At 44.2% G+C, this 70,451-nt stretch overlaps 1 protein-coding gene across 1 annotated transcript; it reads right to left on the bottom strand.

Moving 5' to 3' along the window:
- Positions 1 to 11,993: 11,993 nt before the first annotated feature.
- COPS8 (COP9 signalosome subunit 8) lies at positions 11,994 to 24,372 on the bottom strand. The gene is made up of 8 exons (XM_065637847.1): positions 24,232 to 24,372; positions 20,828 to 20,898; positions 19,199 to 19,247; positions 17,552 to 17,684; positions 16,459 to 16,566; positions 15,931 to 15,993; positions 14,731 to 14,772; positions 11,994 to 13,446 (listed from the first exon to the last, which is right to left on the bottom strand). Exons 1-8 carry the CDS (start codon positions 24,307 to 24,309, stop codon positions 13,367 to 13,369), a joined length of 624 nt encoding a protein of 207 aa, XP_065493919.1. The 5' UTR covers positions 24,310 to 24,372; the 3' UTR covers positions 11,994 to 13,366.
- Between the last annotated feature and the right edge of the window lie 46,079 nt (positions 24,373 to 70,451).

Below are 70,451 nucleotides of genomic sequence, written 5' to 3'. Positions count from 1 at the left end.
AGATACAGAGAAACAGACACAAATGCACATTCAGATAAGTACATTATTAGCTGGTCATTGAGACCTTCCTTGGTGATACTGCTAACAGGGAAACACCTTACCCTTAAAGGAATTCACCAAACCACCTACAACACTTTGAGGCTCTCCCACCTTCTTCAGATAGATCAGCTACTGCAGTGACTTTTCTACAGCCACATATTCTGAGTACTAACTATGGAACATGGATAAATTTAAAATAAACGGGAAATTCACTCTAAATGGCTTTTTCTTGAGACTGTAAGAACATTTTTGCAAATGCTACAGAGAGTCTTGTTCTAGTGAAGAATCAGTTGAGGTTTCATTAAAAGCTCTTCAGATATGAAGACAGACCTGAAAATTGGAGAAGTGCAAGTTACAGTAAGAATTTTCTAAAAGGGAAAAAACTCAGCTTGACTCCAGTCCCACATTCCACATCCTTCCTCGCTTGTCAGCTCTGGAGCAGCATCTCATAGTGGGATCATGCAGCTCACCCTGAAATGTTTTTTCTTAAAGCAAAACAGTTAAGTTGCTTATAAAAAAATAAAAAGCATTGTAGTAACAATTTGTACCCTTCTATGGAAAAAAAACCAGGGAAAATCATTAACTTCCCAGTGGACTAAACAAGTGTTGAGAATCTGATCATCTGTTACTTCCAATTTCGAGGAAATGCCAACAGTGAAACTTAAAAGTTTCAGAGTCAGTATTACTGCACATCTTTGCAGCAGCTGGAAGAAAAAATCCGTTTTACTTGCCACAGCAGAGCCCACAAGACCCTTCTTTTGAAGTGTTAATTAGTCAGTTCTACTAAACTCCTCCACATTGTTAAAATCGCATATCTTGATCTAAATCAACTTGCACTTAAGTCCAAAGACTTTAACTGCCTACAGTGGGAACTGGATGAAACCCTTAAGAGATAAACTGAAAGGGAAATGGTTTTTAAAGAGAGACCTCTTGCCCCTGAGGCGAGACAGTCCTAGGAAACTACAGAAACACATTGTTCTTTTTCAGCCTTTTGCTGAGGCCAAAAGATTTTAAACAAACATAGATCTAAGACAGCAAATGAAAAGACTTCCATTCCTCCCCCAGACATTAGCTCAGTTGAAATATCCTACTGACTTTTTGCTATCACTGCGGAGTATTTCCAGCTTCAGCTAACACTACAGGAGAAGTGAAAACTTGTATTTTGCAGCATGTCTGGGAATTAAATCCCTAATGCTCTATGTGAATCAGTTATTCACAAAAAGGGTTTCAAACCTCTCAAACATCCACCTGGCACTTGCATTACATTGTGCGGAATTATCTTCACTGCAGAAAAACTGCAAGACTTCTAAGCTTATGAGAACAAAAAAAATGAGGGTTTCCATCAACACAGTGACAAAAGAATCTCTAAGTATAATAAATACTAAGGGATCTCTCAAAATGGAAGTAAAAGCCATGTGAGCCTGTAGACCCAAGAACACAAATCTTTCTCATTTCTCAGGAAAAACAAGTGTTTGACATACTAACTCCAAACAAGGCAAGCACGTGAAGCTGCCCTCCAAAGAAGTCCAGAATATTGCATATAACTCTGAGCTGAATACCACAAAGCATACAATAAATTCTCACAGGACCCTGCCTCCCTATCTGCACAGGAACAGGGAGAATCTGAGCAAATGACATTTCCCTATGCTAACACAGAGGAGAAAAACCTCTACATAGAACTAGGTTGCTCTGAATGTGGCAAAGTTAGGTCTTGTTTCTATAAATTAATGGCATTCTCAGAACCATGGTATAATCCACTGATTTGCTGTTTGGCTTTTTTCTACTCAACAAGAAGTTATCACTTCTCATTCAAGGCCAGATCTCCCTCAGTTTCCTCAAGCTGGGCACGGTTTTCTTTTACATCAGCATCTCTTCTTGCGGTGTGAACACACAGGCTGTAGGATGGATGAGGACTCGAAGATCCGGCTGCTCCTAAGATTTCTCGCATGGAAAGGTAAGTCAGGTCCTTGTGGTAAACTCACCATCATCCAGCTGAGGTTTCGAACTGGCTCCTTGCCTAGACAAATATCTAGGTACCTGTCCTCCACTGAGCTGAACACAAATACTCTGAAAAGGGCTGCTTGAGGGAACAGTGAGAAATTTGAACAAGAAAACAGATCATATTCACTCCTGCCCCGTCTATGACTATACAGACTCTCGTCATGTTTTTCCTTTTCAAGTTCACCAACTGTATCATGACTTTTCTCCTTTAGCAACATCCAGCTGGAAACAATGAACTCCCTACCACCATGAAATTTCTTCTGATTCTAATCTTGCTATCTTGGCTCTTATACGCTGGAGCTGCTCCAGAAAAAAAGTCTTGTAAGCTCACAACTCCCAACCATGCCTTTTCTGCACATCCTTTCCATCCATGTTTGCACATCTAGGAACTAACAAGATTAGAAAAGGCTCTGCTATGGTGCTTGTACTCTCCTTATGATCAGCCAGCATGTTCTATCAGGGAAAAAAAAAAAACAGTGCAAAAAGGGACAACAGTACTCCCTAATGGCTTTTCTTCACAGATATTTAGCAAGAGAGATCAGGGCTGCTGATAGCAATCCCCTCAGTCCAAACAAAAATCACTGCTTGTGAGACAGAGCGCCACCACAGAACCTTCTTCTATGTCCTGCTCATACATTAAGCAACAATAAGCACTAGACTTCATGTCAAAAAATGAAGTCTTAACTATGAAACTGACGGCAATAATAAATAAGATAAAAAAACTTTGGTCATTATCTGGAAGGAAAAAATGAGTAGTGAGCGTACATTCTCACCTCCACAAGCACATGGATAAACATCTGCTAAGACCACACTTAGAAACATCCAGAATAAGCCAGTACCTGCAGAAACCAAGTTTAGAGCATGACCTTCTGGACAATAGTTTTATCAATACAGTGGTGTGATCACATTATCACCCAACGATATTTTTCTCAGCAACACTCAGACACCATACCCATGGCACTTGCCAGTCATCTATGCTTTCTGATTATGTGAACATCTGCACTCAGATCTCAAAGGTAAGAAAAGTTATACTGCATCCTGAGGAGCTATAAACTGCTTGAGGTTAAAAAACCAACCAAACAAAACCACACACAGCCAAGAGTCTCTCTCTTCTGGCATGCCCTATTTTCCACACCAAGTCCAGCAGCACCAGCTGTGTCACAGCACACCTACAGAACAACATGCAGTTACAGCTCTGCCGCTAAAACAACTTCTCAATAGACTTCCCTGCCTAAGTTGAAAAGCCCCATAAACCACACCTGATCTCTAGCCCGCTTCCAGCTATTAGACCTGGTTGTTCTCTTGGCTACTAGGCTAAGCCAAGCAAACATCCCCTGATCTCATCCTCAGGTAAATACTCAAAACTCACAGGGGTTTTGTTTGGTTGGTTTTGGTGGTGGTTTATTTGTTGTTTTTTTGGTGTTGGTTTTTTTTAAGCCAACTGACTCATGAATCAACTAACTAGACCAACTTAGTGATGTTGCAGATATCTCACATCTGAAGGTTACCAGATGCCCTCCAACAGAAGTAGTGCTGTTGCCCAAGTTTCTCATCCTTTATCACCTCCCACTGAGAACATACAACAGCTTCTCTACTGCTCAGGAAGGAAGGACCTTCTGTCCCATCATGAGTATCTGCAGTTCATCAACTGCACAGAAACTAAACTTCATCCAACCCCACCTTTCCTCACCCTTCAGTTCTTATTCCTTTGAAAAGGAAGCAGGTGGTAATAAATAAACTTGGCAAGCCACAGTTTGCATCACTCTGCCATACCATGCTGTACATGCCTTGCCTCAGAATAGCTTAAAAATAACCCATTCCCACCATGCGATGTCTGCATATGTACTCTGCAAATCCAAGAAAACACTGCTTAAAGGTAATGTTTATTCAAGAGAAAGCCTGAACTTCCCTTGAAAGAGCAGCAGAGTAGCTGGTGTTATTTATAGCACTTAGCTGGCACATGTCTGCAGCCTCCCACAAATCAAGGAAGGGGACATCCCCTGCACAAGAGGCATCATGCTGCAGAAAGACACGAGAGAGCAGTTAAGGCACATAACTCAACATTCATTGGCTTCATGCACATAGACTCTCCAAGGCCATCTGAGAGTGATCCATCAAGGCAGGTGGTTAACCATCCTCCCCCTTGTGCAAGGGGGAAATAGCATGTTCTCACCACCTGACAAAAAAATGAGCAAGGGTGAAAGCCTCAAGAGGTTACTCAAAGCTGCTGGTAACATCACCTGCCACTTTTCTGGGGCCTGTGGATGTTATTTGCAGACCATACAGGCTCACAAGCTACTAGATGAGCATTTTTTCCTTTCCCCAGGCTTTGCAGTCACAAGCACCGACCCATCCCACAGGGCAATCTGAAAAGACATCATTTAGTGCAACCCTACCAGGATTACTTGTCAGCCAAGAACTTCAGCTTTTTTAGTCTTTTGCAACAAGCGCAGATAATCATCTGTCCTTCAGATTCACAAATTCAGACTGAAGTCTGCAGAATTTTGAAAGTCTTGCCTAAATTACAGTACTCAAGCAGGTCATGAAGATAGGGAGAGCTACCTGTTTTGCATTATTTTATCCTTCAAATCAGGCAAAACTTGGCAGTGTTTGGTTTGCAAACTGTTTTCAGTCATAAATTCCATTAAACAAAAAAGCTCTCAAGGGATGAAAGTTCACTTAGTGTTACAAAAGCACCCCAAACTGAAATAAGGACATTGGAAAAGCAATAATCTTCTCTTCCTGGTACAAAGATATCTGACTGAATAAAATACAGCTCTCCCCTCTGGCTGACAATCAATACCGCTAAGAGAAAAAGAAAAGTCATACATAGCTGTGCAAAAGCACAGATGCTGCCTTCGCCTGAATCAAATTTCAGCCTAGGCCTCTCCCCTTGTGGCAATCAGTAAAGCACATCTCCCTCCCCAGGTCAGAAACTTCCTATAAACTGCTCAAGTGCTCCCAGTAGCAAGCTGTCTTTACTGCCATCCTCCTCTTCCCTGCTGTTTTGCTGATATCAGTGTCCTTTAAACTTCAAGTTGGGGCCAAGGTGCTAGTTAGGAGATGCTACAGAAATGATGCACATGCCTTAAGGTAGACAAACATCACTGTGGCTAAGCTTTGGGGAAAATTAAACCGTCCAGTAACCACATAAAATGAATGCATGTCTCCCTCTCTAGGTAGAAAGGATGTACCTGAACTGAAAAACAGATGTAAAATACCTGCCAACAGGCTTATTATCCATGTTAATAACCCTGCAACATTTGTTCTCCAGCTCAGAGTCCTAAAATTTTCACTTGGTTCTAGTTCTGCTGGTGGTCTTAGCAGCTTTTCTGACGCATGCCTAAAGGCAGTAAGACAAATCCCATTCTTGTTGAAGGAGAAACAAGTTTTCCCTCAAAGTTCTGAAAACACAAAATGAGCTCCTCACTTCATCCTACTTCAGGCAACCTCAGACCACCAACTAGCCAACAGATTAGTTTCAAAATTGTGTTATGTACCCAGCCCTCAGGCCATTCCTACCGAAATCACCAAGCTAGACTTTGTACACTAAAAAAGTAAAACTTTTCTGTTCCCGAATGTGTGCCCACCTCTAGCATTCAAAGAAATATTGTGGTCAATTAACAGCTCAGTTGTGCTCTCTTAAATCCTTAAACAAGCTGAGACCTGGACAGGCAGCTAAAAACCATGAAAGAATAAGATGAGATAACCCCCCTCAGATGACTAGCATTTGGGAAGGCTGTCCCATGGAAATCAACTATTGCAAAATCAAGGAACAACTGGACACGTAACACATGGTTTGGATGAGTCACTGAGCAGCAGGGGAAAAATTCAAAACTTTTTGGCACATCAGACAATTCTTCCCACTCCCAATTCTACTCCTACATGCTCTGTCACTTTTTTTTTTTAATTGGAACCTAAGCAGCCCAGGAGTCAACTACATCATGTTAGACACGATACATATAAGATGGCCCATTCTCAGGAGGCATGGTAAAAAAGAGGAGTGGGGGAAAGCAAGAGAAAGGGGGAACTAGCAATTCCTGACAAACAGCCCCAAAACTTGTGTGTTAAAAGGCTAAATACTTTACTCTGGTCACAGAGAGAATCTTCCCCAATGCTAGGACTTAAAGATACTCCAAAGCTTTGGATGGCATCTGAGCAGTTCCCTTTGACATAAATTTTCCCCTCTAAATATCCAACGGAGCACACAAAAGGTTCTCACACTGACTGTACTTGAAGTTACGCAAAGTAGTCCGCGGTAATGAGGCTGGGCATTCAAACCAAGACAAAACCTTCATCATGGATCCAAACCATTAACAGAAGTATGATCTTCCCTCATAATTAGACATTTCTCTTGTAATCAAATCAGATAGTATTTTAAACACTAAAGCAGAATTTGCTCTTCAGGACCTCCTCTGAGCACTTACTAATCCTGAGCTTTATTCACCAGATGTTAAAGGGCCATGAACATGTGAGGGCCGTGGGAGGCAAAATGCTGAGCTAAGATGCGCCATGCAAATCAGGGAATATTCAAGTCCTTTGGGTCTGTATGTTCTAAACTAAGCTTTTCATCCACTGACTGCTTGGACATAGACCCTAGAATTTACAAAGTAATCCCCATTCTGCTTAGAAAACAAAGGAGGTTCTCAGATCTCACAGAATATAAATGCACACTTCATTATATACGGTATCCCCAAGGACATTAGAAATTCACAACTCATATTTCAATACCAGTTCTTTCATAATTATACTGAAAAATCCACAGGTGCTTACCCATGTCATCCAAGTAGAGTGTCAAACAACACTTGGAGGACAGTAAAAGATGAGAAAATGAACATACAGTGACCTACAAGTCTCTTCAGCTCAGATGGATTCACATGCACCAATCTCAGCTTTGATGGGCTGTTATAATACAAAGTAAGACCCTGGTGAAGATTCAGCACTGTTCTGCCACTTATCCTAGTGTAACAGCAGGCTTGCATGGAAGAAACAAATTGGGTTCCTACTTCTAAAAACCTTCATTCCTTCCCAGTCTCATACTTTTATTACATGAGAACACATTCCAGAGAAAGATATCCACCTTTACTGCAATGCTTTGGAATTGATTGGAAGCATCCTGATTACTAATGCTTAACGTGTTCTCTGGCTTTACTTACACTGAGTTGTGCCACACAGCCCTAGCATCCCACCTGAAGTTCTTTGTTGTGAAAGCACAGAAGAATCTAGCATTTAATAATCAGTCCTAAACTCACAAAACCAGAAATATCTATTGTTCAACACAAGTAGTTTAAAAAAGTTGCAAACTTCCCAAGTTAATTGGTATGGTCTGAAAATGTAAAATATTTTTAAGTTTTCTTCCCACCACAAACCAGCAACTCATTCGCCTTTCACTAGTCATGGTCCACTGAGAGTCAACTGCAAAATCGTGTCTTGTTTTACATTAGACAGAGGCACAAGATTGTTGTTTTGGGTTTGTTTTAAATAAGGGTCCACAGCCAGATGAAACTACAAAACCTCAGTGCACTGAATTGCCAAAGGTGGCCAATAACTCACATAATTTCTCAGTGTACCAGCTACAAAATATAAAACCACAAGGTCCATCATCAGCACTCAGTAGTATTTCTCAGATTTAAGATAGCACCAGTCAAAGTACAGTAGACTACAATATTTAGGTACTTTGAGTCATCTTGGTAAAACAACCATTTACTTTGTTTCCACTGCTTCTGACAAACAGTCTGAATTATAACAAACGTAGGCTTTGATTTTAGCTTTCATAGGTGGACTGCAGGAAGCTTGTCAATAATTACTACATTACAAAATTTCCAATAGATTACATATTAGAAGATAAGCATTTAAGTGCATTGGAACAGATTTTTGATGTCAACTGTGACCTGAAGTAGAAAGCTTCACTGCAGACTTCCACGGTGACTTACAAACCCTGGTCTTCACAAAGCTAAGCCTAGAGTATCATCTTGTGAGCCCTTTTTACTCTTCCATTTTAGTCACTCTTAGACTCTATCAAACACATATTAATAAATACTTTCAGATACCTTACAAAGGCTTTGGGACTGCTGCTCTCAACACAGGAAGCCAGGCTCTGGGCAGCACATACTTTGGACTGCTTGTGGCTCTGGCACGGGAAGGGCCAAGCCAGCCAGCCCAGATAGTCCTTCCTAGAAGTGAGGAAACACCAATATGCTGTCTGGATGACAGCCCAGCCAACTCTACCAGGGTAGGACACAGGCAGAACAAACCACCCACCCAAGATCTTTTTCCAGATTTCCCCTACTGTCTTACACAGGGTTGTATTGCACATACACCCTGTTGCTGAAACTTAACAACAATACTTTAGCTCTCTCCTTGCACAGGCAGAACTCTTATGACTAACTTCAATAATCAATCTGCAGCATTCATTTTGGAAGCCCTGCAAGATATTTATGGTGAGAGGTACGAAGCTAACAAGATGTACAAAGCCCGGTGGTTTATATCTTCTGCCTGCTACTGCTGTAGCCAGTCACCTGAATAAACTCAGGCCACCAGAGGAATAATTAGCACCAGGCTGAGCTGATGCCCTTTTCACCCTTAAAAGCAGCTTCTCGAACACTCAAACTGGACTGGCCAGTTTTGGCATGTACTTTATAGATTCGCAATGCAGAAAAACCACCATTAGGTTTCAGAATGAATCCAGATTATTAAAACTAGGAAGAATATTATCTAAGCAGGATATCTGCAGCAGAATCGACAAAAATGCATTACAGCAACATCAGTGCCATTCTCCAGCAATGCCCAGCAAGATGGTTTTCTATATGTGGATTCTGCTTTCATTTCCTTAACTGAGCTACTGACAGCTCTGATCAGATCCTGGAAAATCTGCTAGGCATTGCTATTAAAGCCTATGGAAGGCATCCATGAGGATCTGCTGAAAGGAGGCATATTCTACTGTTCTGCCTTCACACCCAGTTTCTCCTTTTGAGCTGAAACAGCTTTCCCTACAGAGACGGAAACTGCAGCTAAGTGAGCAGCACTGACCTATATAGGAGAGGCTAAAAAAACACAAAGAAACAATGTTCAATTACACATAGGATACAGATGAAAATGGAAAATACTAAACTGAAATGGAATTTCTTTTTTCAAATTCTTCATGAACCTCTGCTCCCAGCTGAATTCTTAATGGTTTCTTAACCCAAAGGTCCTCCCACTCCAGTACTGTTCCAGCACTGCGGATGGAAAAGCCTTTGGAAGAACTCCCAAACCCACTCCAGTTGCTTCAATTAAAAAAGCAAATACAACCACAAAGATATTTCCTCTCTGTTGAGTTGAAAGTACAGGGTTAAAGCAGCCCAGGTAAGTATTTAAATGCTGAAAGGTCTCACTTTAGGAAATAACTTACACAATCTGCTTTACCAAGACAGGGCTCTGGCCAGGGAAGCACAAAGCCATACTAGGCTTGCCACAGCAGTGAAAGTGCAAACTGAAACTCTTTAACACAGATCATGTCTAACAAATGGACTAACTCAGCAGAATTTGTTATTGACCCTCTTGAGAATACAACATTTTAGCACAAGATAGGCCCAAGCCAAAAGCAAAGAAACTTTCTACAAATGTCTGATTTTGGCTTTTGTAATGCCACATGTCAAAGTTGTTTACACTTTTCTGTAGGATCCTACTTTTCCATAGGATCAAAGAATACTCAACTGAAGACCATAATACAAGTTAGAACAAGCCTAAAAATAGGCCTACCATACTGAGACTACTCACTGCCTTCGAGAGAACTGAACTCTCCTGCCTTTTCTATCAAGCTCATCTTATATCATCACTTGCCAGGTTAACCACAGCTCTACGGACAGATTTTTTCTCTGCATTTCAGAGACTAGTTAAGTCTCCTTCCTCTAATTAAACAAACTATGGAATACAACATCTTTCTACCTAGTGACCTTCTGCTGATATGGAAAAAGCTGCATTTGCTTTCAGCCGCTAAATCCAATTGTGAATTTCGTTAGTGACCTATCATAACTCCAAACTTTCTGTCCAATATTTTTAAAGAGAAGCACATCACTTCGTACTGCTCTGAGATGGACCTTGTTCCCATTTTGAGGATTCACAGCACAGTGCAGCTCAAGAATCAAATCAATCATGACAATGCATCACACAATCTCCACAAAGAACTACAATAAACTTGCCACTGGATGTAAATTTCCTCTTTGTAGGTACTGTGAAACAGGTGATAGCCTGCTGCAGGGTAAAACCATTCACTAATTTTAAGAACATGTTGGAAAAGTAAAAATTTTACTTTATTAGCTCAAGACATGCCAAACAAGACCATTAAAGGTCTCATGACAGTTATCAACAACACTCCTCAAAGCCGTTTGTATTAAGCTGTAGCAATGGCAGTAGATTAAGACCTACTCCAGTGTTATTTCAAATTAACATTAGTAAAGCAACTTGTCCCATTTGCCAGACATGAAGTACAGCATTCCATTTGGCTGTAATATCCGCACTTCTCCAACATTTAATACCCCTACCTCCTTTACCAAGTCTTTAACTCAGCCTGGTCCTCACCTGCCCATTTAAAACCTAAAAATCCCAGACGACTGTGAAGACAGGGGAACGAGGCAGCATTTTCTTTAGAAAAAAAGGAGAAATACTAAAAATACATAGAACAGTAATTGAGGAAGTATGGTTTGGTTTTGCAGACAGCTTCAAATCTAACTTTTTCTACAAAGACTCAACAAATGTGGATTAAGTTGTCTACTTCATATACGACAGTTATTTCCAAAACCACACAAACTTGTAGGCTAAAGGGGAAAGGACTGGCTAGGTAGCAGGTAGTCAGTTTTTGTAGTGAAGGCAGCTGCCATAAATTACTATAATACCTGTTATGTTCAACATCGATAAAGTTCTTTAGGCTACCAAGGCAACAATACCAAGATTATAAAGTTATTCAAGAAGTCAAAAGCAAGTCTGATTATGAAGACTAGAAGTGTCTCACAATACTGAAATTTCACCTACTGTTTCACTGCCTCTTTGTTATCCACACACTGCACTAACCAGGGGGGAAAACCCTGAATAAGGGCATGCAACGATGCACATCAACCTGGTTATCACTGCTGATGAGAGGTACTCAAATCATTGTCATTACTACACTGAGAACAGGACAGTGCTCAAGAGATGTTAGGACACAGCCAATCTTAGAAAGGGTCAGGAAGAAACAGAAAATATTCTACTGCTGTTACAAGCCATGCTATATCCACCACATGACTAGCAAGAGTTGACAACAAGCAGTCTGTCTGAAAAAGGATATTTGTGAACCAAAAAACCATGATAAAGGGCAATGATTATGAAAGATCTGAAACAGCTTGGATTCCAAAGAAGTACAAACAAAGCATGGCTGGGAGCACAGTACTCAAGGCAAGTTATGAGTTAATGCCATAACCCAAAGCTAAAAGCCAGCGTAAGTTTTACAGAAAAGCAGAGATCTCAAAATTACGAACTTGTTAAAACTGGAAAGAGTCAAACTTACCATATTGAGATACACATAGATTACCAGTGTCCACATTGCTCCTGTCCTATTACCATTTATTAAGCACAAGTAGTTAGTAATCCTTTAATCATGTCCCATTTTCATTGCTGGAAGCAGGGTTGTCCTTGCACACTACAAACAACTGCAGAACTACAAACAATCCATAGGCAGAAGGGGAAATTTTCACTTAGCTCTTCAAGTACTTTACACCTTTGAATATTTTAGAAGACATCTGAAGAGTACCAGTGTTTTTTTTAATATAAAACCATACAACTGCTGCATACAAAGATGTTTAGAATACTTGTCTAGGCATAATGTATTGAATTAATCTTTTAACTAACCCTATCCAAATTAGACCAGTAGGAATACATTAAAAACTAGCCAAACCAGAACTGTACTCTAAGGAAAATTTTAAAAAATCAAGTACACAAGGTCGGTGTAAACATGTTCTTTAATATCACTGAAGATAAATTTAGAAATCCAAGTCTCAGGTGGGTTTCAAATAAATAATCATTTTGAGTAAGTGTTTACATATAAAGGGAGCTCTCAAAGCAGCAGTGCACGGTTTATAATTCCTCCCTGCTAACACACCTCCAACAAGAGAATGTACAGTAGGTAGTGCACACTGGAAAAAACAATCACAACATACGGCACACTCGCCATCTTCGATGAAACCACTAAATATGATGTTGAAAAGAGGGGAGAGTAAATGAAGATATGCACCGCCCTTTAAAGCATCACTATTTTCCAATAGCCTTTTTACCAGCATAATACAGACAAGAAGCCTGGGAATACCAGTCATCTTTTTGCTTCTAAAATCCATTCTCAGCTCAAAGATTACCACAACAGTGCTGTCATACAGAAAATGTATTCCTCAAACCAACATTGCAGCGTAACATATCATCCCCATCCCTATCAGTCTCTATTCAGGGACAGCTGCTCTAATTTTTAAATTCCTCTCCAATAACTGCAGAAGTAATCCAGAAAGCTTATAGACAGGTAAGAGGAGTTGTTTCTTGTAGATCTTGGCTCAGTGTACTGAAAAGAACCAAGACAGGACAGACCTCAAGAAAACGTATGGTTACCCAGCAAAATATCTGGTGTCGTACATCATTCAAATAAAACCTTTCAAAAGTAAAAGTTCTTCAAAGTGGAGATTTGCCTTTCTTAAATCACTCAAATTATTCTGCTGTAAAAATATGCCCAATGTGAAGCTTCAAATGAAAACAAGAAGATTTAACAATCCAGAAAGACCAACAAAAAAAAAAGATCATTTCTAAATGTGCCAGAAATATACTTGCAAAAGAGTTGCTGTAAATTGTTTTCTTATTTAAGTTACTGTTTCATCAAAACATTCTCTCTGCAGATACAGGTAGGATATTTGTACTTTAGTTCAACATGCAATTGATCTGTGATAAGCACTGCAGAACTCACCACAGCAGCACATAACCTACTAGCATAAATTCCTCACCACAGTTAACCTGCTTCATTACTTTTTTCCTTCTCCATTTCTAATATACCTGAAAAAAGTTCTGCCTCTCTCTGCTATGAGTCAATAAAAAAATCAACTTACTACATAATACTGCTGTGTACCTACTGAATAAATATTACAGAGTTAAAGGATTGTTTCAATTGCTAGCTTGGCTTTGGCAAAACACAAATTGGGATAGCATACACCGTATACTTCACACATTTGAGTAGGGGATGCTGCAACATTTAACAGATACAAAATAAAATAAATCTTAGATTTCTAGAACTGTCAGTACACAGGATTCCCAAGTTGTTCTGGACACAGGAGCAAGGTAATCAGTTTTCAAGGAAAGCCACATAGTCAGTCAATCTGGCCAACTGCTGTTCATTTGGAATTGGTGGAACTGGAGCAGGTTCTACAAAGACAGAACACACGTATCATTAATGAAATTGAGAGAGCAAATCCATCCACAATACCATCCATCACAACAGTAAGGAAAAAATTAAATGCAGCAGACTGTTTAACAGTCTTATGGTGGCATATCTTGACTGTATCCCCTACAGATGCAGCTTCAGCTGACGTTACTTTTCTGTTATCTGCAACATTAAGTAGTCCAAGAGTTACTAACAGTAAAGATAGCTGTAACAAGTTCCAGTTGCCAGCAGTCTCCAATTTTTTTTTTTTTTTTTTGCATATGCTGGAGTCTGAATTATGAAGACTGACACTACTTGCACTTAAAAAAGCTCCTGGAGCTCTGCAGTTGCTCCATTCCTTACTAGTTGCCATACTGAAGATATCAAATAAATCTACCACGTTATCTAACAAAACACAGTACCACATGGGTTGCACGAGAATGCAGTGCACATACAGAGCTAACCTGAGACTACAGTTTAACAGTAGGTTGGAAGACAAGTGCCTAAAGATAAGTTAGGAATTAAAAATCAGAAATTAAAAGTAGCAGGAAAATTTGCATTTACTCTCCCTGAAGAGTTAACTACATCCTGAATGCTGGTCTGTTAAAGTAGTCATACTGCTTAGAGCTGCAAGTATGTGATAGAGGAGGCTGACAATCAAAATAATGTTTTCAAAAAGAAAGACCTCAGCTCTTGAAATTGGCTTAGAATCAAACCTGTAAATATAAAACACTTCTGGCAACTGCGTTAGACACAGCAAGTCAGTAATTCAGATCTGCTGTCACTATCTCACAATCAGATACAACATTGTTTTGAGAATCAGTATGACGTAACATATTATACCTCAATCTACAGTTGAGCTCTAAGGAAAACCAGAAGATTTCTTGCTTCTACAGGGGAGACTTCTCAAGTCCCACATGACACAAAAGCAACAAAACCTACTTGGAGTTGCTTTGAGAAGAAACTGCCTGTAAGTCAGAAGTTTTCAACAAAATCCTTTGTTTTACAGGGGCTGCCCAACCCTGCTTTGGAATCTGCTCCCTGCTTCAGCTATGGAAGTGGGAATCTTAGACACTCCTTAAAATGTGAGTTTAAGAGAAGACAGAGGGAGAAACATTTACATAGTGCTTGAGTTGGGTTTGGGTTCTTTTTTTTTTGAGGGGCAAATGATGACATTCGCTTGTCTAGGATCCAATTCCTATTTTGTGGCACTGGTAAAATTGTGTGTATATTAATCATCCAAGTTTTAGAAACATGCAAGTAAATCACATATAAACAGGAAGTACCTGATGAATTAATAAATCTGTTAAAGGAAGCCTCCAGCACACCTGAAGAAAAACATCGTAGGTATTAGCCCACTGGACCAATTTTAAACAGTTCTATACATCAAGCCAAAACTAGATTAAAAGGTAATAAAAATTAAGCCTGTTCATTTACCTTGTTTTACTTCGTAGCTAGAAAGCAGAATACCCAAGGCTTAGCTGGTTAGACACACAGCTTCAAAACAGATCACAACATGCTGCCTTTCTTTTGCCTCTAAAAGATTTCTCGCACTTGCTTTTGGAAAAGAACCACATGTAACTAATTCTCAGTACTTGTAAGCACTGTGTATTTTGCAACCAGTTCATGAAAAAACTGATCACATGCAAAAGCTCAGGACTTTGGTTATGTGCCTTACGGGATAAATTTCAACACCTTGCCTGGCACATGTTTATTATAAAGTTCTGGGCTCTGAACACCTAAAAATTCTGCCCACACAAACAATATATTTTTGTTAGCCTAATAGATGTTGCCCTTTTAGATACGCTACGGTTTGGCTACTTCCAGAATGGCACTGTGCAGCTTAAGAGCAGTCATTTCTTCTCTGCCTTCATAGCTTAACATTTATTTTTGCCTCAGTCAGCCATGGATACTGCCTTAGCAAAAAAAACCCCACACAAGTATTTTTGCAGGCTGAGCTTTGCAGGAACAAATATTCGGTTAACATCACGTCAGTGAAGAAAAGAACCCACAGAATAAGTTTTAAAAAGCAAAGGAAATTATACCAAAAACTTGAGCCCCTCAGAACACAAAGATCCGCTACATCCCTGCCCAAAGAAGTTCTACTGCCGAAAAAAAATCTCTGGTTCAAAATAGTATATTTTTACTCATCTTTATTAGATTAAGACGTCATTTGAGGTCACCCAACTTATGTTGCACTGAGTCAGAGCCAGAAGCACAGGAGGAGCAGGAGAAATCAAAGCATATCCTGCCTGCTTTTGTTTAACAAAGTCAATTTGAGGATATAGTTTAATCCAAATTACTTGTAACCCCAAACCAAACCCACTACTTTGTACTTCCTACATTTTATAAACATTTCAGGTTTTACAGCAGCTTAAGCCCTCATAAAAATATCTAAAATAATATTGTGCAAAATTCTAACTAAAAACTAACACCTAATTACGAAAATGCTAAACAATGTTTAATGAAATAATAGCTCCACCTACCTGGCTTTTTAGGCATTACCATACGAGTAGAAAAGTCTGCTTGCCAGCCCTGTTCTAATACACCTGAAAAGGCATTTTTACATTTGTAAGAACAAGTATTTTATATAATTGCTAGAAATGCAAAATAAAGATGCACATTAAGACCAGTAGAAAAGCATCTTATTACACTGCCTACATACCAAAACTCTAAGACATTTTTTGTAAGCATTTAGACATTTAGTTCAACAAATAAGCTCATGAAAGTAAAGACAGCACACAAAACTAGATTAACCCACTACCTTCAGTCTTCCATCATTGCTAATTGCTTTAACACTTCCACATATAGGAGAGAATAACCAATAGTAACTAGTGGCAAATAATAAAATCAAACATTTATCCAGAACCACAACATTTATGTCCACTCACTGCCCCATCACTTCTCTTGATAACATTTTCAGAATTGTATACATGTTTCTGTTGACCATCACTTACAGCTCTCTGATCTTAATCATCTGTAGAAAAACTACTCAATGAATAAATGCAAAGTACCTTTCACAGCTTCTTCTACAGGAAGCCCGACAAAGGCTGCAAAATCATCTGCAACTATTGAGGTATATGCCTGAGAAACCAGTCCAAAGGCTCGTCTCCTAGTTGCATCTAAGAAGAGATAAAAAATACTAAGCAGACAGTAGACTAATGTCAATAACTAGGAAATCTGAACATTTTTCCAATTCTAACACATTTGGAAAACCATCACTGCACTTAAACCTAGCACATCAGAAGTTTCATCTCCCTTCCCATAATTCACTGAAGTACCACAGTGAACACTCAGACAACAGCTTGCTCTATGCCAGGACAAAACCCCTCAGAGACCACATTTTACTTCCAAATGCAGTTTGCAGTACCTTTGGTACTACTATCAGTCTGTAGACCAACTTAGGAAACTTGCTCTCAATGGTATTCTCCATTTGCAAGAAGCTTGTGTGTCAAATAGTTCAGAATCAGAAAAAAAAAAACCATGGAAAATGCAAGTAGACAAACTATTCGTGCCCTTTTTAACCACGTCTGCTTCGATACTAAGGCATCTGCAAATCAGTTGTTTCTAAAGCTACAAAGAATTTGTTATTGCAAAATACCTCAGAAGGCCTTTCAGCAGTCTGTAGTGCCCTCTAGTAGTAAAACTTTGTATGTTACTGTTGCACAGTCTAGAACTAAAACATTTGTTTAAAGCCACATTTAAAGGAAAAACCTTTTCGTAAGTGTCGCAACATTCTGAAGCACCAAGCCAAATTCCCTATATTACTAGTTAAAAGTCTCGATAAAACTAGATAACTAATGGTATATTTTGCTATTACAGAAAAAACACATATGGTGTATAAAATTCCAATACGAAAGATCATATAATCCTAAATAATAAAAGCACTTCTGTTTATCTGTACAAGTTTTTTTAACAAGCTTATTTACCCTCAATATCTAAAATCCTTTAAGTAAAACCTACAGAAACTTGGCAACAATCCTCCTGATCACTTCTGATTTTTCATAACTTGTCATTTCTCTACTTGTCCACTTGTTTTTTTGAGCACACAGAAATAACTTAAAGCAACACATAATTCCATGCTACCTACAGGAGCTCAGTTTGTACCTCTAAGAGCTTCCATGATTGGTTGAATAGTCTCAGACCACTGATGTGTACTGATTGTTGTGTAGATTCCTGGAAAGTCTCTCTGCCAGATTCTTTGTCCTACTGACCAAACTGCACCAAGTTCAGCATTTGCCTGTTGTGACCAAAAAAAGGCAAACCAAAACACATTTAATGCATAATGGTGTATTCTCTACAGTGACCATTCTGTATAAATCCATTTCCACTCCCTTTTCCCCTTGCAGGAGTATATCACAATAGCCATAATGAACAGACGAGCATTGGGAAATCTTGTTCTAGCAGGTATTGCTGCTGCAAGCTCCCTGACCCATTCTCTGCCAAAACTTTATCACCCACATAAGCACAGTCTGCACACATGTCAGTTATACCAATCCAGGCAGACACACCAGCTAGAACAATCCTGGAGGACAGTCTGCATGCAAGCTACTGCCTGGAGTTGCAAAAGGACAGACACAGCTTATTTTCTGTTTAGAGAGATGTTTGCCTCCTCAGTAGAGGCTTTATGAAGTGCAGAGGTTGTCATTTGTACAGTGAAAGCAATTTTCAAGTTGAAAGTCTTACAATCTTGACAATAACTCACACTTAATAGGTGCCACGCTCACTACGACTGCTTTCCCACTCTTGGTTTTAGGCACTACTTGTACCATGTTACACATGACCATTTGGTCAACTGGACTCCAGAACAGCAACCAAACACCAAACCGGGTAATACAGTAATACTTTCAATTGTAGGGAGAACCGATTTGTTTCTGAAGTTAAGACTCATCATTACTTGACTCAATCAGCAGAAAATTCATCAACACATACACATAAGAAAATAATACGATCGAGGTGTAACCTTCTTAACATAATTCATGCAATGAGCTTCCCCCACCAGGAATGCTTCACGTGAAATGCAAGTTACACAAAAACTGCCTTGTTATTCACAGAATATTGCTGTGCCACAAACACAGCAGGTCTCACAGAAAGGCCAAGTAAAATTTGGTTCAGATGACTATTGACTACACTGATTAACTTTTTTCTTGAAAATCATTTCAGAATCATCTGATAGGTCCCATCTTGACCATGAAGTTTCTTAGTACAAGACTACAGAACACTTGTTTCCTTGTAGAATGTATGATCTCAAACTGAAAACCTAATGACAGTAAAGTCTGGAAGCATTTCTGGTATTATATTTACCTAAAACCTCAAAATGCATCTTTGATCCAAATGCAGTGCAAATCAAAAACTGCCTACAGAAAATTAACCAGTTTGAAGATGTATCTTATCTGAAGTTATTTCTCATTGCACAAGGTATTCTGTACCCTCATGTGGAACGCACACCCATCCCAGAGTCAGATCTGTTACTTTCCTCCAGCTTACTACCCTTTATCATTAGGCCTTCGACTAAAAAGTCTACTGATTTCCTGAATTCTATGGCACCAGATTATTGGGGAAGGAAGAGAGGTAACACATGAGCAGTGAGGAGATGTTAAAGAGCAACATGCCTTCTGCTGGGCAAGCAGTTCACAGCACGGAACGAAGCCCGAGGATACCTGCCGAACAGAATCCTTGCAGGGGGAAAAGTCATTATTTGCAAGCTTATATGAAACCATTTTAGTATCCAATGGCATTTTACAAACTACTTACAGATTTGATAGCAGGAGGGATTCTTTTCCAAAGATATCGTGCATTATTCCTAAAAAAATTAAGTTAAAAATATTTCTCAGTAACCAAATGTTTGCTACATAGAGACACCAAAAGGTTTGTTCAGATGCTAGAATTAACAATCTCAGTGCTTTAAAATATTCCTTCTCTGTCTACTGAAGCAGAAAAACAAAGTTACTCTCAAGCAGACAACATGACTGCCATAATACAAACTGCCTCATTTCACACAGTTTAGAAAAGGTTTTTCACTTCTCTACCCTAGGTAGCATTTCACAGAAGTTAGTTTTGCAGTTTTATTTTTAGAATAGCTGCATCTTTGAAGAACACAAATAGTAACTTTTCATCATGTCAGCAGTTATTTAGACCAGTGGTCTCCAAACATTGATCATGCATTTCTGGCAGAAAAACATTTTTGAGCATGTGCCCCCAGTATATGTACATGTATTTACAATTTATAAACCTGCACTACTGTACTAATATATTATGTACATTATAAAGCATAGAAATATAGAAGTTTAAAAGGATGAAATAAACACAATTTAAAGGTATTTTTACATTACTTATTAATAGTACAAAAATACTTTATGCACCCACAATATACTTTACATACTAAAGATTTAGACCATTTTGTGCATGTTTTTCCTAAGCCAGCTTTGTCACATTTTCTGGAGATTTGGACATATTGAAATATTAAGTCATTAAACTTTAGAGCACTGAAGTCTTAAAACTGAAATGGTCACAAATATTCTCTGAAAGATTTAAAATGCAAAATAGAGAAAAAAAGACACTGCTTTTCAATAAGCACAACTTTAAAACTTCAAATTAATTTGAATCAAGATTATCTGCATTAAACCCAATACTCAGTATCAGCATTCAGGGAACTTATCCTGAAAGAATATACACCAACAATACAAGAAAACACTCAAATCTTAAAATCCTCACACCAATGCTTACTTTGGTTTGATAACCAAACATGTCAGTGTCACTTACTCTGCCTGAATAAGTGATCAACATTTCTCAATAAAACCCTAAACACAGTGAATCAAGTTCACACGGGGACATGGTAATAATCCACCAGACCGAATTCAAAGGATTACTGCTTCATGCAGATTTAGCTCATTCCGGCCAACAGTATCGCTCATTCTTAACACGAACAGTTTAGAGTTATCCTGCTGTAATTTAAACACAAGGAGTTGCAGCAATCTTACGCAAAACAAACGCAGCCTTGAAAAATCAGAACACTGAAGTATTCGACACTTTCCAAAGGAGCCCATTTCACTATTTAAGGATTTTTCTTCCTAGAGCCAACCTGTTTTCCTACATTTCAAAAGGGCTAGCAAGAGCAAACAAAGGAGAATAATTTTTCTGAGAGAGCAAGGGGTGAAAGAGACTTAATTCAGTGGGTTTTTTTTGTTTGTTTGGGTTTTTGTTGGAGTTTTGTTTGTTTGCAGTTTTGTTTAGTTGGTTTTATTATTGTTTTTAAAAAACGTAACACTGCCTACATGCATTTTGTTAGTCACGCAATCAGTTACTAATATTCTGGCAACTACAGCTCCAGCTAATAGTGACAAATTCAAATACTGAAGTTAAAGATTAATACAAACCACTTACATGTCATTATGCAACAGGTATAAAGCTAGAAGTTGGCCATAAACAAGGGGGGTTGCAATTCCTCCAGGGGCCTAAAAAAACAAGTGCAAAAATTGGATTACATTTTTTAAGCGCAAGATATCTTACAAAATCCACCAGGTAGCCAAGTTTAATGAAATCTGAACATTCCAAGACAGCTGATGTTTTTCACACCACATAATACACCTGGACAAATTGTCAGGATTGCACTGTTATAGTAATACAGTTGTATCTTATGATGAAAAGTTAACTTGCACATGCCAGAAGTTTTACTTAGAAAACTTTGTTTTGCTGCATGAATAAAGAAAGGTGACATCTTTCATTACTCTAATGTTCTAGTTCATGCTCACAAAAGTGGTAACCATTTTGCTTTACAGTTCCACACAAACAACTGTTTTTAGACACTCACAATTTCATCTATCTTGTGCTGAACATCAGTTCAATTCAGGGCACCCCACCAAAGCAAAAATTCTTAACTCACTTGAATTACCATTTTGAAAGATCCACTTAACACATTTCAGCAGGCCTCATAAATCATACAAGTAGAAAGGGAAAAAAAGAATTATGATAAAGTTATAAAATTTTGAAAGTCTATCATCATTTAAAAGCTAAAAAGATTTCCAATAAGGTTTTAGAATTTTATCAGAGGGTAGTGCAGTAAGCACTCACAGGAAGCCAATTATGCAGCTATTTGATTTAATTACATGTGTGATTTATAGGCTCATCTAAGCCAAAAGCAAGTGATCAGCTGTGGCAATGAGCAGATATCACTGTCCCCAACTATTCTTACACTGTCTCCAGGACTCATCATCCACCTACATATACAAGAGTTTCTGCAACTGTTCCTTGGATTAAGCCTAGTAAAACAAAGCCAGGTCAACTAATACCTCCTGTTTAAACCATGTAAACCTTTGGAGTTTCTCTGTACTAAATAAAAGAAACATCCTTAGTTTATCTGACAGAAGACAAGTGGAACAGAAGGGAAAGCTAATTAGCACCAAAACAACTAGATTTACAATCCACAGTCTTTCTGAAGGAAGTTCAGTGGCTGCATCTAGCCTGCAAAAAAAATTAGCCCACATATCAGCTCATGATCTGAAACACGAGGGCTGTCAGCAGATAGTAGCGTGCCCACAAAAATCTTGATGCGGATGCAGATGCACAGCAAATAACATACCGGCTTTCTCAAAGCACTGGGGAGCAATTTACCAGGGGTGCATCTGTTGCCATTGACCCTGGGAGACTCTGCTGGTAGACACAGTAGAAACCTTGAGCAGAGCGCAGTCTGAGTTCAGCAGCTTTATAACAACTCCCTTGGACCCGCCAAGGTTCAACACCATACACTCTGCAGCAGCGAAGTGAGTAGGATACCTTAAACTTCCTGAGATGGCCAGAGAAGCAAAGCCCAAAGCCTGACAAGCTCCAACCCCGCCACTCTACCCTAATATACACCTTAGTGTGTTCCTTCAAGCCCACGCTTCTCTAAAGGATGGGAAAACACCAAGCAAGTACTAAACTGCTCCCAGCAGGCAAGGCAAGACACACTCAACTGTCCCACATGGTCCAAGGGTGCTCTTCTGCTCCTCTGTGCTCACACACCCATCACCTGAGGCAGCAGGTTATTCATATTCCAGCACAGCAACTTTCTTTGAGCTCCATCACCCTCTTCTACAGAACTCAGGGCACAGCAAGAAGCTGCAGCACCATGCTGGGGACATGGGAGGCACCTGGGCTCAGCACAGAAACACCAGCTGAAGCTTGATGATGTACACCCATAAATAGGGACCCCTCTACTTAATGATTACATTTTCCACTGAAAAGCTGTGTTATTTGTCAACATCGAAGTTCTGCTCTGGCAAGTGATCACATATTGGATCAACTTTCTCCCTTCAATTGCTAGGGTAGCAAGAACAAAAAATCGGAATCACTAAAGAGTGCGTGAAAGAGGAAAACTCAAAATTTTCACTTCTTTCAAATGGCTACAGTGGGATGCACGAGCTTCACATTTAGAAAAGCACTGAAAACTCTGCAAGACAAAAAGAGGTTCTATAGATATCACCCAGGAAGAGTTCTCAGCATTAACATGGTGCCACTTGGATTTACCACAGGCTGTCACACTAACAGTGCAGCAGTTGGACTCAAACTCACCAAGCAATAGAATTTAGAACAGCACAGAAGAATCTTCCAGTGTGAGCTCCCGTAACAAGTGCACCACTGATCTAAGAGCAATTCCCCAAGCCTGGTTCAGTGCTCCACTCTCTTCTTCAATATCTTCTTTTTCTCAACCATGTGAAACACACAGAAACATACAAACTCCTCCCTCGCACACACCCCCAACATCCCCACCCAAACGACCCTAATAATTATACTAAAATGCACTCATTTGTCCACAGCTTGCAAGTTTCTCAATGTGCTGGTTTAACTGAAAATGGGTTAATTTTGTTCATGCAATTAGAAACCTTTCTTTTTCATAGCTAGCACACTCATTATTTGGACTTAGCTTGAGAACAACAAATAACACAGAGCTAATGTTTTTAACTGCTCTGGTCTGAAAGCCAAGGACACTCTGGGCACTGTGCCCACAGGTGTGAGGCATAGAGGAAGGGGGGCATGAATGGGGCAGAGCTTGACTGACATCCAGACTGATCAATGAGAGTATTCCATCTCATTAGCGCTATGCTTCAGATATAAGAGTAGAGCCTTCTGGTTTGCTCTTCCATTTTCTCTTGCTATCAAGCTGGAGGAGCTTGGTTGGGACACTTAGCTCAGCCTTTTGCCATCCTGCAGAGGTCTCTGGGCTTTTCTGCCTTTTTCCTCTCTTTTTCTGTCTGGGATTGGCTTTAGGACCAGGTGTGGCTTGCTGGGACTGGCTGCTCAGTTATGGACAGAGCTCATGAGGAATTGCCTTGAATACCTTTTCTTTCTATTTCATATACATATATATTTACTAGTAGTGTATTAGTATTTTGTTACTTTATTAAACTGTGGTTATCTCAATCCAAGTTTCTCGCTTCCCTTTTGGTTCTCAGCCCTGTTAGGGGGAGGGGGTGAGCAAACGGCTGGCATGGTTGTATTGCCAGCTCGGGTTAAACCACTACACTGACATGGTTTTTTTGGCGGGATTTTGCACAATCGGCAAGTTTTAGCACTGAGCCCTCACCAACGTCACAAACACGCACAGGCAGAGCCGTCAATAACCTTCCCTGTAGGCCCAGGTTAGACTCCGAACCCAGAACTTTCAGGCAACGGTCTCTGACCCACCCGCCGTGGCTGGCAACGCCTGTGCCGAACCCACGGGCGCTGCGAGCGGCCGCGGCCCCGGCCCCGCCGAAGCACACGGGGTCTCCGCCCGGTCCCCGCCACCCCCGGGCCCGTCCCCGCCGCACCTCGAGCTCCTGGGTCTCGCACTGCTCCAGAAGCTTCCTGAAGCTGAAGGAGTTCTCTGCCATCACCGCCACCGGCATCTTCTACCCCGGCGCCTCCGCCAGAACCGCCTCCCAACAGGAGGCGGCCGCACCCTGACGTCACTTCCGTCCCGGACAACACGCACTTCCAGCCACGGCCTAAGGAACACGGGCCGCTCTAGCCGCGCATTTATGCTATGGAGGACTGCGGGGCGGGGACCCAGGGCGGGCCGTCCAGGACGGTGGTCAATGCTGGGGGGCGTGGCCAAAGGGCCCGTGGGCGGGGATATGGCAAGCACGTGTGTCAGACAAGGGGCAGCGTTAGGCTTAGGGGTTCGGGTTTAGGGTTAGGGTTTGGGGGTTAGGGCTAGGGCCGTTAGGGTTAGGGCCATTAGGGTTAGGTTTAGGGCCATTAGGGTTAGAGTATGGGTTAGGTTTAGGGTTAGAGTTAGAGGTTATGATTAGGGTTTCGGTAAGGGCTAGGGTTAGGTTTAGCGTATGGGTTAGGTTTAGGGTTAGGGTTAGGGCCTTTAAGGTTAGGGTTTAGGGTTAGGGGTTGGGGTTAGGGTTAGGTTAAGGGTTAGGGCCTTTAAGGTTAGGTATGGTTTAGATTTAGGGTTAGGATTAGGATTAGGATTAGGGTTAGGGTTAGCGGTAGGGTTAGGGTTAGGGCCATTAGGGTTAGGGTTACGGTTAAGGTTAGGGTTAGGGCCATTAGGGTTAGGGGTAGAAGTTAGGGTTAGTGTTAGGTTTAGGGGTTAGTGTTAGGGTAATTAGGGTTAGGGTTAGGGTGAGGTTTAGGTTTTGGGTTAGGGTTAGAGTTAGCAACGTTTCTTAAGGCGCAGCTAGATTATACATCTTTTACCCCATTATTTCTGTGTGTTTTTGTATAATAAACAGATCTATGCTTAGTTATTTATTTGTATATATCGCATATTGTTAGATGGGTACGATATACACCCTACGGCCTTTATTAGACATTGCATATGCAATACAGTATAGCATGCATCGTGTAAATATATCATATAAAATAGCACATGTGCCAGAATAGCACATAATACACTAAACTCCCATATAATAGCAAATATGCTATTTTATAGGCAGGATCATCCCTCCACCCTGGCCTTTCCATGGCTCCGGTTCCCATTCCCAGTGAGGTCCCATCCTGCTCCTGCTCGCCTTTCCCCAGAATCAGGTTCAGGGGACCAATTTGTTACTTCATTTTTTTTTTCATTACTTATCCCTGAAGGACGGGGTTTGAACATGTTTGCGGCATGCAGCGCAGCGCTGCTCAGAGGCACGCACCACCGCGAACACCATCCCCAAGTCCCGTATTCTTAATATTCGGCCAGTGACCCCTCCAGCCTTTTACAGGAGAGTTTCCCCAAGCCGTGCTCAAAAGCTGCACCACCTTAATGCAAAACTAGGGTGACCTGCATGAGCCTGACGCAGCAGCGGCTGGGCTGTCCAGCAGCGCTGCCCACGCTTCTGGGTTGAAAAAAGGAAAGAATAGGGATGCTTAGCCCCTTTGCTGGGGAGTCTCCATGCTCTGGGAGAAGTCTCAGCTAAGGAAAAATAAAAATAATGTGTATCTGTGTTTGCTTCGGGATTTTCCCAGAGGAGAGCATCCTGGCGCAGGGCTCCAGGCGATGGCACTGCTGCTCCAGGCTCAGGCTCTGCTTTTCCCAACAACTGTCCCTGCATCCCGCTCCCGTCCCCTCCAGCCACATCCATCCAGCTGGCTCCTTGTTGCCTCAGCTCTGTGCCAACCTTGCTTTGACATTCGAGCATCCGAGAGGAGCATCATCCTCACCTTTTGCTCCCATTCCCAATTATCTCATACTTTTCAGGAGGCAGGGAGGGGATCAAAGCGGGGGGCTGCTTATGATGCTGCCGGTGGGACACCTTCCCTTAGCATCAGCGGGCTCAGAGCATCCTTCCCGGCCCACAGCTGGATGCCACCATGGAGAACATCGTCTTGGGAAGGCTTCATCTTGTGGTGGGACGTCACGATGTTGCAATCCTCCATCCCGACGCGATCCTCCTTCCTGACGCTGGTGGGAAGGCAGGAGCTGGTCCCCGGCACTGCTGGCCATACTTGGGCAGAACCGCAGCCTCTGGGCGTGCTCCTTCTCTCTGCGGGGCAAACATCTCATTTTGGGGGGAAAAAAAAAAAGTACAAATGGAGCAGATGAGAGGTTTCCGCGAGAGGGCACTAGCTGCAAGAGAAACTGCCTAAAATGTCCAAGGAAACAGGAGCAGGGGCTGCGGCTGCTGCTAAACATCCCACTTTCCATCTGGGGGCAGTCAGGCGGTTTTTTTTTTTGGTTTTTTTGGTTTTTTTTCCCGGGATTTCATCAAGCTTTTGGGACTACAAAGGAAGTGTTGCTTTCCAGTTCGGTTAGCTGAGCCTCCCAAAGCCACCAGAACCTCTCTGCAAGCAATGCCGGAAAAACTGTTTCCTCTCTTCTTTTTTTTTTTCTTCTTCTCCCCCTCTCCATCCCTCTTCACTGACATTTCTTTAACACCCCAGGGACATCTCCATTCGAGTCCCAAGGTGCTCTGTTCACGATGCTCCGTGCAAGCTCCAGCTCCATCAGCACGATGTACCAAGCCAAGCCACACACTTCAGCCACCAAGTGGGATGCATTTCTCCATGAGGTCTCCTACCAAGCCAAAAAAAATCCCATTACTGATGAAAACTTGCTCTGTGACACCAACTTCAGTGCCCTGCAGTGGCTTATCATGGTGTTTTATCTCCTCCATGTGCATGAACTGCAAACCCTGTGATTGTGAGAGTTGGGGATGCTGCCAGAGCAGCTCCTCGGGGTCTTCAGGCCCCTTCCTTGCCCCACAAGCAAAGAGAAACCCAGCAGCATGGCTGGGCGATCAACCCTTCGAGCAAGAGGCCCTAACGGCCTCTCTGGCGTTCCTGTCTTGGGCTAGAGCGATTTCCACACCATCGCCAATGCAGTTTCGCTCAGCCCTGAGGCAGAGGCTGGTGGCAAAGGGCTTTAATAGGTGTCTCGGCAGTGGCCCAGGAGATGCCGTCTGCCTGGGTATGTCCAAAGAGACCAATATTTGCTTCAGGAGGGGCTGGGGCTGGTTAATAGGGGAGCACGGCCCCAGGTCCTGGGTCAGCACAAGGTGAGGTGGCACTGCCGTACCTGGAGGGGTGTCACTGAAAGGTTGGGGTCAGTATTAAGAGCTAAATCCATTAAGAAAATGAGAATGTGGAGGTTTATGTTTTGGTCGCAGGCCAAGAAGACCAAGCGTATTTTAAATCAGACATCCGGAAGCCCAGATTTTTCAGCACGAATATTTAATTTACAACAAAACCATCAAATTGTGGGCAAACAGCAGCTGCTTGCTTCCACAGAGATCTGTCTCCATCCCATCCCACAAATGGGTCTCCCTTGGCATGGATTTGCAAAGCCCAGAGTGCAGCAGGCATCAGGACCAGGGAGCATACATAAAAACACCACCCCAGCATCCCAACACCATTGCATCATCCCCTTCTGAGTAATTTTCCTGCAGATGAGAGCAAGCAGAAATCACCAAGCCACGTGGCTTAGGCTGGTGTCCTCTGGCCCTGCCAGTACCTTTTTTATCCTGTGGAGAACGTCTTTTGCTAAAGCGAAATATTTCATGAAAAATGATAAATTCAGCCCAAATCTGCCCTTTTGCATGCACCTGCTGCATCCTCCCTCTTTCTTTTTACCCTTTTCCAAAGCTGTTTAAGGATGTGATAATATTTTCAGGGAGAGGATATGCTGGAAGGGAATATGCTTTTTTTTTTTTTTTTTTTTTTTTGCATCTTTTAGGCTTTTCACATCACCAAAATAAAAGAAAATTGATCTGGTGTATTTCCAGGATTAGTGTAAATCTGTGATGTTTGGATGCTGCTCCTGGGGTTGTTCACTCTATGGTGGCATCATCCAGCACCTCTGGATAGTGACCAAAACCGGCCAAGCTAACATCCTAGGAAATCATGGGGTCATTTATTTTATTCAGGAGGTTCCCTTCAATTTAGGCACCAAAAGAAGAGGCCAGACTCAGAAAATAGCTGAGCACAGTGGAAAATCTGTCCTGCTGGCAAAGCCAACCATGTTAAATTAATGGAAAAACTTGACGTGAAAGGATCTTGATTTTTCTTTGGCCCATGGGCTGAAAGCAAATTTAATATGATTTTTATTCAGCTCCAGGTGAATGGCATGAAAATCTCAGCAACTTGTTTCTGCTTTGTATGAATTGTAATGTGGTGATGGAAACAGATTCCGGTCCTGCCATCCTGGACAGTCCCAATGAGCCATCGGCTGTTTTCAAAAGCATTTCCAAGAAAGATTAGCAGAACTAGTGTGGCAGGGCTTTCTTTTTCCCAGTCATTTCCATGTGCTGCCTGTGATCTGGAGGTACCCTCTGGAAAGATGATTACAAGAGGTTTCCCTTTCTCATCTGCTTCAAAAGCTTTGCGGGGGAACAAAATAATCATGATGGGGAAAACAAGATGTAATGCAGTGATATGGAACAATAGGAAAGTTAATTTAATGAGAAAGTTAAAGAAAATGGTGATAAAGGGTCAAGCTGAACCTCTCCACGCCCTTTCCGATCCCCTCAGTCCCCTGATGTATATTAGCTCTGCCTGATCTGAGCAAAGGTTGTATCTAAATACATTATTTCCTTCCATTACATCAAAGCTGGTTTTACACCAGCCATCAAAGGGGACAAACGCCTCGTTTTTAGGAGCTGTGCCCAGTAGAAAGGAAATGGTGAGTGGTGGATGGGAAATTATCATTTCTTTTTCCCAAACAACTTTTTTATTGTTTCATTTTGATAGGGGCGTTGGTTTCAACTCCAATAAACAAGAAGCCCTCTGGGGGATTACTTTTTTTTTTGCCTCCCTCCTCCCTGTTTTATCAACTCCAACATGAAGTCCTGGTGACATGGGTGTTTACTACAGCATAGTAGTATAATTAAAAGAAAATCCCTATATCGGGGAGGCTGGGGAGCTGGGAGGATGCGTAGTGCCTGGTTTGGTGTGATGTGCTGAGGGTTGTCCACCCAGCTGTCCAGGTGTGTCCCAGGGTGTGTGTCCTTCTGCTGCTGCTCTGGGGCAAATCTCCCCCTGAGCTGAGATTTGGGGGTCGGCTGAACCCCTTTCTGCCCACCCTGACCATCTCCATCCACATCCTCGTGTTTTCCCCAGGAATAAGCAAGAGCAATGGCTTCTACCAGCAGCTCTGGAGGCAGAGATTGCCCTTTCTTAACCTGCCAAGGGGAAAGGAGACCCTGTGTGTATTTAACCTAAACTTTGTTTTTATGACTTTCTGGGCATGTCTGTGCATTTTCCTGTTTTCGCTTTGTTCTACAGAATCCTCAGCCAAGTTTCTGTCCCCTCCCTGGCTCCTGGGCCAGCAGTTCTTGTTCTCCACATATTTTAATCCTCTACGGTGAAGACCTTTGATATCTTTGAGCAACGTAAGCTCTTCTCCTTGCTGCACCTCCCACTATGCTGCTCCCTCACTTTGAAATCCCTGATATCCTCCAAATTTAAGGGGATAAAGGGGAAGATCCCTGGTCCAGTGTAAGTTGTTTGGGGGATCAACCATCCAGCATGGAACATTTTGGGGGATGGAGTGGGAGGATCTCAGGTCAAGCAAGGGGTGTTTGAGGTATGGAGTGGAGGGTCCCTGGTCTAGCATGAGGCATTTGGGGAATGGAGCAGGGGGGTCCCTGGTCCAACACAGAGGTTTTTGGGGATATGAATTGGGGGGGCTCACTGATACAGTAGGGAGCATTTGGGGGATGGAGGAAAGGTTCCCATGGTCCAGCTGGGGCATTTGAGGGATGGAACACCCCGTGCAGAAGCCCCTCCCCAGGCTGCAGCCCCTTTCCCCTCGACGTCTTTATCAGCAGGATGGGATGCACGAGGCATCCCCGGGGTCCTGCTCATACTGTGAGCCCAGGGGCTTCCTCAGGGCCCTGTGGCCTCCTCGGGCCACCCAACTTGTTCTGGAGCTGGCCAGGGGCACACCTCTGCCCCAAGCTGCCCCATGGCATTGGCCACCTGTAAGGTGGGATGAGCCTCCAGTGCCAGGGAGGGAGATGCTCCTGCAGAAGCCTCCCTGCCCAGCTCAGCATCCCCCATCCTAACAGGAGCATGATGCATTGCTGTGTCTCCTGGGGCACGCTCTTAAACCTGTTAATCTTCTGTAATTGCATGTGTGTTAGAAAACACCTGTTCCCTCTGCAAAGCCACCGGGGTACTGGGTGAGTGTTTGGGTGAGTGTAATAAAAGACGCAATTAGAAAGGCGGGCTTTGATCTCCAGGAGGTAAGGAGTTCAGGCAGCTGTGCCGAAACCTCTCCCGCAGTCACTCTTCTACTTCGGTAACATCCTGACAAAGAAGATCTTGTGTCCGTGATGCCTCGTTATGGCCCTTCTTCCAAGGCTGCGGCCACCTGTCCTTCCCCGCCACCAAAACACGCTTTCTTCGGGCTCCCTTCCTCATCGCTGCGAGCGGAGGGGCGCGAATCGGATTTCACAGCCCTGACGCTTGCTGAGAGCTGCCGGGCTTTGCTCTCGATTACTCAAAGTCTGCGCTGCAATGGGCCCTTTGTTCCTACAGTCCTGCCTACCAACAGCTGGCTTCTCCATCCAGCTGTGCCTCCTGTGCGAGGATGCAGGCGAGGGAGCTGGGAGGCAGCCAGGATGCGGGTTGCTGTGAGCATCCCTGCCTGTCTGGGGACCCTGAGGGAGGGATGTGTCGCATTCTGCGTGGGGAGAAGAGTCCCTGGTCCAATCCATCTGCCTCCTGTGCAAGGATACTGTCAGATAAGGAGCTGGCCCAGAAGAGAGCAAGGATTAAAGGTTCTTCTGACGAGGTGCTTTTGTGAGACTGGAAGAGGAAATGTGTTGCTTGTTTGCTCTTTGATTTTTAAGGATCGGCTCAAATCTGCTGAGCAGGATCAAAAAAACAAAAGAATAGTACCGGGGCTGCCAGGGGCCATAGAAATCATAGAATCATAGAATTGTTTTGGTTGGAAAAGACCTTTAAGATCATCGAGTCCAACCGTTAACCTAGTATTGCCAAGTTCGCCTCTAAACCATGTTTCTAAGAACAGACATGGGTATCCCTGGGTATGGAAGGAGCAAGAGTGAGATGCTGATGCTGACATCTTGCTGCACCCAGCACTTTGCTGTCCGTGTTCAATGTTAGCTTTTCCCTCTAAGACTATCCAAGGCTCTACAATTATATCGCAGCCCCCTGGGCCCTCAGCGCCCCCCCAAACACCCCAGGCTGTTATCACAGGGTCCTGAGGCAGACCCTGCCTTGCAGCTGGGCCACTGTGGGGACCATACATCACACCAAAGATTTCTTATTCCCCTACTAACTACACCATCTCTGCATCCAAGGATGCACTGCCCTCGGCTGCAAGCAGTTGCTCTATCAAAGCCTGTGGCGAGAAAGCAGAGCAGAAATTAAAGTCATATTTAGCATGCTTAGCAGCAGAGTTGGGGCGCTAGTGGCCGAATTTCTGTTCTGCAAGCTGAGAGCTGGAGCGGGATGCAAGATTTGATTTTTCATCCCAAGAGACCTTGTCTGTTTTTACATCAGCATTGGTAAAGCAGAATTTAGCTTTGGGGGAAGGCTGGGGCTTCCTGTGGTAGCTTTCAGCCTGATCCAGCCCCTTTGCCCCAAGGAAGAAGGGGACAGCAGCCCAAAGCCAAGCCCGGGTCACCAGGGTGTCTTTAGGGCAGGAGACGACATGCTTGTCTCTCCCTGTGCCTGTCCTGGAAAGCCTGAGCGTTCATCTCTGCATCAGCAATACACCTGCGTCTGTCAAACTTCGAATAACCGAAGTGCTAGGAATTGCATCTCTCCGGAAAGTCTCGCCTCGGCAGGAGCACAAAACCCAACCTCGCTGGTCCTTTCTATCCCTAATTTCCACGAGTCTTTATCAGCAAGACAGTGAGGGGAAGTATTTCTTAAAACAAGGACAGGGAAAAAAAAAATATAACCCTTCTGGTCTTTTGCCACTTATTTCCTATAAACACTGGAATAAGGTGGGTCTGAAAAGGAAGAAAGATAGATATAAAACAAGAGGGGAAGAAAAAAAGAACTTGGAAAAGAAATCAAGCATGCCACACCCCAGGCTTTTGGTCTGAGCCCCTGCAATGGAGAGCTGACTTCCTAGCGCTGAGTGGCTCCCTGCGCCAGGAGGAGAGGATGCTCCCTAAAGTTTGCGTCAGGCAGCATCTCCCAGATAAAAAACCAAAACCCATTTTCTTTTTTTTTTTTTTTTTTTTCCTCTTCTCCCTTTGCTTTTCGTGGAAACATCCAGAAGAAAGGGAATCCAAGAAGGAAAAACAAAAACGCCTTCCACTCTTCCACTCATGGAAGAAAAAACCCCATGCTTCTTACCATGATTCAATGTGATTTTCGCTGGGCACCTGGTGCAGAAGAAGGGTGGGATCTCCTCCGCATGTGTCCCAGCTGTCCGCCCTCATGCAGTGCTATGCTCCTCGCCAGCTGCAGGAGGAAAACAAAAGTTTTTCATTAGAGAAGTTGGGGATTTATAAAAAACTTCATACACTTTTTGTAAATATTTTGTATCTTGAGGAGGGCAAACATACTCCAGAAGAGGTTTTGTTTAGCTGAAATCTTCCATTAACCACAGGGGATCTTTGCCGGTAACCAAGGATATGGGTGTGAGCTGAAAATTTCCCCAAACCACCCCACTCTTCAGGGTCATGTTTTGTGTGTTGAGCTGGGAATTCTTCCTTGCTCTCTGCAATATCCTCTGCAATATCCTGGGCAAGTGCAAATCCCCCTCTTGAAGCTGAAAAGGCTGTGGACATACCTTTGCCTGTGACATAATCAGGTTTTATTCTTTATTAATTTCTTCTAGAATGGACAGTCCAGCCAGTTGGTCCTGGGCGAGATGATGACTTTGTGTAAAACATTGGCTTCTCAGGAAAGAAAAGATGAAGGAGAGCAAAAGTAAAAGGTGCAGATGTAGAGATCACGAGCTGGGCAGGCCCTGCACCAAGGGATGTGCGCCAGGACCAAACCCACCTTGGCAGGGTTGGAGATGCTGCTCTACAAGTCACTGCTGATGCTGCAGGAGCATCCCTTGATGTGGGAGCATCGTTGGTGCTGGCGATGTGGGACCATCCCTCCACTTCCTCTTGATGTTTTCTCAGGATCTTAGGCTTTTTCAGGAAAACGAGTCACCTGAGGAGCATAAAACCTAAGCCATGAAGAGGAGGTTGAGCCAGAATAAGTACAATTCATACACAGACTAAGCACCGTCAGATACGTCTACGGACTAAGCATCATTAGATGCGGATGAGGCGCAAAAGGATTAAAAAGGAGGTTAAATATAGGTCTTTAAGGGTGGGTTTCCCACTACTAGACAGATGTGAGCTGACTAGTGCTGCAGTACACCCCACAGGAGCCGTTTGCAGAGAGCTGGCAAGGGGGACAGTGAGCCGCAGGCGGTGTAATCCCCATTGTAAATCTGCCTCTAAATCAGAAAGGATAAGGCTCGACATAGCCAGCTGGAAAAAAATCCCCAGAGCATTGAGTAAAAGCTCACCAGGCAATTAGCATCACCTGTACACATCGTCTGCACCGACACAGCCTGGTCTGGGTGCACATCACTGCCTCAAGGCAAAATAGGCTGCTGCTATCACCACCCTTTGAAGGAGGGGAAACTGAGGCACGACCACTGGCTCAGCTTGGTCTAAAGTTGGGACTTTGCTTTTCTTACTAATTTCCTAATCAGCCTGATAGGAGGACGAGCGTACAGGATTTTGCGAATACCAACCCCAGTCCTTCTCTCTGCTTCTTGCTGGAAACAGCCCCTTTTATATCAGTAATGCAACAGCAGTGCAGGAAGACAGGCCATCAGATTTAAAAGGAATATAATAATCAATGAGGGAAAGTCAGTTATTTAAAAGACTGAAGCACTATCAGTCAGCATTGAAATAATTTTCTAAAAAAACGAGACATGCACATTCCATAAATGAGGAACTGGAAGAGTTTATGACAATAACAGCATCAAGAATGTAATTGTTTGATTGAATTTCCCTCAAATGGTTTCCAGACTGGAGCAGGAGACCAGTAAACAAGATCCCTAAATTCGGTTTTCATTTCTTCCCCTAGACTGGCACATAACACTGCACAAGCCCTCCAGAAAAACTCAATGAGAAAGTCCACCTGCCCTTGGAAAAACCAGTTAATGCCATCCCAGCCTCTGCTTTGTACAGGAGATGTCTCCCAGTTGTCATCGGGGACAGCTGAGAAATGAAACCCCTTCTTCACCTGCCAAACTTTGCAAGCAGAATTACCTTTCGATGCAAGCATTTCTGAACAGCGTTTGGTTTTGTCGTGGGTTGTTTGTTTTTTCTTTTTGTTTTCTTGCTCCTAAGAACTCCCAGAGAACAATGCCAGTGGAAAAATAGCCACTCAAAATGAAACAGAAAGTTGTTCTGCTGCTCCTCCTTTGTATAAGCTTAGCAAATTATTGCTAAATCTCCATGTCCCCAGGTTCTTTGGATGTTACTACTGCTGGAAAAGGCTTCCCTTCGTTAGTTTGCGTACTGCAACTCTGACGTGGTTTAGCTTAGCAATGTCATACCCATCATGCCTTAATTCCCATCTGACAAAGCCTGTTTGGAGACAGCAAAGAAGCCACCACTTTTACAGATGTGAGTGCTCCCCCGACAGGGACTGCTTTCTGCACCTCCCATCCTACTCTCCTCCCTCTTCACACCCTTCCCTTCACAGTTACTGGCACTTAAATGCACTGAATATGGAATTTCTTCATCAAAAAGTGTCCAAAACTAAGCTGAAACTGCCCTATGAGCACATCCACTCTTTCCAGAGGGCTGGAAGGACCAGCCCCACCATTGCTCAGGATGGGACCCTCTGGGAGCTGTCCTCAGGGGAAATATTTTGGGATGCACTAGCATGTCCATATTTCACTTAACTATCTAATTTAAGCTGCAGAGCTATTTATTCTGTAAGAGCACTGTGCTTTTATTAGCCATTTATTTACAGTGCATGGCATTCCCCACATGCATGACCTGCTGGTGAGCGGAGGAGGCAGCTATTTATTTTGGAGCCTTGTCCGATTTACACTAACCACAGAGCAGGGACCCATAAAAAGGCAGGTGAGGGAGCAGAGCCAGCCCGTGGGCTCTGACAATGTGGCCATTATAAGGTCCTACGAATCCCTCCTCCATGAATGTAAGCACCAGATGGCCCAGAGAGATACGGTCTGGGAGCAAATCTGATTTAGGTGGGTCTTTTTTTAAATGTACATCCCACAGAGGGGTGCAGAGCCAGTGACTCCATATCACCGGTCCCCATTGCATCCCTTCCCACAGGGTGTGCAAAGCTGGGGCAGAAGAGATGCAGGCACATCTCAGTGGTGTCCATCCCTCAAGAGGGATCTGGCCATAGGCACATGGAAAGCACTGGCTTGGGAATGGAAAAGAAGGGTTGATCCCATGTTCAGGTTTGTTTGGCGCCACGGGATGTTGTGCCTCAGTTTCCCCCCCTGCAAAGACAGATGGTCTCGCTTTGCACAAAGCCCCACGAACAAAAAGGAATGATGCAAACACTCACCAAATGCTCTGCAGCATCATGAGCTCCAGCAGAAACTTGCTGCTGTTTCTTCCCACTCTTAAATACTCATCATTTTGCTTTATGAGGACAAAATTAAGATTTAGGAATGGTTTTACAGTATTAATTTCCCTCTGTGGCACCCCAAAGTACTCTTAGGGAACCCTGAAACACCAAACATCTGGCCACAGTAACAAATAATAAGAAACAACAGTACCTTCACTGTTTAGCAGCCTTTTATAATCCATCCAATGATTTTTAAATAAACTGGATGAAAAATAATGGAAATTTCAGGCTCTGGAACCCATTATTCCTGCATGCCAAGCACGATGCCACTAAGTGCACCAAGGACCCTGCAGTTAATGAAATTCCTGCCTGAACAAACTTTTATCATGCTGTTTAGTAAAATGACTTGTGCATCATAAAAGCAACATCACTCAAGCTATTAAAATGTCTTCTTTGGAAAGTAAGGCAAAGGAGCAGGAGGAATATATTTGTTAAATTACATATAACCAGCAATATATATTTAAAATACATATTATTAGGTTACTGGAGGTTGTTGAGTTAAAAGCACAAGGGTGAATTGATCAACTGCTGTGCCAGCAATTGAAGTCTCCCATTTGAATGGAAGCCTGAACGATTTTAATTGATTTTAATACAAAATATTGATACATCACCCCACCATGCCTGGAAAGGCTCGGTTTCCAGATCAGTTTTCTGTTTAAAAATGTTTCATTGACAGTCAAGTGAATAAATAACCAAATCACTCCAAATCCCCCAAAGGAGCATTTTGTTTTAAGAATGTATTTTAGATGTCAGCTTCTTTCCCGTTCCTAAAATTCCTAATAACCTTCACATTCTGACCAAAGATCTGTCTTGCACGAGAGGAGCCTTGCAGAGGAAAAAAACTTCCAGCCAACCCTAACTAAGTTCTGCTTTGTCCTGATGAAGCACATTTCTAGAGATGGATTTTTGAAGCCCTTGTATCTGCTCCAACTTCCCTCCAAGTGGAAGGGGGACTGAGCTGGCAAGTGCTGATAGCTTTTGGAAACCTCGCAGGTGATATATGTTGATTATCGAGCTCCTGTCCTGCTCTTTTGCAGGGGACATATGGGACCGATGTATCCTTTTTCTGCTGGAGTTGGAAAATCTGGAAGTGTTAATTTTAATCTCTCTTTGTTCCACCTCCCCACCCTCCCTTAAAGTTTTTTAAAGAATTTAGGTGGAATGTATTTTCAACGTCACTTATGCACAGTGCCTGTGAGTAATCTACCCTGGCTGGATGGAAAACTTTGGGTACCATTTATCATTTTCCCATCTTCTTTTAATTATAGAGTTGATTATAAAAGTGCATCCAGAGTCATGGGCTCCCTTGAAGTCCACAAGGTTGTGCCACGTTACACCTATAGAGGAGATAAGGGAGATGACACAACCCCAATATGTTTCCAGAAGGACTCGATGTGAGGAGCCTTCTCCTACAGGGAAAGGGCATGACAACATCCAGCATCCCTTGGCTTTAAGCCTGTGCCTAACCACTAACAAAGTGCAGGGGATTTAGACCCGTGTCCGCGTGCTTTCTGAACACAGGTGCACCTGTGCAAGCCTGGATCCAGGCTCAGAAGAGATGCAAAGGCACTTGCTGCATGGGTAAGATCAAGGTAAGGATGTTCAGGAGCCTGGAGATGGCGCAAGGAACAGCCATCTCCCTGACATGGCTTGTATCAGGGTGCTGGCAAGCTTGAGGGCACCTGGTATAGATGATGGGAGGGTATTTTGTGTGAGATGGTGTAAAGAGATGTCTAGATTTCAGGCTGGGATAGAGACCCCCACCCCTCAGCAAACACCCTCCAAACCTGGCTGTTGCCTGTGCCTCTCCCTTCCCTGTGAAACTGCAGCGTTTCTTGCGAAGAAAACCATTTCCCCTGGAGAAGGCTGGTCTGCTGTTGAGCAAGAGGCATGGGAAGTATTTTGGTCTAAGGGAGGTTTCCTGGAAAAAGTCACTTTTTCTGTTCCGCTGACATAGACCTGGAGGGGACTCGCTGCAATTTTTTCCCCCAATTAACATCATTGGAGTTGTCACTTCTAATCCCATGCCTTGGAAGATACCAGCGCTGTGCAGTCCTGGACCCAGCTCCATCCCACCTACAGGTTATTCAGATCTCTGGGTGCCCCAGCAATGCCCTGTTATTCTTCTCACCCATCCTACAGCTCGAAATATATGAGCTGTGGAACACAGGCAGATGGAAAAACACCAGCAGGAGGGTGGTCAGTTGATGTCTTTAACACCTGTGGAGGCCTCAGCATGGAGGACGGGTGGAGGGATGAACACTTCGTGCCGTTCCCGGGTGGAGGCGAGGATGGAGCGTGCCTGAGATCACAACACGGCCATCTCCCGACAAGTCCCGCTCCCTGAGTGGGCGTCTCTCCAACACATCATAATTTTTGCCACAGGCTTAAGGTACCGGCAGCTCCTTTTAGTCTTCTCCATCATCTCTGAAATTACCCGAGGCTGATATCGAGCAGCACTCTTTAGAGAATACTCTTAAAATGCTGAAGAAGGTCTCCCAGACCACAGGAGATCATCATCTCCCAGATGACATCTCTCAAAAATTTTAAAAATAAATAAATTAACAAATAAATAAATTTTTTTTTTAAAAAGCAGCAAGCTGGGCACATGCCACCTCCAGCACTCCTGGAGCAGACTGCTCTCGTGGGCAGTGGCAATCACATGATGGGACCGGTGACAGCCCCAACACAAAGCAGAGGGGCAGTTCACCCAGCCTGTGTTCACCACACACTGAAACCTGTTTGTTCAAACAAGCCCTCCACGGTGTTTGTTTTTGCAGCAGTGCCTCGGGTGACTCCTCTGTGAGGGTGGCACAATTGCCCGTTCCTTCAGATTTGCCAGCAATGGTTTAAGTCCTTCTGGGCTCAGCCTGCAAATGATTGCTGGGTTGCATTAAAGTTAGCCTGAGCCTCGGATAGAAATCCCCACGAGGGAAGGCGAGAAGATGGGTATGTGTTTACATATCCCCATTGCTGTGAGCCTCAGTCTCCTCCCAACTGCATCAGGCCCAAAACATCGCAGGAATGCCTCGGCTGGCACCCACAGTGAGATGTTCTGGCCCTGATGTCAGCTCTGCTTTGCTGCCGGGTCTCCAGTGTAAAGGCAGAGCATGGCCGGGGGGAGCTGAGCTCACTTGCATCCCATCAACCGGAGGCAGGGCAGCCAAGTGGAGGAAATACTTGTCTTGTTTTCCAGCTCTGCGGGTGAGGGGACTACGTGCAAAGGACCGTAAAAGCTGACACCAATGCTTCTGAGCAGCTGCTCCCAGGAAAGCTGCCAGGAGCTTGGCTGAAGAAAACGCATGTTTCACCTAAGTTTGAGAAAACAAGGGATTTAGACTCTGTGTTCAATAGGAGTGAGGATCCCTCACCTCACACCAAAATCCAGCACCTTCTTCATTGGGGAATATAGAGATAATGCAGTCCCGTGGCGAGTCCTTAACAGGGCTGACACACAGGTCCTTTTGAGGATGGATGGACGGACCCTAATCACCTGCTGTGCAGCCTCCTGCAAGCCTTGGCTCTCCATGCAAACGTGGGCACCTCTGGGTGTACCCACGTATCGCTCAGGTCCCACTGGGGAGTGCCCTTTGGGATGCAATATCCTGGACATCCCCTCTTTGCACTGGGGAGCAGTTCTGCTGCCCCAATGCCTGTCCTGCTGGTTACTGGTGCCAAGAGATAACATCTCTCCTCTAGCTTCTTGGTACTATCTGAGTTTGCCTTAAACACTGACCGTGCATAACACCTCAGAAAGCAGATGGCTGAGAATAAAACTGGGAATACAGTTGCAAAAACACCCTCCACAACCATATACAAAAAAACCCACAAAAAAACCCCAAACAAAAACAAAACACCCACTGCATCAGCATATACCCAAAACCTTTCTCCATTCCTAGCTGCCTCCTAAGGTTTCTCATCTCCCTGTTCCCAATCGCTGCCTACCTGAACCAACCCCATCCCTGGATTTCTGTTCCCTGCTTCTCCTCAGCACTTATTGAACATAAATGAAACCTTGAGCCCTCTCCTGCTATTTCCCTTCTCATCAGGGCCATGCCTGTCCTGGAAAGGCAAACTGAGCTCCTTTTTGTGTGCCCAGCTTTCCTCGGCTGTGCAGAGCTGACCTTCAGCCTCAGCCGTCAGACACACTGCAGTGAAGGAGCTGACTTTGTAGAACTTTGCAAGCCATTATCTCATGAGGGGGTTGTTTTGCCCTGTTCTTTTTTAAAAACAGAGAGCACACGTGGCATTCAATGAAACAGATGGCTGGCTCAGTGCTCGGACCACTCTGTCCCTGCACGTGGGCTTGCAGCAGTGTTGGGGGTTCACGACCTCACAGATGGTCTGGGTAAACATGGTCCAGGGAAGCAGGAGGGATGAAAGGATGGATGGATGGATAGGGTAAATGATCCAGGTCCTCCTTGCCTCGTACATGGTGTCCAAGCATTTGATACTCCATGCATCTGGGTGGAAAAAAGGGCTTCATGTCTCAAGGACTTAAAGGTGAAGCCGCCAGCCACCATGCTGCAGCTTTATATTAAATGAAGACAAGAGTTCCAGCTAGGATGTTTCACACTTGCACTGAAAGTCGTCAGTGTCCAAACACTAGAAGAGTCTCCAGAAAGGGCAGAGGAGGAGGTAAATGTACCTAAGGTGATCCTGGAGAGCATCAGGTACACAAATGGGGACCTCCTCTGGTTTTCTCCTCCATTCTCCTTTTGCTGTTGAGCTGCTTCTCCCATAGCAAGTATGTCTGACTGCAGCCAGGCAAAGATCCATCCTCAGGCCAGGTGTCTGGGGCTTCCCAGCCTGACCCTCAGCTGTGCTGAGCAGCTCTCCATGCTGGCCCCAGAGCAGGTGTGCCGAGACAAAACCATTGGCCCTCTGCTCTCCCCACAGTCCCCCAGGCAGGACCCAGTGTTCCCTGAACAGCGTGTTCCCTGGGTCCAGGTCATCCCTGGCTTGTCCCAATGTGGCCCAGATTCACAAGGCAGGTCCAGAGAGGGGCCAGCATGGGAAGCAGCTGAGCAGGCTTGTTTCCAGATCGGTACAGCTGGGGAATGTTTGTTTTGCTAAGCTGCTACTGTCCCAAGGTTATTAAAGGCACACTTGGTGCATTAGCCCCTATTTAAGCCATGCTGGTGAAACACAAGATGGGCCAAGAACCATGGGAAAGCTGGGAAGAAATACCTTTTTTTTTTTTTTTTGCTAAGAAAGCCTCAAAAAGATGCACTGCCCCGTTGCTCCAAGGCTGATGCATCTTAGACCCATCACTCATGTTCTTGCCACTAGCACCAATTCCAGCATCCTGAGCAGCTGATTGCAGGGGCTTGGCCGCACGTCCCTGGAAAGGAACAGCCCCACAGGTGCTGTGCTGGGAAATTCACGGCAGCAGCCTCCCCACATGGGATTCCAGCCCCTGGCACCAGCGTGCACTGGCCTGCGGATTAAAATCACGCATCAGGCTTTAATTAATGTAACTTGATCCCAGCAGGCTCCAGCACATCAGGAAACTGCATCCCCTCCCTTCCTGCAGAGTAAATTGCACCATCCACTCTGGGAAACCCCTTTACTGGTTGCTGCATCCCTCGGGCTTGCAGCGGACCCCCGGGGTGGCTGAGACCTTGCAGAGGCATTGTGCTTGTGGCACTGGCACAGAGGTGCATTCGTTTGCTTGGGGCTTCCTTATCTGCCGCCAGCAGCAGGAAGCTCCCAGTGCCGGGGCCACCGTAGTACATGGCCTTGTGGCTGCTGTCACAAGCCTCCTAGGTCATTTTTTCTGTGCTTTTAATAGCTCTGTTAGGACATGCTGGAGTGGCTTGCCCTTAGCCCAAACTTTTGCAAAATCTACCTTTTTGAACCAGGATTTTATAGTGGCTCATATTTATAAACCTTGTGCATATGGCTGATGCTGCCTTCATCCAGAGGAACCCCTGGTTCTCTCCTCAAATATGCTTGTACAAACCCTTAGCTACCTTATTAACTATGAAAAAGATTAATAACAAAGAGCAGGTATCATCCCAACAGGCAAGCCAGATGCCTTCTCTGACCATCCCTGAATTATTTGTGTTTCAATCAGTCTATTTATCAAGTCAAACACCTCCAACAGCCTACCCCAGGGTAACACCAGGAGTGAGTACAACCCCTTATCTCCATGTAGCGCATGCTTTTAATCCTTCATTCTTGAGCATCTTCAAGTGCATGTGTTCTCCTGCCCTCCACAGTCCTGCAGCTTTTGCATTAATATTAGCTATGGGCTGGACAAAGCTCATCCACCACAGCTCAGATCCAGAAGCAAAGAACCACACAAGGCCAGACACTGCAGGAGCAGATCTTCAGATGATGGATACCTTTGAACCAGGATGGCGATGTAAGCAGACAAGCAGATAGATGATAATATTTACAGAGCCACAAGCTTTTGAGAGGAAGAAAATGAATGCTGAGTGACATACTACATCTTAGGCTGCCCGTGTCATGCAAGGAGCACAAATCCCACTGCAAAAAAAAGCAGCTGTAACCATGAGACAACAGCCATTCACCCCTCATTTCAAAGAGTGAGCCTCAGAAAAGCCCCTCAGGTAAATATATCCACTGCCAGAAATGGATAGCTGGATACGTGTAAATACATGCCAGGATTAAAGGTAAGTATCTCTGTCTACATAGAATCGTTTCATAAATCACTTTGTTTTCTTGTTCTTGCTGCCCTCTCTGTGTTTGATTCATTGCCTTGTTTTCCTCTCATTTTCTGCCTGCACTTGGGGTCCAGAGTTGCCTTTACCAACAGAACAGTTTGGAAGCCTTTTTTTCAGTAAGAATTTAGAAATATTAAGTATTTTACCATTGCTGTTTCAGTACGTAATATTCCCTTTCTGACTACACTCCTTAAAAAAGAAAAAAAGTGAAAAATCAAGCATTGTGAGTGGGTGGGAGACAGCATCTGTCCCCAGCCTTCGATCTGGCCATGGCAGCTGGTATAACATCCCAGTCCCATCCTCACTGTGGGGAAAAAGGGGTTGCAGGAGCTGGCAGGGACCCAGCTCCAAATGTAACTTTGGAAAATACTCAGAAACTCCTGTAAATGAAATTTAAGGAAGAAAGCTGCCTCTGAGTCAGTCCTGGCAGAGAGGAATCTACCTCCAAATGGGTCTTTTCCCCTCGTGTATTCCTTCTGGCATCATTCTAATATGACAGCAATTAAAAGCCCTGAAAAATGGATGGAAACAATTTGGAAGAGGTCTCTATTAGATTTGCTCTCATTAGCACTGCAGGCTATTTTTTCAGCTGCTAATTGACAGCTGCCTTCCATATGCAGTGTCAAAAAAACCAAAAGCCCCGAGGCATTATACCAGGGTAATTTTAACTGGGGCTGTCTCGTCAGCCATGGGAATGAGCACAAGAAGGGAGACAGTCACGTGGCCAAGCTGATGCCAAGTACATCCAATTTCAGGGATGCTGCGCCCTGGCAAAGCAATGAGATGGGGTGTGCATGGGGACTCAGGACATGCCAGGTCATTGCACCACTTGTGGGACCATGCTTGGGGGCACCATGTGTGTCCACAGCAAAGAGGGGATGCCCGCAGCACCCAGAGGGTTTTGGAGCCTGAATATTCAACAGCTGCCATGAAAGCACCAAGCACGGCTCCAGGCATTTGCCCTGGGGCTGTCAGGGCAAGTTTTATCATGGTGGCAAGGACTGTGATCACATTCTGGACTTGCCCTACCTTCTGAAATCCATGTGAGACTTCCAAAGCCAAAGGTTTCCACCTACAAAGTGGACCCAGGATTAATTGCTGCATCCGGACAAGTCCTTTGAGCTCCTTTGACCTTGCAGCAGTGGTGCTCTGCCTGTCCCCACCGCCCCGTGGCTGTGACACCTTCCCCAACTCTGCAGCAAGGGCACAGCCCTCGGCCAAAAGAGTGCCCACCCAGCAGCACTGTATGGTAAGGCAGATAGCATCTCTGAAGCAGACCCAGCTTTTTTTGGTCACCTGGAAAAAGCAGTGAAACTCTTGTGCTGAAAGTCAACAGAGTCAAAAACATAATTTTAGTAAGAGGGCAGCAGAAGCAAGCCCATGTTACTAAGCACTGCCACCATTTCTCAGCATGATGAAGAAAGAGAGAAAAAGGATTAGCCCTTTCTGGGATGACTTTTGCTGGCTGATGTGCTCTCTGTGCGTGTTGTGGATGCTCTTTCCTGTTCCAAGAAAAACATGGGACTACACTGAAAGCAGCCAAGAGATGAATTGCCTTAAGTTTTTGTGAGGGGTGCTTACTTTGCACTGTAAATCCACATAGCGGGGTTAGCCAGCAGAGCTGGACCTGAAAGGGAGATGGAGGCATCTGGATGGATGTCCAGACTCTGGGATGCCACACAGTGAGCAAGTGGGCAGTCACCAGAGATGTTTGCTCAGTGGATTTACACAGCAACAGACTTGGAAGCGACTGGAAAGCCAGAAAATGGAAAAATGACTGTATGCCAATGTAGGCATTTCACTTATTTGTTGTTTAAACCAATCATTCACGAACTGTTGGTTTTCCTTTAGCAGCACTTCCCTGGCACCCAACCCAGTCTTAATGCTTACTGAGGGCACGGATTGCAAAAGATTTTTACTGAAAGGGCTGACAATGTTCCCAAATTTCAGCATGGGAGCCCACACCGAGTGTTTCTTAGACACAAAAAGCTCCTGGACAGCTGAACTTAGACCTTCTTCCTTGGTGCAAAGGTAGCCCAACTACTGGACATGCCCCACCAGGATGTCCCTGCATCTGGCTGACATCCCATGACCTGGAAACTTTGCTTTGGTTTTTCTTCTAGCTGAACTGCAAAGGTCAACAGTGGTAGGAACAGGGAGGGAAAAGCCACCAGTTTGGGACAGTGATAATCCAGCCCAGCTCTGGTGATGCCCTATGAGATATGTCAGGTCAGTCTGACTTTTCTTTGGAAAGAAATGAGATTGGTATGGGAAATGCATCCTGAAATACTCCAACTCAGTGTTAAATAGCTGCTGTCAACTGTGCCTTTGATCGTCAGAAAATTGCAGGTCTGACTATAGCCGCTGGCTCCGTTAAGCAAATCCCAGCGTCACCACGTGTCTCCCATTTCCCCTTTGAGCTTTCTAGGTCACCCCCAAAAGGGGAGGGCTCTGTCCTCAGGCTATGGAGTGATCCCCAGGTGTCCGAGCCGTGGCACCATCACTTGTCCTGTTCCTCTCCAGATGAAGGATGACTAAAGACAGATGAAAACCTGGAGGAGCAGAGGAACATGGACAGCGAGACATAGACCACCATGCACCTATGTCAGGGGTGTCAAACTCATTTTCACCAGGGGCCACATCAGCCTCGCAGATGCCTTCAAAGGGCCGAATGTAATTTTAGGACTGTATAAATGTAGGACTAGTCACATGATTTTGACACTCCTGGCCTAAGTCATTGCTCCATCCCCAGGCAATGCATCCTGGAAAAATTCCCTCCTGGATAAGTAATGTTTTCAGGTGCTAGTAGATCTTTTTTTTTTTTTTTTTCCACCAGAAACTACAGCGCCACCAGAGAAAAATCAGGTCACTCAACACTTGGGCATCTACAAACAGGCTTTTTTCATCCACTTGGAGTGATGCAAGTTAGTTTTCAGGCTCTGAGCACACACTTTTGGCCCATCAGCACCAATAAGCACAACCTTTGCTGATGGGTGGGAAGAGCCCATCAGCCCGGTGCATGAAGCTGGCTGTGATTTACGGACAGCCCGTTGAGTGTAGATCTCACATTACTTCAAGTAGGAATATTTTTTACTGTTGCTCCACACTGTAAATTTGTCTTCGCGTGACATAATTAACAGCATCGCCTCACACAGGCAAGGTGATTTACAGGCGTGGAAATAGCTGCAGTAAGGTCATCGCTGGGGAATTCAGGGAGAGGCAGTGCAGGGGCAGGAGAGCAGCCTGGACCACATGGGTGGCTGAGTGTCCACGTGCTGCCCCACGCTGTGCCCAAACAGCCACGATTTAGGTCCATGTACCACAGCACAGCAAGAAAAGGGCTCATAAGATGTGGATACAGTCTCTCCCACCTCGACATATTATTTTATGGTAGTTATCAGATGAAGAGACCATCGCATTAAAGAAATCATTCCTTGGGCGTAAGGGAGCAATGAAGGTTTTCCCCAAACCGAGGTCAGGGATTTATCTGAGACATAAATAACCACTATGTCTGTCGAGGGCTCTGTTTCTATTAAAGAGAAATATGTAAGAGATCAAATTCTGCAGCTAACTTAGCTAATAGTTGGCTGCATCGCTGACATCTCTACATAGGCTCACCCCTAAATAACTGAGCTTCAGAGCTGCCTGGGAGTTCTCCTCTGAAATAGCTCTTTAGGGCAGGAAAATGTAATTTCTGAAAACTTCTAATTTTCTGCAGGAAACCATTTTGGAGAATCCATTTTCTCTTGGGAGCAAACAACAAAAAAACCCCACATGCCAAGCAATATTTAATTTCAATTCAGTTTTCCTGGGCTGAAAGCCCTGCAGCTTGTGAAGTTGAACTGAGATGCTAAGTTTCATCCATTCAGTATTAACCAGAATCGGCAAAAATTTTGCTGTGGTGCAATTCCTGAGCTGTAATTTGGATTAGGTTCATTTTCCATGATAATTTGTATAGTTCTGTTTACCTGGGGTCCTTGTGACTTAGGACAGACATAGTATATCCCAAGAATCTGATGTATAGGGGATATTTAGCAAGGTTTGCAAGTCCTTCACTGCTGCAGCCTGGGGATATGAAGGAGCCCATTAAACCTGAGCCTCCCAATTTCCTAATTGCTAAATGATACAGAATGTCAAGATGTGATGCAAAGAGCCAGACACTATGGGAGTGCTGGGATAGAGACTGTTTTATTATGTTTAAACAGACCCACAGGCTTGAGAAAACTATCTAAATCAGCTGATAGCAACACCATAGGAATCACACACTGGTCCAACAGGGCCACAGCCTGCCAAGTAGGAAATTGCTGTTATTTAAAAATATATAAGCAATGAGTAACAAGAAGAGGAGCCATAAGACACTATTTCAAATACCAGTAGCCTCATTCAATGTACACAGAGTGGATTGGACGTCATCTCTGTGTACTTGTCTATATGGATTAGCTAAATATTTTCATAGATCCCAGAACTGATCCAGGACGTGAGTTCTTGATCATCTGGATGTACTGCTATAACATCCCACATGGCGCTTCCATTCTGGTATACAAATACCTATTTTCATGCAGGTGATCTCAGTTTGGAGGAGTTTAAAATAAAACTCTACTCCTACCCTGGAATGAGCATTCCCCTGTGGGACTCCACTCATACGATTGGCCTGGATTAGCTACCAACATAACAAAGAGTTGTCTGCTTTTGGTGAGGAAAATATGTTACACTGATTTGTAACCCAGGGAGCATCCCTAGGTGCCCAGAACCAATATAAGGTAAGATGCCTACGCTAATTGCCACTTGTTTCCCTGTCACCCTCTGTGAAACCAAGCTCAGGTCAGAACCTGAACCATCAGTCACTGATGTTTAACTCTCTAAAACACAGAAAAACTTCTGTCCCTTCTAGTTAATATCCCTAATGCAACAGATGGAAATCCTTCACGCCCTCTGGAAAAGACTGCTCCATTAACAGCATTTGCTGTAGAAGTGATCAGAGAGCAGTTTGCATCGAGAGCAGCTCTTTCTATCCATGCCAAAGGAAACCTCACGAACTCCTAGCCCACAGCACAGGCTGCCTGCTCAGTACTAACCAGAAGTAAGCACTCTGTACATTCAATAACCACCAGCCACTCTCAGGAGTCCCATCACCCTAAGCATGTATTGTAAAGTCCTCAAAAGCTCTGCCAGTGGAAAAGTACCCTCATCTGGTCAAGCCCCAGCTCAGGGCTGCCTGGCATTTTTTGGTAAAGCAAGTGGGAGAAAATTCAGCAGAAAATTACTCCTCCAAGCTTACTCTACCTACCTGGTTGCGTGCGTCTGTCTGTCCGTCCGTCCATCCATCCTTGCCTGCTTGTTGGCTCATCCAAGCAGCCAGCCTGCCTGCCCAGCCAGGCTTTCATAGGCAGCTGCAGCTGCCAGATCAGCTCTGCCCAGCCCTGCCTTCATGCAGAACACCTGGGTGAGGTGCTGCCCCCTCTCCCCTTGCTGCTGCGATGGGGTTTGCTGAGTCAGACACCTAAGAGCCCTGCACATGCTGAGGTTTCTACAGGACAGCTATCACCAGTTTCCCAGGGGCCTGTTTGGCAGTTTTGTGCTCAAGCATACTCACAATCTTGTTTTTGGTGCTTTTTAACACTGCATTCTGCTTCAGAAAGCAAAGTCCTTTCATGGCCACCAAGAGGCTAGTCAGCTGGAGAGACGAAGCATGTTCATGGGGTCCCATCGTGCTCAGAAGCCACGGTCACAGGAGCGTTGTCGACCCACTGGATTTGTTGCATCTACTGCCACTGCGAAATGCACACATTGGAATAACTATATTTCTTCCTTTAATTAATAATAATCCAACAGCCATGAGGCTGTCCTAGTGCTCCGAAAAGCGGGACTTCCCCTTTGACTCTCTATCCAGCTTCCACCTTTTCCCTCAATGCGTGTCCTCCCGTACAGCTCTCTTGACCCATGGTCTTTGCATTGGCCAGCTCTGAGGAGAGGCTGTGAGTTGGCACCGCCCTTGTGTTGGGTTAGTGTGATCAAACACGCAGCCACAACAGGGCTTGATCATTAACAGGCTGGTCCTATTTTGCTGCTCATTCCAACACTGCACATCCCAAGCAGCTGCTCAAAAAGCAAAACCAGAAATCTCTGAGTCACCTCCTTCTCATCTTCCCTATGAGTCAACCACACTCACCACCACGTTGCAGACTTGCATCTTCCAACAGCTGGCAGAGAGAAATCAGACCTGAATCTCCTGATAGTGATAGATCAGAAAGGGGGTTGGGCTCTTTGTTCCTCAGGCATTATAATGATGTTTTCTTCATCATCCCTCTGAGACTTTGCGGCCTGGCTCTGTGAAGGCTAATGCACCAGACTTCTCAGGCAGGGTGGGTTTGAAAGAATGACTTCATTGGGCTTTTTGTAATTCCCAAACCATGAAGCTTTGCAGGACATGCCATGGCAATCGCAACAACACATGATAACTGGGTGCAGCCTGAAGATTTTACTAGCACTCCCTTGACACAGCTAGCATGAGTCAGTGCTGCCAGCATGCGAGTCTTGTAGAAACCATCTATTGTCCAATCACTGCAGTTGCATGGTTACCTCTCCTTGTAGAGATTTTTTCTCCGACTGGGAAATGTGGGGGAGGAGAAGAACTGGAAGGTAACCCTCACTTCTCTGCAGTTTCAAACTTCCTTACAGAAATAGCAGGATTTCCCAAGACAGACATTTCTGACCAGGAAAGTGAGGGTTTCCCATGGAAATTTCCATGAGAAAATCCCCAGTTTTCTGGTATGTGTTAACGGAGAAGTTGTTGTGTAAGAGGATGATGCATTTTCTCTGGTTCAAGTAGGTCAACGGGCAGCGGAAGAAGGAATGGGCTCTGGCCGCGACTCTGCTGCTGGGTGACCTTGGAGAACCGCTACCACGCTGCGTTCCCATCTGCAAGATGGGGATAAGAAAGTGTCATACAACAGCTCATCAGGTTATTAATAGAGGCCTCTGGCTGGGATTTTGAGACAGCCCAAGGGGTTGAGAAGCCCATTTATCCTTTACACTTCAAAGCAGGCAAGTGACTCAGATTTCCTTGACACTTTTGAGCATCAAAGTTAGGAAAAAGCACTCTCAAAAGTATTTGTCTTGGGGGAAGAAAGCATAAGAATATGTGACTCTTTTTTCCAAATACAAATGAGAGCAAATTACCAAAGAAGCTGAAATGTTTGGCTTGGTTTGACTTTTACACTAAAAAACGTCAGATAGAAACCTGAGCATCTACTGCTCTGCATATTATAGTCCTGGTAGAAAAAGAGCCAATGCAGTGGTCAAAATTAAACATTTTGACTCTATGGGATGGAAATGTTTCCATAATTTCCTGTTGAAACTGTAGGTGAAATTGATACATTCTCTCAAAATGTTTGGATTTCATTAAATTGCTATTTTTAGGTCAGATCCAATAGTAGCTGCAGTGTGGGTTTGGTTTAAAAATCTAATAGATATAAAAGAGTTTCTCCAGCATTGTTATGAATTACTTCCTACGTCGACTGGCAAAACCCTGGTAAGAAAGGGGGTGATGAAGATGCCACGGGAAGGTTGTGGCAAGATCTTATGTGGGATCAGGACTGGAGCAGAGCAGGAGCCTGGGACAGGGACCAGGGGAAAACCACCACAGAGCACCTTGTGCTGGGGCTGTGCTCTGGGATGGGACACTCCGAGGCAGATTTATAATTGTGCATTTCTAATTCAGGTCAGCTAAAATCCAGAGGACCTGAGGGCATGTAACTTGCAGTACAAGTTAGTGTACATCACTTTTCACAAAGTGATGTGAAAAAGGAGATTGCAGTTTGGGAGAGCAGATGAAAGCAAAGCAAAAGGAATGTCAACATTTCTTGATGTTTTATCCATAGCCTGAAAATATTTGATCCCATGAAGGGGCAAGGGAATGGGCTGTATAATCTTCCTTTCCCACTCTGTTTTTAATGGCAAAAGAGATACATCTTGTTTTCATTCTGTTTTTTAAAAAAAATCTCATATGGTCTACGACTTCATTAAAAAGACATTTGGAAACAAACAAATGAAAGAATCAACCAAAATCTTTGTAAGCTGATTTTTCATTTTTTCTCCTGGAAAGTTTTCATTTTGACAAAGGATAGCTTACCACAGGGCGGGGGGAAAAAATCATTCCCTTGGAAAGTATTCAACCACTTCTTGCTTTCCTCGGCTGTGTGTTTACTGCAATCCCAGGCGCAGCAGCAGCACAGTGCTGAGATGCCAGGATTATACTTCCAAGCCACTGCTGCACTGACCCCTTATCTCACCCGTAGACTCACGTCTGTGCTGCCCAAGCTGTGAAGATGGTCTTTAGCCCAGGCTGGGTGCAATAACACTTCACCCACCTTGTCATGTGTGTGTTCAGCAGATGTGCTGCTGCTTCCTAATCGAAACCCCACAACTAAGTGGAATTCAAGGTAAACATTTCCTTCCAGCCAGAACGGGTGGTCGTGATAATTGGTTCTCGCCTGAGACCATTTTTCTTCTGCAGGCCATTGGGCTGATGTATTTGAAACCCTAAAAAAAAAAAGACGAAAGAGAGGAGACCAAGAACTCCATTTGCTAGCGTTAGAGAAGCCAAACTGGGATGGATTACTTTCGCTTGGATGCAACATAATTAAAAGGAATTTGTGAAAGAGAGACACACGGGGAAATTCCTAACAACATAAAAGGGAGGAAGGGATGGCTCATAAAAGAGTGATTCCCTCTGTTTTTTTTGGCAGCCCAGCCAAGCTCCCTAAACGCAAGGTTGTAAAAGGACTCCACACTGAGCAGAAGACAATAACAGGCAGGTGTTATGGAAAAATGACCCTTCCCTGAGCAAATAGATTTGATATTCCTGCCATTGCACTGCATCCTTCATCTGTTTCTTAAATCTGTTTTCAATGAGCAGATGCAGCCTTCACCTCAGGTCCAGCAAACACTGCACTCAGCTGTTTTTGCAGCAGAGCTTGTGTCTCAGCACCTGCACCACACCACCAGGCGCCACACCATGGACTTCTACCCACCACGGCTTGGCCAAGGTGCCCACCACCTGGGACATCCATCCAGCAGCCCATGCTCCTTGCATTAGAAGCTTTGCATCTGAGTCTGCACCAAAATCAGTAACTTACATCCAAAAAAACCACATGGTTCAAGAATGAATTCCCCAACTCACATAAACACCTCAAAGCATACAAGGATTTCTATTGTTACATCTGATGGGGCAGTATGAGCACAAAAAATTCAGAAAAAATATTTTCCTGCCCCATGTCAATGCAAGATGACTTTAAAAATGTTGGGGTTTCTCCTACGAGGAGGCAGCTGACCTTGGGTAGAGGTTGGTTTTGAACATGCAAAACGTGAAACTAGACTTAGGCTTAATCTGACTAAACTCAAATTTTGAGTTGCCCGATATTCAGGTTCGATTTTTACTCTTCAATCCAGTATCACTATGAAACATAATTCAGTCTCAGAAAAAAAGCAAGGCGGAGGGGGATATCCTGGTCTTGCAGAGCTATGCAAAACTCAGTTATACTCAGTCATAGTAGTGAATGGAAACCTTCATAATCTAATTTAGCTTTTTCTTATTACCAAGTTTCCCTGGTTTTAAATAAAAATACCAAAAATGTAACAGCAAAGCAAATCCAGAAAAAGGAAGACCAGCCAAAATTAGCAAGTTTGGCTTGGATTCACGCTGCTGCTCTCTTTTCCAACACTTTCTCCTGAAAACCACAAATTAGCATGACACAACTGGAACACAGGCTCCCCAGACGGGATCCCCATGGCAGTGATGTTCGTGCAGCCTGGGGGATGAGCTTCACAGCAGAAGCTGGAGCGGAGCAGCCCAGCGTGCTGATTCTGAGTGTCTCCAGTCTCAGAAATGTGGGAGTTTGCTCCCCGATTTTCCCCTCCCTTGTGCTGGCTCTGACCAAGCCAATAACCTAAACCAGAGGGAGGGAGAAATCTTCCCTCCTCCTTCACTTGGTCCGACGCTGGGTTTTGTTGCACCACAGCATAGACAAGAAAAAATAAAATCAATACTTTTGTTATTTTTATTGCATCTGAGGAATTTGAAAATATCTTCATGCCATGCCTTTAAGGTGTTCTTGCCTGCCACTGAGCTCCTGGGAAAGGAGGACAAAACCTTTGGACTAAATGGGAAGTCCTTAGTTGGAGGCATAGGCACAGCTATTTAAAATGACAGTTGTGCGACATACAGGTGGAATTTGCCTGGAAAAAAATGAGGTTTAATGGAAAAAAAATGTGTGGTGGGGGGAAAGGGCTTGAATAAGCCCTGCATTGCTCCAGGACTGGGTTTGTCAGAAGCTCCCAGGACTGGCCTAAGCCTGCTGCAATCAGTGGCAGCCCAGCTATCAGCATCACTGGGCACAGGGTCAAGCCAAGGCTGAACACTTCTCATTTTTCTGGGTTGGGTTTCCATCCACTTCCTACTCAGCCCAGGCTGCTTATTGTTTTCCTGCAGTCCACAGAAGTTTTCTCATTCATGTGCAACATCCCTCTTTCTACTGCGGAAATAATAATCATAATTTAAAAAACAAACAAAAAAAAAAAACCCCAACTGTTAAACCCAACAGCAAAGCACTATTTGGAGGAATCTGCTGATCTTCTGAAATCAAAACATTCCCACAAGGTGGGATGATGAACCTTTGACAGAGCCCAGGCAGGTTTCTGCCCAAATGGCCTGGTGGCACCTGCCCAGCAGCCAAGAAGGGGAGATGCCACCTCCCCTTGTGGGGACCCCACGTGTCATGACCTCTGCGTCTCCCCATCTGAGCAGATCTGGGGACTGCACCAGATCTGGGCACTGCAAAGCAATTTATACTGGTTTTTAACCACTGCGCTTCAAAGGTTGGTTCTGGTTTGGGTTCAGCTGCAAACTTGGTTGTTTTGTTGTGATTCTCTTTGAGTTTAGTTTTCCTTTATGGGGGGAAAAACCCCGTGGTTCTGTCTGTGTTTGCTTTGACTCGTTGCATCAATTTTAGTTTCTGTGTAGCAGGAAATCACGAAGCAGAGCTGAACACAGACATTCGGGTATTCCCCACCACAACTGCACCACGCTCATAACCTCTCCTGTCCAAGGTGCTTTTTCAGGAAACAGCCCTAATCCTGCCTGGGTTTATTTGACACAGAAGCTTAGATCACACTAAAGTCAGATGTAAGTGTGTGCTTAAGTGCACTTGAGTTAAAACAACAACAACAAAAAGATACTGTGCAAGGACTAACGCACTCCAGGTCCTGTCAGTTGTGGGAGTTTACGCGCTGACAAAGGTTAAATAGATGGAAAATAAATCATCAGGCTATTGAATCCAGAACAAAACAATGAAAGTACCTAGAAATCAGAGCAGGGAAGAATTTGGATGGAAACAGCAATGTTAATTGCCGTCAGCTTGGCTAAAGTACCTAGAAGTAATGATTCTTTTTTTTCATTATAAAAAGCAACCAATGTTCTGAATTGCTTTTACCTGAAGTGAGTAAGAATCATGTCAAGGTTTTAAGCAATGAGATGGTTTCACTATGACTAATCTGTAAAAAAAACACCTACAAAAAATATTGTTTAAATAAACTAAAAGGCTACAGAGAACCTTCAGACAAAGTTGAAATGAATCTGTCAGAAATGTTCTCTTTGGCTCCAAGAACTCACAGAAATGAGGAAATTTGGGGGTTGGAACAAAAGTTGAATTATTAGCCCAAGGTAAGTGGTTAATGAGTGCTAAATATACATGTCAGTGAAAGATATACAAACTGCAAGTGGCACTTCTCAGAGATTATGTAGGGCAGGAAAAGTTATAAATGAAATCTATTAAGCTGCCCTTTGGGATAGATTAGCGACATAAAATCCAACAAACTGGGGTTGTGGTTCCAACACTTTTCTTATCCCTGCAGCCACAGCCATCAGGCAAGCCCTGCCCTACACCCACCCAGGGCTGAGACCACTTCCGAGGGCTTCTCTGCTCCCCTTCTGTATTTTAAGAAGGGCGAGGGATGGGTTGGAAACACACACCATCCTCCGGTCGAATATTCCAGCTGCTGCAACGCCAGCTCCTTTGAACTGTGATTTATTTGCGGAGGAGGATAGGAGACCCCTCGGCCGCAGTGTTTAAACCAGAGCTGCCAACCAGCCTTTTGTTTCGGCTCGCTCTGCCCATTAGACTAAACAGGTTAGGGCTCGGCTGAAAGACATTGCCCATGCCAGGTGATTTATCATCATCTGTGGAGCCTGGGGAGTCCAGGTCCCCCCCAGCACAACCACAGCTCCCAGCTGAAGCCCTGTGCAGGGTAAGGGGTAGAAGGACCTCAGGCGTTGTTTATTTTGGATGTCATGCAATAGTAATAAATAAGGCCAAGAAGCAGCACGTGTTAGCACTGAGTCAGCTTTGGACACCAGCAAAACAGATGATCTCAGAGCTGGAGGGGACCTCATGGGGGCGGCTCTGCTGGTTTCTCCAGGGCAGAACACCACAGCAGCCTCCCAGGACCCTGCCCATCAAAGCTGTGGCCACAACTCCCAGGGACATCAAACCCACAGTCACAAGAGCCTCACAGCTAACGAGATCAAACACAGGTTGGATTTGGGAACACTGATTTCTGCCTGTTGCTGTCTTACATCTTTTCGGCATTCGATTTTCAACATTGTCTGATGGATATGGCAAAAGTAGCTTCACCTGCTAGCTAGATAGGATGTTCTCACTGTTCAGAGAAGGGCTTTTCAGCCTTCCAGCCCCTGTGACGTTCAGTTTGAGGATGAGAGGCTATTTGTACTACCAACCCCTTTGAAACAGAAAGGGAAAAACAACATTTACAGGCAGAAAATTGTGACAGTGGAATTTTTCCAGCAGCATTCATTTTAATGGGAAGTGCCTGACTACTTCCATTTCCAGTTCAGGCTCACGACAAAACATGGTATCTCAAATTGCCTGAGATTTTAAGATGATCAGAGCCAGCAAAGTGCAGATTATTAACTGTAGTGAGGAAGCTGGGAAACAGATCTACCCCAAAGGGGGTTTTCCAGATCAGTTTTGAAACTGATTTTTGAGGTCCTTCAAAACTGGTGCAAGCTTTCAAATAAAAGAATCAAAAAGACTTATCCCAAACCCGAATATTTAAAAAAAAAAAAAAATTGATATCACAACATCAAATGAGAGGGGCTGGGAGAGGGTCCCATCAAGCATCACTTGCCTGCCTGCACAAGTACGTAGCATGTTGAGCTTTGCCATCTCATCATGAAAACATTATCTTGCAGAAGGTAAAGTCTCCAAAGAAATGCTTCCTCCCCAAAGCACAAAGCTTTCACTCCTGGCAAATGGTATAGAAAAGTCTCCCCTGTGCATTGGAGGTTCAGGAAAGAGAAGGAGCAACCACGGACGCTTTATCGCCCAGACTGAGAGAGACCTTTGGCCCTGAAAGTCCCACCTCCAGTGGTATGGATGTAAATAGGAGCAAGGAGTCAAAGCACAGAGATTTGACTTGCTCCTTCTTTATTTAAAGGGTAGACACCTCTGTGAGCAGCCTAGGAAGGTTTATTTTCTTTTTCTTTGTCTCTTTTTTATTTTTTCCCCCCCGAAAGATCTAAGCGGGGAGCAGTATTACTCAGCCTAGGTAACTTAACACGGAAGGGACACACTGGAAAGAGAAGAGCACATCTGGTTGCGGGGGGCCACCTTTGCTGCACAGGAAACCTCCCTTTCTTTTTCAGAAAAACCCTATTTACAAACCTGGTGTGGGATGTCACACATAATTTATTATGTTTACATGAAGGAAGGGGAGCTGAAAGGGACCTGCCAGCACATTGTCATTGCACTGGGTATTGACCCCTCACCACCTATGTGATATGTCATCTTGCCCATGACCACGGGGCTGGGATGCCCCAGGTTGTGCATCTTGTGCACATCGTGCATGGGGCAGAGCTGGGGACATGCAGAGCCTGGGCAGCGATGGGTGATCCCGCAGCAGCGATAGGGACTCTGGCAGCATTGCGTTCCTACAGTGTGGTTCAACATCACACAGTGCCAGGTATGGGGTAAGAAATATGATCAAAACCCACCTCAGGCTCTCCCTCCACGCATTCTCTTTTTTTTCCATATTAAATAGGATTTTGTCATTATTGTAGTTTTCCTACTAAAGCGTGACTGTTCAGCAAAGAAACTAGATGTGGTTAGAGTTTAAGAACACGAGCTGAGAGCCTGAACTTTTAATTTATGGAAGGGGTTTAAACAATTAAATTAGTCTGTATTTTCCTGCTCTGCCCTCCAGGCTGAGGACCCCCAGTGTCAGGCTCTGCGTAAACCACAGCTGAGCAGCTATAAACTCTTTAGAGCTGGGGAGGGGGGCAGGCAGCCATCCTAATAGCAAAGGGAAGCAAAGGGTGAGAGAAAGGAAATGTTATCCTGGTTTGGAGCTTCAGGGATTAGCAGCTAGGTAGGATTCAAGAAGGACCTATGGTGCACAAGTAGCTACTTGCCTCTCCTGTAAGCACCTGGGGTGCCCGTGGTCCCACATCCTTCCAAGGGGATAATGCCAGGGTGCCTTTCACAGGCTGTAGGGTAGGCAGACAAGTAATTTAGGTAACACACAGGGCCATTGATATGATACAGGGCTATGCAGGCTACAAGTGCTCGAAGAGTGTGTCTGAAGCTGGCTCCTGAGAAATAACATCCCTGCCCGCTTTCCTCCCTCTTCCCCAGAGCTTAAGCATTTTGGGGACTGCACTGCCCTGAAGGGACAACTGCAGCAGAGAGGGTCAGAGAGGCAGAGGATGCACTTGGCCAGCAAAAGTGACTATAACATGGTCGTGTGCTCATCCTGTCTTATGCTGGCTAGCAGATGGAACAAGAGCTTGCATCACATACGTCACAGGCTTTTAGGTCACTAAAGCAGGTGTTCCCCACATCAGCTGAATTAAAGCATCACAGCTGTGCTTTGCCATGTTGAATAAGGCTCAAGGTCTGCAAAGATGCCTGGGCTGCAATGCCAATCTGAGCCCAGCTCTCCTGAGGTCCACTGTGGTTGTTCTCTGTCTCCCTGCACCCTGCCATCCAGCCTGGGAAACCAATCCTCAGAGCAGCCCTTTGGTCAGCAGCGCCTCCAACCAGCTTTCTCACATCTCACTCAGCCTTGTCACAGCCAGTGTTGGGTCCCCTCCTCAGGAGCACTCACCCAAACATGCACCCAGCCTGCATGTACACTAAAGGACATTTTGTCATCAGTAACGAACACCTCAGTGCCAAACCACTGATGGTGACCATACCTGGAGCCACTCCTTGCCTTGCAGATGATGTGGCCACAGCAAGCAGAGCAAGGCATGCATGGGAACTGGCAGGGGCAAGGGAAGAAAGCATACAGACCTTTCATCTTCAGAGAGGCTGAATTTCCTTCTTAGCCTTAACTTGTCCCCTGAGCCGTTTTGGTGGAGACTGCCATCACCAAACAATGCACTCTGTTTTCCTGACCAGAGTCCAAGTCAGAGTTGAAATCCCTTTCATTAGCAGGCTGGGTTTTATCCTCCTGTTTTCAGGAAATAAAAAAGAAAAGTAGCCCAAGGGCACACCTTGACAAACTGAGTCTCCTCCATCTCTCTTCCAAATCCTCCAGAGAGATTATTTCACCCTCATCATGATATAGAAATAATATTTATCTCAGCTGCAGCCAATATACAGCATCCGTAACGTGGTGCGTGTGTATGTGACACATCTGGATGCTTGGGATGACGGAGATGAGTTCAAACACAGCCCTGTAACATGAGTCTAGCAGGAACTGCTGGCCATCACCCAAGGTAAATGGCCAGCACCATCCATACATGGAGCAAAGGCAGTGGTCAGCTGCTCATCTAACTATGCTCACACCACACTTGCCAAAGCAAATGGGCTGCTTTGATCCTGACTGAGATTCCCAGCACAACCCCCTTCCTGCAACACACAGTGAATCTTGAATTATTCCAAAACACAAAGTCCATGAGATGGGAAAGCCCCAAGAAAACATGCTCCATGCTGAACATTGGACAGTTGTAGCCTAGTTTGTAACCCCTCCTTCCTGAAGAGACTCATATTTTCTGTAGCGGATTTGAAAACAACAAATTCCTTAAGATGATAAATACTACACAACTCTGCAAACATGTCGGGTTTTGTATTTTTTTTCCAGGAAATGAGAGGTACTCATTGGGTTGGGGGTAGAAATTACATATCGTAGGCTATCGATGCTAGTCATTACTGTTCTCATCAGAAAGTTTTCTACTGGGAAATTATGTTCTGTGGAGCTACCTTGCTTTTTGAGAGCATTGTGTCAGTACAGCTTGATTTTATCAGAGTTTACAGGCTCGATTTTATCTGAGTATTTTGTCTTTTTCATGTAAGTTTTGCATAAGCTTGGATAATTCAAATTAACATTAAAAATGTAATTCAGACAACTTTTATCAGAGAATGATTTTTTCCTCATTGAAAATAAATCACTTTGTTTGCAAATCTGATAGTCCATTTCGACACAGAAGTGAAACATTTTTTCCTTCAAATTCCTTTTCAGATTACGAAAATTTTCATAGAAGATAACATCTGCTTCCCACATGTATCTGATTTTTACCGTGGTGAAGCCTTCAATACGGTGTCTTTTCACATCACACAAGATTAATTCAAAGTGGCTTGGATGGGAATGGTCCGTGAAGGCTAAGAACTAGATGGGAGAAAAAGCAAAAAGGCAACCAACAGAGTATACTGTTGGCAGAGGTGGTGGATTCCATTGGGAGGTCAGTGTTAGGTCTGATTTTTTTTTTACGTCTTCATTAATGATATGAAAATGCAACACAATATGCCAGTAAAACAAGGAAAACAGAGGGGGGAAAAAAGTTAGTGAAGCCAATAGCAAAACAATAGTATTTCCATGAGTTTACTAGTTAGACAACACCTGAAATAGCATGGTACTTTCTGGGCACCCAACACCATAATTTGGAGGGAGTTCACAGAAGAGCAACAGAGATGGTGGAGACAGAGGTGTTGAACTTGGCTCAGGGAAAGGCTGGACAGAGTAACAGGCTATGAGTGCTTAAAGAAAATAAACACTCAGGGAGAAATCCTGACCTTGTCGAAGCTGACGTCAAGACTTTAATTGACTTCAGCCGAGCCAGGATTTCACACCACAGAGGAAGAGGAATTATTCAGTGGTGGAGAAGGCTACATGCAGGAACCATGGGATGAAAATAGAGGAGGCAAAATGCAAGTTCAATGTCAAGGGAAAACAAGGCAAGAGATTTCAGTTTGGTTTAAAGGCAGCAAAATCCAGAGTGCCAGCTAACTGATGCAGAAAGAGCCAACTGCAGTTTTATAACCCTCTAATTAAAACAAGGTTAAATAAAACTAGCGTTACGCATTCAGCTCTGATGAGAGAGGAAAATTTGATGCTAAGAAAAGCGACGCTACACCCCCTGCAGCCAAACTCCCAACTGCAGCAAGAGACAGCATCTCCCCAGTTCAAATGCAGATGGTTTTATATGGGAAATGTAAATAAGACATTACCATCTGGTTAATAAAACGCATATCTACGCTAGATTTGACTACATGTCCCCAGATGTAAACATTTATAAATACATTTTCAATGTATTTTTTAAGGTTTTCATCCAGAATGCCCACAGAGGAAGAATTCCCATTGACATCAAAAGTATCAAACAGAACCATAAAAATGTCCTATAAATTATGAATTTATATTAAATCTCGCTGCTATCTGTGCAGAAACATAACCAGGCTTTACTGCCAGAATGCATAGCACACTGCTCAAGATTTGATGAAATCTAGAGGCTATCAGAGAAGCTGGCTTCCGAAATGTGTAGCATATGTAAAAAATAAGGCATAAGGCAAACTATTTTCAGAAAATTGTAACTTTGCTGGAAAAGTCTGCTTTGGAGATGAAATCTATTTATGCATTTGAGTTGAAATTGTCAACCAGTTGTGTGTTATAAAGGGAAACACATTCTTGGGGAAGTGGAAACACTGATGGTTATATTCTCAAAAGTTTTTTTATTCCCAAACTGACAAACTATTAAAGTGAAACTCAAAAGGTTTACTCCAGGTTGCACAGAAAGTTTTGAGTAACTTACTTAAAGGAAAGGTTTTTGTCTCTCATTTTCTTGCAAAGAAACCAAGGAAATTCCAGTTTGGCTTGGCCACCTACCCAGGTAGTCCACTACATCCATCTCTACAGTGAATGATAACTCCAGCTCTGCCAACATCTCCTACAGTTCTCCCCACTATTCCTGATTAACATTGGAATAAATGACCAAGATGAACAATAGGAAACCACTTAGATGAAGGAAAATGGGCATCACCCAACACCTTCTCAAGTCAGAGGAGAGTCAAAATGATTGCAGGGGGTTAGACTAAGTTGGAGGCAACCAAACAGAAATGAGAAAAAACAGCCCTGGACATCCACTCCTACTACACCAGCAAACTAGCTGTTGGAGTCCGCTGCCAATTTTTATCTTTACGAAGGGGCTGATTTAGCAGGAGGACTGCCAGAACGCAAAAGAAGGTAAGATAGCATCGCTCAAAGTCTCCGTGTGCATGCAAAGAGGAAACACACTTCAGCAACAATATTAAGAACCTGCCAATTTCACATGAGCTAAACAACTTGTGTTTCCCTCTGGTATGTGTGCTCTGGAAGTAGCTTTAGCACTACATATTTCAGCATTGCCTGTTATAAAATTCTTCCCATCTTACTCAAGCTCTGTATGACTGGGGTTTTATTGTCTTTCCAACCACCATGAGTGGCGAAGCTGTGGAATAATAGCTTGTCTCCTCTGTGTGTCTCAGGGACCTTCACTGAAAATGAAGCAACAATAATTTGGCTGTCTGGGTGAAGACATCAAGAGGAAGATAAGAGGTTTCTTTTGGGGACCATACAGGAGGTTTCTAGCAGGGTGTGATTCAAATCCAGACCTTCTGATTCACCAACAAGGCCACCACAATCTGTTTATCTCCCTGGAGATGTAAGCTTTATTACTGTGACACTATGTCACCAGGACAGGACAAAAATCAGTTGCTACTGAAAAGTCTAGCAGAAAGACACAAGGAATCAATGCTGCCTATTTATCATATTTGTAAAAATATCCTCCAGTTTTATTTCCTTTTTATACACACAATTTTAAAGCTCAGAATAGCACACTGAAATCATTCTACCGCTTTTAAGTATAAGCTCTCATGTCTACAAGAGGAATCAGTGAGGGCCTCAGGCCTAATGGTCAAGAGTTGGTCAAAGGCTGGACCTGGTGGCTCCAGGCAAACCTTGGAGAGCTACCAAGAAACCATGGCACTCCAGTGCTTGAGCTGGTGGTTTAGTTTTCTTCTTTCAACAAAAATCTCCATTTAGACACCAAAACTTCAAAAGGAGACCTCTAAATAATCCAACAATACCATCCTCCCAGCTGAGCGCACGGTTTGTTGAGAACAATGGGAAAGAATCCAACAATACAACAGTTGCCTTGAAGCATGGGTAGCGTCCAGCAAAAGTCCATCAAACGTCAGGACCTGCATTTCTGGATGGACCTCAAAGAACCACTGCAGTGTCACCAGCTCTCCTTGGACCAGCTGAAACACTACTGAGGGCTTGCTGCTTTTGATCACTCAGAATATTTAAAGCTAAATCATGATGGGAAAAAAACCCAAACCTCACTCTTGCTTTGCTGGTAAAGTGGATGAAAACTTTTTTCAAGACCAAACTGCTCTTTGAGTCATTCTACATTTAAAGAAAGTTTTTATCTTTTGCTTTAATTTTTACAGTTGTTACCCTTTTTTAAAAAAAGGAAGTTGAAAATGTTTACTGACATGAACCATACTTGCTTTGTGCCTTTTCAAGTACCAGAAATGTTCCATTGCAGGCACTCTTTGAAATGTTTTCCTTTTTCCTGTACACTCTTGAAGGTTATGTCAAGTTTCCTCATTAAAAGTAAGAGGTGATTTCTTATCAGCTGCCTGGCATGGTGCAACGTTTGCATTACATAGCAAGATGGATATTACATTTTATTTAAGTGCTCAAAATTGTGAGAGTGGATAGGAAGACTGGGGCCAAGGGACTGGCATTATCGTAGGGCCGTCTTCCTGCCTTGGTCCCAGCCAAGGACACACGCACGACCTTCTCTAGTCTTCCTCAAAAGAAAAACTATTTTTTAGTAACTCAGTCACACAGGAACCATGGCTAGACTGAGTACCCATTTAGGGTACCCATTTACTTTCCTGAACAATACAAAGAAATCAGCCGTTCTAATGGAGGGAATTGCATCCATCTCTCTTTAACAGTTCCCGAGCTCATTTTCCCTTTCATTCCCGTGTGTCTCCCCAGAACATTTCACCATCCAGTGTCCCTTTTTCCCCACAAAGCCAGCTCACTCGAGACAGGGGAGCCTGGCTGGGTGTACTGCCGGTGGACAGGTTCGGCCCCTGTGCTTACCTTTTCAGGAGATGCTCCCTCTCACCAAGTACCACCAGGACTACAGATCTTCATGGTCCTCTGCAAGCTCATTCTTTAGAGCTGTTTTTTGCAGGGAGGTGGTGGCGGAGGAAACGACCTGAAGTGTTTTCTGGTTCCTTTCCCCTTCCTCCAGCAAACGAACCCCAGACTACATCTGGCAGGGCACAAGCAGAAAGTCCTCGTGAAGCAACTCAGGCAATGCTGGAGCACGTATGGAAAGAAAGCCAGGAGCTGTGTGCAGAAGAGGCACGGAAACCGTAAGTGAAAACAGCAAAACACGGAGGGGAGAGGAAGGAGCCCTCCCATCTTGACTGCTGAAGCTCTGTGTGTTGGCAAAGACTACAGACACCTGTGCCCAGAGAGAAAGGACATGGACAACCACCTCCAGCTGTGGAAGAAAGGGAGGGTTCATGCAGCATTTCTGCTCTTTTAGCCCAGTGGGCAGTCACAGCATGCCTGCTCCCCTGGTGTGCTCATGGTGGGGTGACGACAGTTTTCAGTGGTACCAGCTGGGTTTCAAATAGCCTCTCATGGGGCTGCAAGTCAAGACTATGGGGCCTTCTGCTAAATTTATGGGTTTAACATCTCAGGTGTAGACAAGCTGAAGCGGAAACAGTGAATCTGAAAAAACAATTAGGAGGGGAAATGGGCTGCTCTTTCCTTAATTAGGGGGAACGTGAGGATGGTTAACTTCCCTCTCCCGTGAAGGCAATGGTTACTAACACACATGCTTGTCAGCTCCTCTCTGGGGCTGATGTGCACGGAAAAGAGGGAGTTTTGCTGCATTTTGAAGTTGTCCCAGCACGTTGCACAGAGCTCTGCTTAAAGGTCCATGCTGGGAAGCACTGGTGGCTTAGGCAGGTCAGGGCAAGCAGGCCACCTGCTGACCAAGGCATGTTGGACAGAGCTGGGGATGACTGGTCACTCAAATACCCACCACCATCCAGGATCAGGCAAGCATGGTGGTGCAATAGCAAAAGCTATAGTTAATAGAGACAATGGCTGAACTCTGTTCCTAAAAATGTAGCAACACATGAGGTCCACATGGTGACGGTGCACCACCTCAATTTCCTGGAGGAGTTCAAACCAGCCCCCAAGTGTTATTTTAGCACAGTTTCTTGTGTATAAATATTTATAAAATACTTGCTTCAAATACCCCTTAAAAAAAATTAAATAACCCTCCAAACCCCACTACTGCTTATTGCATCTTCAGCAAAATATTTTCTTAACCTTTCTTCCTTCAGCTCGGGGCTTTCGCTAGCTGAGCAAACCTTTCTCCTCCCCACACCCCAGTCTGCCTGTTCTGCTCCTGCAGGGACGCAGTCTGTTTGCTTCATGGTTAACGAAGTTACATAGGATGGTAGGAATGTCAGGATCTGAGGGCAAAATGAGACTGAGGGAAGAAAGTAAACTTTTCAAATTTGTAGTCCTCCCGTAAGTACTTGGTTTGCACCAACAGGGGGCAATGGGAGAAGGAAAAGTTCGTAGATGGTTTACTGAGATGCAGCATATTTGACTTGCAAGGCTTGAGACTTTGTGCAGGGCTGAAGGCCTGCTCTGGGTGTCCTGGCATGGGAGACCTCCGTTTTCTCTAACTCTGCCAGTTATCAGCCAGTTCTGCGCTGGGAGTGGGCTGGACATCATAACGGAAGGGCCATGGGGTGATTCCTTTTTCTCTTTGGGTCTGGGCTACATATGCAGGTGTCCCGACACAGGAGCAGTACCACGCAACCCCAGAAGCACCAAAAGTTCAGCCCTGAGGGCAGCAGAGAAAGCATCTGAAAGGCTCAAGCTCAATGATGAAGGTCCCATGTCTTGCTGAACGGCTGGAAAGCGCCACGGTGAGGAGAGACCTTTTGGGGAGCTATCAGGATGTGGAAACAGCATTACTTATGTGATGCCCAGAGGTGCACAAATCTTTCCTTGGGGACTAGGGAAGGATCTCTTCCTTTTTCCTCCTGGCTGGTTACCATCCATGGCCAAGGACTCTGGTTCTTCCCAAAGTGACCACGCTCCTAGCTCATCCAGGGCAGCAGGGCTACAGCCTGTGGCCAGTGAGACTCAACACAAACTGAATCAGCCCATTTTTAAAGTCATCTTATTACTTGGGATAACATAACTCATTTTATGTCCATAGCATTTGCCTTCTTTTGTTCCTAAAATTGTCTGGTTAGGAAATCCCAAGATAGAGCTGTCAGTCTGCCCCCAGCCATCTCTGCTGCTGCACATGAATGGGGACAGATTCATTTTGAAGTGTTCCTGGGGTAAGGGCGACCTACTTTCATGGCAGCGGTACAGTTCATTACAAATTCCTAATGATCTCATTGTTCCATTAAATGAAGGTTGCAACCTGTCCCAAAGACTTTAGATCAAGCTGGGATTAACATATCTGCTGACCCATTTCCTTCTTTTGTAGGACACAGCTCCATGATCAATAGGAGGTTTTTTTCAGACCATCCAGGGTTGAACCTTAGCAGCGATGCGGTGCTGTGTCCCATTAGCAGGAGATGTTGAGCAGCAGGGCTTCTGCTGGTGCTGGGCACTGCTGAAACTCCTTGCCAGCTGATTTGGGCATCAGTTTCCACCTACCTAGATCCCATCAGAAGAAAGGGTCAAACCTTGTGAAAAATTGACTATGGGGAGAGAAAAAAAAAAAGAAAAAAAGAAAAAAAAAAAAGTTGGGAATTGCGAAGGTTGCATTTAGGGCAAATGAAATGCTTCTAATTTAAGAGGGAGTCTCTTACAGACTCTACCAAGGACCTGGAGGTTGCCTGTAGTTTTGCTCTGGGCAGTCATCCTTACTACAACACAGGGTGTTTTGAGAATATGTACCCAGTTTGAAATCAGTATGCTTTGGAATCGGGTCCATCTTTTCGAAACACCCTGTACTATGTTCACACCCAGCAGCCATTCTGGCTTGCGGACCCTCGCAGGGATGCTCGTTCAGGCAGCGCATCCCAGTGCAGGCAGCCCCCGGTTCCCTCCTCGCCCCTGCCAAGGACAGAGCCTGAGAGCGCTGGAGGCAGCAGGTTGGAAGCACAAGCCGTGCAGCATGAAGAATAAAACAAATAAAGAAAGAAAGAGAGGAATAAATTCCCATGGACAGGCTCAGCGAGCGCATTGCAGCCAAATGACCTCAAGTGCACTGCTTTCTTCTCTCGCTCGAGGAAGGCAGAAATACAGCTGCGTTTTTCATAAATAGGAACACCCTAGCTTGATGTTTTTTAAAGCTGTCTAGACAGTAGAGCAAGACCTTATTTCAAGTCACATAATCACTTTCCCATTTTTCTTTGCAGCAGAGGACGTTTTCCAAGATTAGATAGAAGCTGGTGGAGCAACACGTTATTAACCTTGGGTGTGCCTCCCTGCTTTAGGCTCTCCTTGTCCGAGCTGGAGGTGCCGTTCTGTCTGATCACGTCTCCCCTTTATTCATGCCTTGCCCCTTGACAGAAAAGCTGCTTCTTTCACTGGCTCGCAAAAGTGAGATAAAATTACACACGGGTTGCAGACAACTGGGAGCACAGAGGGTGCTGCCGCAAACTGCTGGCTCCCTTTGGCAGGAAGCAAATATTTTGTGCTTCCCAACATGGCACTGATGCCTCCACCTGAAAATAGTATTAGAGGAAAAAGAAAAATAAAAAACTTTGTGCTGACCTCCACCAGGCCAGCATGCCCCAGGCTGTTGGGAGGAGGTGGCCAAAGCTGCTAAATGTGAGAGATTTGCTGGAGAAAGATGCTCTCAGCAGAGACACATCCCTCAGCATGCCTTGCTTCGCGCAGCCTGCACCTTCCAGAGCTGACCACCCCTGGACATTTTTCTGTACATTTCTCAAGCCTTTTTGCTTTTCCGTGTTAAGACTGCAGCCCATTCCCATGCAGAAAATAAGGCGAATAAAATACTCATGTGCCATTTGACTGCAGCATGTGGCCTGACCCAGCAGCAACGGCTCATCCCCATCGCCTGGGGATAAGGAGCTGATGTGGAGACGTTGCATCAGGCACCTTTGCTGCAGAAGAATTTCCTCTAGGACCAAGGACGAGGCTTTCTGAGTGTGGACGGCATGATATGGGTGCGCAATTAGCATCCTGTACCCAACAGGGACCATTTTTTACTGCAGTGATGTGCAGCGATCTGTGCTCAGGTTACCCGGGGGAAGCAGATTCCAGCTTGGCTTGTTATGTTGAATTAAGTCAGCATAAGCTGAACACAGATAGACCATTGCAAATGAGATTATTTCAGTTTAAAGAGCCAGGCTAAGAGGTTTGCTGCCTCGCCAGGGAAGCATCAGGTCAGTAGGATAGAAAGTTAAGTGGTTTTGGAGGAGACGAGGAGGTGTTTATAGCTGAAGCGAAGGACTCCTTGCTTGGTTGGTGTTACAAGGGCGATGTTGACTTTCTCCCTGAGCACTGTGTATGTAGGGTCACCCATCAGGAGTAAAACATACCGACTGGGAGAAGAGGAATGGCCTCCCTTAAATTAAATCCCACCTCTCTACAGGATTGCCACGTCTCCCCGTGGCTGTTAAAGTGATTATCCATGCACAGTAGCAAGCCTGGGCAGGGATCTCTCTTTTTTTCGCTTGCTTAGCATTTTGCTTTAGAGGATGCAGAACCTCACTTTGGGAATAATTTCAGCTTGAGAGTATCCGGTATTTCTCTGCTCCCTAAAGTAAGCAACTAAAATCATCCAAGAGAGCTGCCTTTCCTTAAACAAATTCTCTACTGCTATGCAAAAAGTGAATACATGAGCTGCCTGTTATTAATGCTTCACTTCACAATTTACATATCAAGTGCTTTAATGAATTGTTTTCAGTATCATTGTCCTGACCACGAATAAACTTAAAAGTAATGGATTTGTAATTAATTAAATTTTAATTACAATAGTTTGTCATTTTATTATTTGCAATTATTACCATAAAGGTAATAAAAATCGCAGGATGTCACAACTGAATACAAATCTCTAATCAGAAGCAATCAACTCGCACTGTAACCTTGAACAAGGGTGATCTTTTATTAATGCACCAACTGTGGGGCCTGAGCCACTGCCTTGCCCTGGTGTCCTCAGTGGGCTGCATGGTGCTTTGGGTGATCCTGGTGGGATCCTCTTGCCTCAAATCTTGGGCAGCCCTGGCCATTCACCCCCCTTGAACCTTTCTCCACAAGCTAGACAGCCAACTAAAGATGCCTTTGCCCACCTCCTGTGTGTTCCCCTCGAAGACACTGATTTACTAAAGCAGTTATCTATCATAATTCTTGTTTAATTACTAGCTATTGTTTCTTCCAGGTCCCCTGGACAAATTTTTCATTTGTATCAGGTTTAAAACTTTGCATTAAATCCTAATTTGTGCATCCTGTTCTTCTAATACTAAATTTTCAAACAAAATTTTGTAGTATTGTGAAAGGTCATTCCTAAACCACCCCAGTACCCTGCCTCTGACTTGGTAACCCCTGCAGCAGAAGTTTCTTTGCTCTGAAGTATGAAGGATAAAAGGAGAAGGGTTAAATTATATCTGTGCTCGCTGCTGCTGCTGTCCCCATGACTATTTTCAGGACTCACAATGCCCATGTTCACATGCAGTTAACTCTTCCCACTTGAGGGAACAAGATATGCGTTTCCTCATCCCTGCATCTTGATAGGCTCCAATCATATCCATGACTCCCTGGCATACTTCCTTTGGCTTGGCCCACTATCTTAAAAAAACATGTTTTAGAGCAGTTTTCCACTGGCCAGTCTCAAGACATGTTCAAAAGGCATGAGAACTGAACCCAGAGCAGCAATTAGGTTGTAATTAAGCAGAGACTTTCCCAGTGAATGCCCTCAAGGGGCTATATCTGTGACGTGGGAGGGGGTCTTCAGGTTGGCGTGTCCCATCCTGCTAAATTTCTCTCTTCTCACCACCCTTTGCCAATCTTTTCCACAGCCCAAGCCCTCAGTCGGGTTTGTACTTTGAAGTCCATTAACTGGTTGGGAAGGAGTAATCCCACTTTTAGCTTCGTTTCCTAGGGAAAGCCTATGTACATCTGCCTGTCTTCCCTTAATCATTACTGAATGTATCATGCAAAACTCAACAGAAGGAGAGAGGTCTTGTTGCCACCCTGTGCCTACAGCTTACGCAAAAAACAGGCAGCTGGGAAGAGGCAAGAGAAACCCATTCAATGTCCCCAAATCAGCGGGTGCCTTTCACTACGCTTGAGAAACCCAGCACATGTATGGGCTCCAGGCAGACCGCACGCCTCCCAGCCATCATATTTCAAATGTAAAAAACATCTCTGCTGCTTCTGGTTGGGAACTCAGCCACCACTTCATAAATCAACAGCCCTGCTATCGCCTTTGCTCTGCCTGCAGATGGTTTGATGTGAAACAATGCTGTCCTGGAGGCGTCAGCTTCCTTGTGTTATCTAAGTGGAAGGCCAGTATCAGGGACCCACTTTATCTACTGGGACGGGGGTATTTTCACGCTCCTCACCTCAAACTTAAATCCCTTGCATGACACCTTGAGACATCTAAACAGCCTCTATTTTTAAGCTGTGGCACAAAAGCATTTTCAAAAAGCTTAAGATCTCTTATATCTCAGCACCTCCATCTTGGAGAGGTTTGGAGATATGTTCAGCTTCAGGCATGCAATCTTTCGAATGCCTTAGCATGAGCTGAGCCTTGAACATGTACATAAAACCTGCAGGATTAGGGGCTAAACTTAGGTGAAGGGCAGAAAACAAACCACCATAGTCCTGGGATATTTGCATTTCTTGTAAACATGCTTGCAAAAACACTTAGCAAATGAATGTTAATTGTTCTGCAGAAATCCCGCCCTGTTCAAAGAAGTGGAAAATAAAGCCCTGGGTAGGTGTCGCCAATTTTTCTTTTGATCCCCCCTCAAATAAAATTCAGGTGATCTCATCTCACATTGATCAGCGGAGACCGAGTAACAAAATAAAAAGGAAATTACTTCATCTTAAGTTCCTATTAACTGATGTTAAGCAATAAAAACAAAAAAGCTGTGTTCAACAGTAAAAATCCATGTGATGAGCCCACGAATGCCAGAACAAGATGGGCATGGCTGGAGCTGTCAAAGGCATGTAACTGCAAACCTTTAAACCAATTTAAGTGCCTTCAGTTGGGTTGGTGAGACAATTACACCCCAAACAAACATTTACATGAAAAAGGCTGTGGGCCTCCGCTTTTGTTGCTCTTCCAGCCCAAGGCTGGCTGAACTGGGAGTATTTTACACACACTGCAGCTGCTGGGGTAGCAGAAATAGATAAAACTTGACAAATTAACACAGCATATACCAAAGAAAGAGAGAGACCTTTGAACTTCAGCCTTGCGGCTGCAAGGATGC

This window comes from Caloenas nicobarica, chromosome 6 (genome assembly GCF_036013445.1).
Source record: "Caloenas nicobarica isolate bCalNic1 chromosome 6, bCalNic1.hap1, whole genome shotgun sequence".
In the NCBI taxonomy this organism is placed as follows: Eukaryota; Metazoa; Chordata; class Aves; order Columbiformes; family Columbidae; genus Caloenas; species Caloenas nicobarica.
This window is presented reverse-complemented; position numbering and strand designations above follow the sequence as displayed.

What these genes read in the sequence shown, in the direction of transcription:
- COPS8 (XM_065637847.1), bottom strand. Translation starts at nt 24,309, where the DNA reads ATGCCGGTGGCGGTGATGGCAGAGAACTCCTTCAGCTTCAGGAAGCTT. An exon ending in TGTAGAAGAAGCTGTGAAAG is followed by an intron (nt 15,994 to 16,458) that starts GTACTTTGCATT and finishes ATGCCTTTTCAG; the next exon opens with GTGTATTAGAACAGGGCTGG. An exon ending in GGTAATGCCTAAAAAGCCAG is followed by an intron (nt 14,773 to 15,930) that starts GTAGGTGGAGCT and finishes GTTTTTCTTCAG; the next exon opens with GTGTGCTGGAGGCTTCCTTT.